At 41.8% G+C, this 72,089-nt stretch overlaps 1 protein-coding gene across 1 annotated transcript; it reads left to right on the forward strand.

Annotated features, from left to right (window-relative positions):
* Positions 1 to 7,328: 7,328 nt before the first annotated feature.
* On the forward strand, positions 7,329 to 52,310 carry CHUK (component of inhibitor of nuclear factor kappa B kinase complex). Its single transcript, XM_043986922.1, is given in 26 exon segments — positions 7,329 to 7,506; positions 11,931 to 12,025; positions 14,267 to 14,381; positions 15,316 to 15,385; positions 16,053 to 16,141; positions 20,102 to 20,191; positions 20,336 to 20,460; positions 20,807 to 20,914; positions 21,765 to 21,903; positions 29,191 to 29,385; positions 29,983 to 30,085; positions 35,432 to 35,460; positions 35,462 to 35,572; positions 36,203 to 36,260; positions 36,263 to 36,346; positions 37,581 to 37,642; positions 38,357 to 38,366; positions 38,369 to 38,468; positions 39,296 to 39,336; positions 46,231 to 46,297; positions 46,299 to 46,325; positions 46,497 to 46,644; positions 47,209 to 47,235; positions 47,237 to 47,347; positions 50,212 to 50,310; positions 51,120 to 52,310. Coding segments are annotated over 26 exon segments (2,235 nt in total). The 5' UTR covers positions 7,329 to 7,401; the 3' UTR covers positions 51,147 to 52,310.
* Positions 52,311 to 72,089: the final 19,779 nt, after the last annotated feature.

Below are 72,089 nucleotides of genomic sequence, written 5' to 3' on the forward strand. Positions count from 1 at the left end.
TACTTTGACCACACCCACCTCGTGGACACTTTGTTCCCTTGGCTTCAAACATGTTGCTTTTTCCTGGTACTGCACGAGGCAACAACATTTATTAAGTGCCTGCTATTTGCCATGTACTTTGATCATCGCCTGTATAGAAGAAAGGCCAAAACAGTCCCTGCTCTCAAGGAGCTCATTCTAAAGGGGGAGAACACATGCAAACAGCTATACACAGACTCATTATCGAAAGGTAAATTGGAGATCATGGGGGGGAAAGCTAACCCCGGTAACTAATAGAAGGAAGGATGTCACCTTGATATGGGAAAATACAGGGGATGAAACTGAGGCTCGAGCTGAGACCCCCCAAAATGAGAATAGAACATATGTTTGTTCCCCTGAAGTCTGTGTTTTAGTACCAACTTCCTGACATATGCCTCCCTGTCTGCCAAGTAACCTTACCACAATGTACCTGTGAAAACCTGCATGCATTTCGCACTTAAGAGATATTAAAACCTGCAGCTTGGACACCTGGGGGCTGCCCAGAGTATCAGAGGCGACTCTGCTTTGGGCTGGTGCATCAATAAACTGCTCTTCCTTATTCCTGAGTGCCTTTTGGGTTTCCCAGAACAACCTGAGGCTAGAAGCGAGATGCCCATCCTTCTTAGCCACATCATTATCTGTGTTCCTGACATAGGAGGCAAAAAGGGGTTAATAGAAAAACCTAAAACCCAAGCTCTAATTCAGATATGAGCTCTAAGAGGGATTCAGACCCCAGTTAATGGATAACTTACAAATCACGATGCTAAGTTCTCTTACCTACATAAATCAGTACCCATAACAAGAATTTAGGGAGGTAGGCCATGAAGACCTTAGATTATAACAATGATACATTGACAGGCTATAGAAATTCAGACTACAAATAAAAGGAAAATGAAGGTATTTTGAATCTAACCATGGGAATCAGAAAGAGGCATGCGCAGAAAAGGCCAAATTTGTCCCCAGATTCACCTTATGACCTGTAAACCCCCAAAACGCACTTCCACAGAAAAAGGTACCTACCTTGGGGTTGGCTTAGGACCCCAGGAACTCCAAATTAGGATAAGCCCTCCCCTGTACCTCTCTAAGGTGGAGATTATTATAATGAGAGTGATAATCAGTTTATCCATACTATAAATATAACTGTCTTTTCTTTCACTATTCGAGAGATACCTTTCCATTTCTCTGGTTCTCTCCCTGTGTTCACTTACAGTATTGCAATAAAACTTAGGAAACTGAGTCACTGAGTCTTGTAATTCTTTTGGGATGACTCAATCAATTTGACCCTAATTCCATCCCACATCATCCCTGGTTCCTGTTCATCTCCCTTGATACCCTCTGGCTCTCGGTGCTCTGATGTCCTCCTATGGATTGAATAATAGACAGGGTGGGCAGGACCAGACTGGGCTAGATTGGATCCCATTCCTGAAGGCAAAGAGAGGATGATGCTGATAACCCATATAAATCGAGCACTGTGTTGAGCACTTTACAGTTATGATCTCATTTGATCCTCATAAAGACCAGCCTAAGAAGGAAGTAGTAGATCATAGATTGGAGGCAAAGGCTAGACCAGAAGTCATAGAATTTAGAATCGAAAAGATACCTTAGAAAGCACCTGATCTAACTCCTTAATTTAATAGATGGGAAAACTGAAGTCCAGAAAGGTTGCATATGTTCCCAATGTCACACAAGTGTAACAGAACTGAGATTCCAATAAATATTTATTAACCACCTACTACATTCCAGGGAGACTGGTATTATTGTGGGACTCAAGACCCTAAGAAACATAAATACCTTAAGGTCTAACTTATTCCTAACCCCTAAGGAATCCTTACATTTTAGACACTAAAACCAAAGATTCCAGAAATGAAAAACAATCCCTGTTTCCCACTTCAGGAATGTGATGCTTTCAGGACACATGGACCAAGGGTTACTTAGACCCAGGGATGTTTTGAGACATATCTATGATGTAAGCACCTATAAGCATACCGAGGTCTGCAAGGACCATATGTAAATTCCATATGTTTGAGATATGGATTTCTTTTCTTATCTTTTTTTTTTGCGGGGCAATGAGGGTTAAGTTACTTGCCCAGGGTCACACAGCTAGTAAGTGTCAAGTGTCTGAGGCTGGATTTGAACTCAGGTCCTCCTGAATCCAGGGCCAGTGCTTTATCCACTGTACCACCTAGTTGCCCCCAGATATGGATTTCTTTCAGCAGGATGTGTGCTAATACCTCATCACTTGACCCCTGAACTCCCCTTCCTAGTTGTTTTGCCAATCTCCTCACTTGGCGTGAAGCCTTCTTTGTCTGTAAACTGTACATAAAGTCAACTCTTCTATTTGGCAGGCAGTCTCCATCTTACCACTGCTTCCCAGCCATGCATTTCTCTCTCCTAATAAATCTCTCTATTTTACAAGATTTGCAGTGAGCCTCAGTTCTTTCGGTGAGTTAGCCCCCTTCCCCCGCTAAGCCAGGTCACAAGCTCCACTCACAGCAGTATAGCAAAAAGGGCGTGGTTCAGAAAAAGCCTGAGTTAAGTCCAGTCCCTGCCAAAGCCTGACTCTGGGCTAGTCAGCTTTTCACTAGAAGTTGCCAGGGTGGAGAAATTACTAGTCCTGACCAAGAAAACCTGCTAGGCACTGGAGTTACAAAGACAAAAAAGAAAATAAAAGAAGCGTTTCTTACTCTTAAGAAGCTTACTGGAGAGCTTAATATTGTTGAATATTAAAATATAGTTTTTGTATCTGCCTGTCTCCTACAAACAGATCAGAGAAATAATCTTTAATCTCTCCTACAAAATTAATAAACAGATCAGAGAAATTATATGTTATATCTCCTACCAAAACCAGATCAGAGAACATGATATCCATACCTGTCCTCCTACAAATATAATAACCAGATCAGAGATAGAAAAAAACACATAATATCAATTTAATATTTTGTCCCAAGAAGAAATATAACACATGATCAGGGGGGGCCCCTCCTAAGAAGAGAGCTCAGAGACCCTCTCCTTCTAAGGGTTTTTAAGGTTTCTTTGCCCATGGGTTACAAGGTGTTGTCAGTTACAATACTATGATACAGAAGCAAAGGCAGTTTAACAATTTCAGTTATAACAAGTATGTAGGAAATACCAAAGCATCATGATAAGATTACAGGATTCCTCCCCCCCCCCCCAAAAAAGGGTTTGGCAAGGATGAGGATGCCCAGATGTTACCATAAGATAGGTACTGACTATCCTGAGGAAAAAAGGCACTAGGTAGGATCTTTTATCTGCTAGCTCTCTGGGTTCAGTTTGGAGTTCAGTTGAAGGACATTTTGCTCCTATTAACCCAGGGTTTCACAAAAATACTTTTGGATAATAAGGTACCTCCATCAAATCCAGGTGATCCATATATTCATATTAACAAAATGTATACAGGTAAGTAAATACAGGGGGATTTGAGGTGGGGTAAAATAATTACTGATGAAATCTAGGAAGCCATCACTGAGAATATGGCAATGGAGCTGAACTTTGAAGGAAAATTAGGATTGTGAATGATTGATGATAGAGCACATTCTAGGCCTGTGCAAGTTTATGGAAGTGGGAGATAGAATATTGAGTTTAGGAATCGAATTTCACTGAAATGTAGTTTGCATATGACAGTCATATGAAATAAGGTTAGAAATGTAGGTTAGAGGCAGATTGTGGAAGGTTTTGTGAAAATGGGTACCATGGTTTGCTTGAGCCCCCCTGATTATCCAGATAACCAGAATAACTGTCTTCACTAACAATCCTTTGCTCTTTCTATGACCCAGAGTAAACCCAGCTGGACATGCAGGGAATCAGTAACCCAGAAACCAATCAAAGACTTATCCCACTGCAGGGTATGTGACCATGAATATGGACCTTATCTTCAGCTATTCTCTAACTTTGTAAGAATCCTTTTCGGCATAATCAAGCCTTGAATCGTAACTGCCTATCACCAAGAACACCTTCTGATTGTGTATCAAAGGCCACACACATCCTGTACACCTAGAATCTCTCATACATGTCTCCTCCCTTTGGGAGTGGGCCTTTCTAAGCCCACCTTTCCTCCAGGTTTTTTGCCTGCCTTTGTTTAAACTGTATAAAAATGCTTTTGGGGGGCAGCTAGATGGCGCAGTGGATAGAGCACTAGCCCTGGATTCAGGAGGACCTGAGTTCAAATCCAGCCTCAGACACTTAACACTTTCTAGCTGTGTAACCCTGGGCAAGCCACTTAACCCCAATTGCCTCACTAAAAAACAACAACAACAACAAAAAAACCCACCAAAAAACCAAAAATGCTTTCAATCTATTGCATGGTGTCCTATTTGGCAATAGGTTGAATAGCACCCATGATTGTGCTAGATTTTCAGCCTTGTTTAATAAAACCTTTAAATTTTTACAGGCATTACCTTTCTCTGGTTTTCCTTCCCTTTTAGGAAGAAAGGGATTTAAATCTCAAGAACTGGTCTTTGTGTCCTCTGGAGAACTGGCCTTTTCGTTCTCTGGTCTTTCCCTTTGGGAAATGAGAGATCTAAATTCCATTTAAGAGAGGTTTGCCTTCATTTACAGGTTGTTAGTTTTTTTTTGTGGGGCAATGAGGGTTAAATGACTTGCCCAGAGTCACACAGCTAATAAGTGTCAAGTGTCTAAGGCTAGATTTGAACTCAGGTCCTCCTGAATCCAGTACTGACCCTGGCTGTCTAGCTGCCCCTGGTTTACAGGTTTAAAGATTTTGCTGAGGAATTGTTTTTTTTTTTTTTATCCTAGAAGAAAAAGTGAGCACTGAAGGTTTTTGAGCAGAGACAGTGGTCAGATTTGCCTACCTTAGCAAGATTTTAGCAGTGGAAGCAGGAGAGCAATATATAATTATTATGGATCACAGATTTAAGGTGAAAGGGACCTTAGAAGGCATGGAGTAGACCAGTTTACACTGCCTCATTTTACATGTGAGGAAACTGAAGCCCATAGAAACTTTTTTTTTTTAATTTTTGCAAGGCAGTGGGGGTTAAATGACTTGCCCAGGGTCACACAATTAGTAAGTGTCAAGTGTCTGAGGCCAGATTTGAACTCAGGTACTCCTGAATCCAGGGCCAGTGTTTTATCCACTGCACCACCTAGCTGCCCCCCCCCATAGAAATTTAGTGACTTGGTCACTAAATCTGCTTAGTGTCTGTGAGAAACTGGTAAACTGAGGCATGACTCTCGGTCTGGTGCAAAGAAGGAAGGCCATTTATTCTCGATCTTGTAAGAATGGGCAGACACTCTAAATGAGTGCTTCGACTTGTGCTAGAGAAGTTCCCCTTTTTACCCTAGATCTAACACAAGGTCCCTTCCCCATCTGGGTTCACATTCTTCACGACACTTCTAAACATGTAGACCCCCTCCCCATGTGGTGCCACTGTTGTCCCCACCCCATGGGATAACCAGACCCTGAGATTTTATGATTCTTTGTTACCTAACTTCAGGAAACCTCTGTTGACTCAGCAGGGAAAAAGGGAAATTTTGGAGAGTGGGAATAAGCCTTTAGGGCTTGAATTACATAGTTTGTTCTTATCTGAGAGGAACATGCTCTACTGCTTAACTGTCAACTCAGCAGGGAAAAGGAAGGAATGGTGGAGATGAGGGGAGAAGCCCCTAGGACTTGAATAACATATCCTGTCAACTGGTCGGACACACCATTCCTATCAGTGCCTGAGATGAGATTTGAAACCAGGTCTTCCTGGTTCTAGGTCCCATGCTGCATCTGCTATACTAGGGCTACTGTGAATGGAGAGCAGGAGACTAATGTGAGAAATATGGAGGTGGGATTGATAAGATGTGGCACCTGATGAGATGTTTGGGAGGATAAAGAAAAAACAGGGATGAGTTTGAGATTGTGAACTTCAGTGACTGGGAGAATGGTTATGCCCTCAACTTCCTTCTCTTTCTGTTGAGGGTGCCACCCTTCTCCCAGTCAGACCGATTTATAATTTAGGAGTCATGCTTGACTTGACTGACTCATTCTCCATATCCAATCAGTTGTCAAGTCTTGCTAATTCCAGCAGGATTCTTTAACACCTCTCACATCCATCCCCTTCTCCCAACCCATACAACCTAGATCCTAGTTCAAAACCTTATCCCTTTAACAGTCACCCTAACTAGTCTCTTTGCATCTATTTATTCCCCTTTTAAATTCACCCTCTCCATACCTGCCAAATTTCTGCCAGGTGATCTCTGTTCAAGAAACTTCGGTGGATCCTCACTTGCTTTAAGACTAAATACAAACTCCTCAGTTTTTCCAGATTCCACTCCCCCCTTCCCCCTCCCCCCCTTCCCCATTAGTCAAATTGGCCTCCTTTGCTCTTCTTTGTATGCGCTATCCATCCCCCACCTCTACATCTTTGCAAAAGTTGCTCCCCAAGCCTCAAAAGCTGTCTCCTCCCTTCATTCTAGGCTGAGGCTCTCTCTGATTCTCCCTGTTCAGACTTAGTGTCCCTCTTACTCCATTTTTTTTGGGGGGGGGTTTACATACTTAAAAAAATTTTTTGTTTGTTTGTTTGTCTGTGAAAACGTATCCTCTAGTACAGGGATTGTTTACCGGAGATCAGGGTCTGCGGACATAAACTCTGATTCTGGATATATTTGGGGGGCGGGGCGGGGCTAACCATAAACGTGGATTGGTTAAAAAAGCCTTGATTCTTACTAACTTACTAAATTCAGCATTTCCTTCGTTGTTTAAAAATACTCATCTGGGAAAAGGGTTCACAGTCTCCGCCAGACTGCCAGGGTGGCTCCTGACCCCGGAAAGATCAGGAGCCCTTGCCCTCGAAGGAGGTCTTCTCTTAGAGGGAGCATTTTCATCTTTGTCCCTCCACCTCCAAACGCCTGGAAGCGCTTCATAAATGCTTGCGCACTGCTTGCTTTGGCGGTCCCGAGATGCAGATTCATTAGGGCGGGCTCGGAGCGCTGGACACTCCCTTACAGCTTTTCAGAGCTTCTGGTTGGGTGGACACCGAGAGGCTGGCTCGATGACCTGCTCCGCGTGCCTCCCGATGTCCGGCTTACGGGCAAGTTATGGTACCGGCTCCCTGACTCTTACACCCGCCTTCTACTGGCGCCGGCAGGAGGCAAGGTCAAACGGCAGGGGGCGCAGGGATCGAAGCCGGTGGAGGCCGGCGTGAGACCACTGTGGGCGGGGCTTCAACCACGTGAGGAAGGGGGCGGAGCGAGTAGAATGGTGGGTCCCAGGCCGAAGGAAACGAGTTGTTTCCTGCCCTTTCTACGCCCGGATGTGACGTTAGACTCTCGCGAGAAGATCGTGTTGGTGGGAGCGGCGGCGGGGGCCGTGAGCCGGCCTGGAAGCGGCGGCCGAGTCTGCGGCCGACCCCGCTCCAGCCCATGGACCGGCCCCCGGGGCTGCGGCCCGGCGCGGGCGGGCCCTGGGAGATGCGGGAGCGGCTGGGCACGGGCGGCTTCGGGAACGTCTGTCTCTATCAGCACAAGGTGAAGCGATAGCGGGGGGTGGGGTGGGGTGGGGGGGGGAGAGCTCTGCGCGCCCGCGCGCGTGTGTGAGTGTGAGTGTGTGAGAGCGAGAGAGTCGTGATCGTGTTGGTGGGACGTTGTGGGTGCCGCGCCAGGTGTGCTCCTGTGGGTGTGGCCTTGTCCGGGGGGGTGCGCGGCTAGCCCCGGGACACCGGTGGTGACTGATGCCCCGGGGATCACGCGTGTGACACACTCAGCGTGCCACCGGTTGTGATTCTGTACGACTGCCATGGCCCCATCCGGAGCCACACCGGTGTTCTGACGGATAGTGAAGAGGTTGGGACTGATCCTTTCTCAGTGATGGTGATGGGGTGCTTGTCTGGGTGGGACTTTGGGAGGATGTGTGTGTGTATGAATGTGTGTGCGTGCGCGTGTTGCATGCAAGCATTTGTGTTCCTGTTGTACACTGTGGTTTGAATGTTACTGTGTGTGCAAGCATTTGTGTTCCTGCTGTACATGCTTGTTTGCATGTTATTGTTTGTACAAGCATTTGTATTCCTGTTGTACACACTTGTTTGCATGTTGTGTGTGTACAAACAGTTGTGTTCTGTTGTACATACTTGTTTGTATGTTATTGTATGCGTGTGCACAAGCATTTGTGTTTCTATTGCATATGCTTGTTTGCATATTATTGTGTATGTGTATGCAAGCATTTGTGTTCCTGTTGTACATGCTTGTTTGCATGTTATTGGATTCCTTAGAGAGGAATACATCGCTATACTGTTAGCGTGTTCTCTCCACCATCATTAGAACTACTTGAGAGCAAGGACTGTCCTTCCCCCTCTTTTTATCCTCTCTACTTAGCCCAGTGCTTGGCCGGTGGTAGCCATTTGATAAATACTTGTTCATTTGAGAGTGAAGTGTGAAAAAGGAAAAAATAGAACAGGCTGTGTTACAGGCTTTGTTGGTTTTTGTAGTGTGTATGGTCCTGTGCTGAGTATCAGAGGCGGGGAAAGAAAGAGGCAGTGTGATTTATAGTCTGGGGGTTCTGACTGAATAAAGTTAGAACTTGGTAAGACTCTACACTACAGAGACAGCTAGGTGGTGTAGTGGATGGAGTGTGGGACTTGGAGTTAGGAAGACCTGAATTTGAAAGCTGTCTTAGACTATGTGACCCTAAGCAAGTCACTTAACTTCTCATCAGTAAAATGATAATAATAGCACATAACAGCGTTGAGGATTAAATGAGTTAATCACATATAAAGCACTTTTACAAACCTTAAATCACTATATTAATGTTAGTTGCACGTCATCCCCTGCATTCAATATTTATGACTTTTCCATCCCTACTTCAACCACAAACCATGATGGTCCCACTTTAGATCTCCCTGTCACACAGAATAGTACCAGCTTCAAGATCCTGAGCTTTCAAAATAAACTCTTAACATTTTTTTCCTTCTTTATTTTTTCCCATTATTCCCTGAAACTATTGTCCAAACCTTTCTTCCCTTTCCAAAGTTTACTACCTGCTCCCAACCTCTCACACTTCTTGAAATATATGACTTAGTCTCCTATTTTAAGGAAAAGTTGAGTTATGAACTGGGAAGGAGAGAGATTAGATAGTTTATGAATTGGGAATGATAACAATATTGGAAAAGGTTGAAGAGATACTAGATATTGATAGAATGGAACCTCTCTGTACTGTAAACTTCTCTTTCAAGAAGTTCGGAAGTGAAATGGTGGAGGGAGATGATTCAAGTGGATGGAAGTTATTGGGAGCATGAGAAGTATTTCTAGGGTAAGGGAGACCTGAGTATGTTTATAGATTGAAAGGAATCAGTGAGAATGGGCCAGATACTATCTATCTATCTATCTATCTATCTATCTATCTATCTATCTATCTATCTATCTATCTATCTATCTATCTATATTTTTTTTTGGTAGGGCAGTGAGGGTTAAGTGACTTGCCCAGGGTCACACAGCTAGTAAGTGTCAAGTGTCTGAGGCCGGATTTGAACTCAGGACCTCCTGAATCCAGGGCCAGTGCTTTATCCACTACATCACCTAGCTGCCCTTGGGCCAGATACTATAGATGATGGGAAAAGGTCCTAAAGAGGTTAAGTGGAAGAAGATAGGATTAAGCAATTGCACTTTCATGCTTTGGCATCTGTGACACTAGATTCCTTGGTCTTCCTCCTACTTTTCTGCCTACCCAGTTTTCTTTTCTGGGTTCTCTTTTATAGGATCATTAATTTAGAGCTGAAAGGAAGCCCCACCTCACTTCAACCCCTCTTTTTTTTTTTTTTTTTCTTTTGGCAGGGCAATGGGGGTTAAGTGACTTGCCTAGGGTCACACAGCTAGTAAGTGTCAAGTGTCTGAGGTTGGATTTGAACTCTGGTACTCCTGAATCCGGGGCTGGTGCTTTATCCCTCTGAGTCACCTAGCTGCCCCTCTTCAACCCCTCTTTTACAGATAAGGGAACAGAGACTTAAGTGATTTGTCTAAAGTTAACATAGTTAAATAACAGAGCCAGGATTGGAACACAACCCCTCTTGCTCCGATTCCAGCCCTTTCTCTTGCAGAACCTTCATCATATTTCCTTTGGTTTTGTTTGTGGCACCATTTTCTTCTTATATCCTTTTGGTGATTTTTGTGCAATGCCATAGTTTCAGCTAACACTTGTGTGCTGATACTGCTCTAAGCATTGACCTTAAGTATTGCTCTAGTGTACCATTAGTTCTCCAGACAGAGGAGAGATGAAAATTAAACTATATACAATTTTGTCTCTTATATTGTCTAGTAATCCAGCATTTATCAAGTGTTTATTGTGTACCAGGCATTGTGCTAAGTCTTCAGGATGCCTTTTTTTTTGTTTTGACCTATCTATAAAACTTTTCTAAGAGGTTAAATAATATTGATTAGTAATAAATGATGTAATAATCGATCAGAAGTAGTAACCCTTTTTTGTGATTATAGGACTGAATTTAATATAACTTAAATCAAGGTTATCCTTGGAAGCTGCAGAATTTGACACTTACTAGCTGTGTGACCTTGGGCAAGCCACTTAACCCCCATTGCCCCGAAAAAAACAACAACAACAGACACAAAACATTTGCACCACAAAAGATAAAATCAAGTATTTTATTTAAGAAATCATTTTTTAATTCATCATAGTGTACATGATGATGTTTAACAGGTCTCAGTAATTAAATTCATTTAACATACTTTTTTATTGATTTGTTTTGTTTTGACACAAGGCACTCTGCCACCTCAGCAAAAGTTCCTCTACAAAGTTCATTCCTTGAAAAGTTAAAGCAAAACTAAGAGTTATTAACTGATAGTACATATCACTTTCCAGTTTTATAGTTTAACAGCTCTTAACAGAAAAAAAGTATGTATTTACATTATCTATTGTTTTTGACTTGAGGTTATCTTCTGTTATATTGTAATTGTTGTATGGATTGGGTTTTTTGTTTGTTTCCAATTTGTATCACTTCTCAGTCTTGTGTTTCTCTGAAATTTTTATTTTCATTACTTACAATGAAATAATAATGCATTACATTCATATTCTACAATTTTTTTCATCATTCTTAAATTGTTGGACATGTTTTGTTTCCAGCTTCTTATTATTACAGATGATGTTCCTTTGTATTTCAGTTCTACTCAACAAATATTAGCTACCTGCTTTGTGCAAAAGACATTGTGCTGAGTTCTGGAGAATGCAAAGACAAAAAAATGAAGTAGTTTCTACCCACAAGGAATTTAAATTATATAATAAAGAGATTTTTGATTTAATATTGGAGCCCCAGAATTGCTCTATTTACATTTGGAATTAGCTGATCCTATCATACCTGTTTTCTACAATTTTTTTGTTTGTTTCATGTTATATTCTCAGACTTCATGTCTGCCTCAGAGAACACATTTGCTAGCTGCTCTCTTGATTCTATGATTGAGGATAGTTGCTACTTGACCTTGTAGAATTTTCATAGCTAGGTGTGGCATGCCAGTTACTTGCATTAGAAATGAAGGATTAGAATGTTTGTTTTTACCGATATTAAGTTATGTTCTTAGTTCTAGTTGTGGGGGGGTCTCAGGCTCTTTGACAGTCTTGCACCTTATGTGTTAATAAATGAAAAGGAATGGAGAAAAGATGTATCTGTTTCTGGCATTATTTGTGAAAGCACAATTTGTGACTGGAAGCTAGGGAGAGGGTTAGTGTGATGACTTCAGTGAAAGGTGCCCGCATTCTTTTAGAGATTTCAAGACCAATTGTGAAGATCAGATAGATTTGATATACTCACCACAAATGTTTGTATCCAAGCAGGAAGAATCAGCATGAGGTTTGTGTTAAATGGGCTAAGTCGAAAGGGTTGGTTGCCTAAAACTAAGGAACTCTTCTTTGCAGGAATGTAACTTCTTTGTTTCAAACCTTTTCTGTTTTTCAGGAGCTTGGTAACAAAATAGCTATTAAATCTTGCCGCCTGGAGCTAAGCGCAAAGAATAAAGACCGGTGGTGTCATGAAATCCAGATCATGAAGAAGTGAGTATATTCAGGGACTTCTATTTCTACCAATCTACATATGTGGTAAGATCAGAGCTTGGTAGAAGAGGGCAGAGAACTGTCTTAGCCCTTTTTGAAAAAATGTAAATTATTCCATTTTGATATTATTAAATATATTTTCCATTAAAAAAGAGCCTCGACCCTGTATAGGAATAGAAATTGTATCTGAGGGGGTTTAGCTTAACAAGTCAGCTGTACGTGTATAGTATGTGTTTGTGTGTAATAATGGGCTGCTTTCTGAGGGCACAATCATCCTTTCTGATTTATGTACTTTGCCTCCATGTTGTGTCCACTTTCTTTTGAGATGGTCCCTGCTTTGAGCTTGTCTTGTCTTGGACTGTTTTCAGAGTGCTTTTATATCCCATCTGCTAGGATACTATAATAATCCTGATGTAGGAGGCAAAAAAAGGGTTAACAGAAAAACCTAAGACCCAAGCTCTAATTCAGATATGAGTTCTAAGAGGGATTCAGACCCCAGTTAATGGATAACTTACAAGTCAGGATGCTAAGTTCTCTTACCCATATAAATCAGTACCCATAACAGGAACTTAGGGAGGTAGGCCATGAAGACCTTAGATTATAACAATGATACATTGACAGACTATAGAAATTCAGACTACAGATAAAAGAAAAATGAAGGTATTTTGAAACTAATCATGGGAATCAGAAAGAGACATGCGCAGAAACAGCCAAATTTGTCTCCAGATTCACCTTATGACCTGTAAACCCCCAAAATGCACTTCCACAGAAAAAGGTACCCACCTTGGGGTTGGCTTAGGACCCCAGGAACTCCAAATTAGGATAAACCCTCCCCTGTACCTCCCTAAGGTGGATATTATTATAATGAGACTGATAATCAGTTTATCCATACTGTAAATATAACTTTCTATCTTTCCTTTTTTGAGAGATACCTTTCCATTTTTCTGGTTCTCTCCCTGTGTTCACTTACAGTATTGCAATAAAATTTGGGAAACTGAATAACAGAGTCTTGTTATTCTTTTGGGACGACTCACAGTCAATTTGACCTTAATTCCATCCCACATCAATCCTACTTAGAGAGATTGAGTGACTTTTCCCAAAATCATAGTTAATAAATAGCAGAGTGATTTGAACCCAGGTCTTTGATTCATAGTTCACTGTTTTGTACCATATCATATAGTCTGCCACTTGAGTGGAAATAATGTCAATATTAGAAGTTATGGCTTGGTTCTATAATATCTTTAATCATGAAGATTCCTTTATTTTCACTATGTTCTTATAATTGCAGGAAAATAATATATTTTAGGAAGATTTGCAATATTAGAAGAGTCTTCTAGTTAACTGTCTAATGAAAAATTGTTACCCAGGACCATTCTTCCAATCTCCCTTTTTTCCCTCCACTATTTCAGTTAATGGCACTTTATAATAGGCAGATATTATGGACCACCAGTTGTTACTCAATACCTTTAAGATCCCTCTTAGTTCTTTTTACTGTAGTTTGGTTTTTGTTTTTTTGGGTGGGACAATGAGGGTTAAGTGACTTGCTCAGGGTCACACAGCTAGTAGGTGTCAAGTGTCTGAGGTTGGATTTGAACTCAGGTCCTCCTGAATCTAGGGCTGGTGCTTTATCCACTGTGCCACCTAGCTGCCCCCGTACTGTGGCTTTTTAAGGAGGAGTCCTCTATGTTAAATATCCCTTCCCTTATAGATTGGGACAGACAGCATACTCTTGAGTGAAGTGACTGTCCAATGCACGTGCTGATGAAGCCAGGGTTATAGGTCCAGGGCCCCTGCTAGCCAAGTCATTTTGAACAGAGAGAAATTCCCTTTCACATCTGGACACTAACTTTGGCCAGCCATCTGGCAGAGGAAGGCTGCTGGTCACAAGGGCCATTTCAAACGGCATTCTGTAGCACTCCTATTATCGGCAGCAGTGCTGAGTGTGTTTTCTCTGAAAGTCCTGCTTCTTTGGGTAGCAGGTTTGCAGACTCAGACTGGCAGAGCTGGAAGGGACTGCTGGGCTAATCTGGTCTAACCCCCTTATGACAGATGTGGAATCTGAGGTCCTTTGAGGTCACATGGCTAGGGAGTGGGAGAGCCGGAGGGGAGGCCTGGTCTTCTGATGCTGAGGCTTGTGCTCTTTCCACTACAGGAAGCTTATAGGCCCTGTGGTGCAGCACAGTGAGGGGGGGGCCGCACGAGGGGAAATGTTTGATTAGCATTTTGCTCTTTTCTGTTTAGGTTGAATCATCCTAGTGTTGTTAAGGCCTGTGATGTTCCTGAGGAGATGAATTTCTTGATTAATGATGTCCCTCTTCTAGCCATGGAGTACTGTTCTGGAGGAGATCTTCGGAAGGTAGCTGGGGCTGCTTTGAGTTGGGAGGGGGATCACTGGTCACTAACTTGCGCAGTTGATTCAGATTTATTTGGGGGATTTGTCTTCTTGATAATGGCGGCAATCTTTGGAAGTTGGGGGGAGTGGTACTCTTTTTTTTTTTGGTGGTGTTACTCTTGTTACTGACTTGCAATGGTTGATTCAGATTTGATAGGAATATTCACATTTGTGTGTGTGTGTGTGTGGGGGGCAATGAGGGTTAAGTGACTTGCCCAGGGTCACACAGCTAGTAAAGGATTCACATTCTTTATAGCCATGAAACGATGGGCAGTAGAAAGTATTTTGGCAGTAGAAAAGTATGACCAGAATCCCAGGGTTATTTATGGTGCCTACCCAGAAAAACACTTGTCAGGAGTGTTAGACATATAGCAGTGGAATTGATGGGTGGCACCTCTACTTTCTCTTTCTGACATACTCCCACACTCTGCCTCCTTCCTCCTTTTCAAGATTGCCATTGTTACTTGCCCACAGGGCTGGAGGACTGGTATCTTTTAGTTCTTTAAACTTCTTTGAAATTCAAATACTCTTTTTCCTTTCTTCTTTCTCTTCTGTGTACTACCATGTATAGGGTTTTTTTTTTTTTTTAGTGAGGCAATTGGGGCTAAGTGACTTGCCCAGGGTCACACAGCTAGTAAGTGTTTAGTGTCTGAGGCTGGATTTAAACTCAGGTCCTCCTGACTCCAGGGCCGGTGCTCTATCCACTGTGCCACCTAGCTGCCCCCATGTATAGGTTTTTATTATTTTTTTCCTGACAGATTTTTTTGGTCATAATTTGCTTTCTGGTGTGGGTATGCATCACTTCAGGGTAAAGTTACCAGTGAGTATGACTATAGTTATTGAAATGACACATTTATTTAAGAGTACATATTTTTAACCCCCTGTTTTCTTCCTTTAGTTACTCAACAAACCAGAAAATTGCTGTGGACTTAAAGAGAGTCAAGTCCTTTCTTTGCTTAGTGATATTGGTATGTAATTGATCAAATTACCATTATTTGATTGCTACTGATGTTGGGTTTTTGAGAGGGGAAGATTGCTGTGTACAATGTTAATACTTCAGACACACTGAGGAAATGTTAGTCTATATCCATGAACCGTGAATTGGAATTCAAAAATCTCTGTGAATGTCAAAGCGAAATTGAATGTAGAACTTTTGATAAAGTATTGATTTCTTGCTAGAAGACATCTCCAGTTTAATAGAGGAAATGGTATTACTTATTTGACCAATAATGGCATGGAATAACTTTTTTTATAACTTTAATTTAGCACTTCTAAGTCACCTTTTCTAGTTAATGTAGCAGCATTATGCATTTGAATTAATGAACATGATTTTTAACTTTTCTGTGTTAGGCTTCTCAAATGAGTAGCCATGACTGTGAAACTTCATGGATGTGTCTGAACCAGGAGAGTTCCCTCCTGAGATTGTGTGCCTAAGAGTTTTAGTCAGGAGAACTTGGATTCAGGTCATGGCTTTGACACTTAGTACTTGACTTTGTCAGTTTCCTCATCTATAAAATGGTAATAATAATACTTGCACTACCTACCTCACAGGGATGTTGTGAGGAAAGCCTTAAATAGCTATATAAAAGTGAGTTGTTGTTAGTCCCTCAAAATATATTTTTTATATTCATTTAGGGTCGGGGATTCAATATTTGCATGAAAATAGAATTATTCACAGAGATCTAAAACCTGAAAATATAGTTCTTCAGGATGTTGGTGGGAAGGTAGGTAAAATGCTGAAGGACCTTTACATGCCTGCTAAGTGTAGCACACCTAGCTTATTGGGCTTAGAGAAGGATCAAGGTATTTTAAAGTTTTTGTATTTTGCTCTGGGGGAAAAATGAAGAATATTTGATAGATTTTTTTACACCAGCTTTAAGATGTGTTTTTATATTCTCTTAATTTTAAGTATGGTCCAAAGATCTTGGCCCTTTTATTGGCTCAGTGTTAAATTTGGAAATTTTGATTCTATGTTTCCCAAACAAGTGACTTTGAAAAGATATGTAGATTTGAAAATAAATACACTGCATTTTGAGATTTTCTTTTCTTTTCTTTTCCCTAATGCATAAAACTTTTACTGGACTGTCTTTAGCATCTATGATATCTCATGCTCTCTTCATAGAGGTTGCATTAGTATAGAGCATGTCAGAGATAGAAAGACGATATTCTTCCTTGTTTTAATGCTACAAGCCTGAACACCTTTTTGGAATTGCTACAGAGTAGCACCAAAGCGAATGTCAAGTACTAGGCCCATAATTTTCTTGGGTTCATTTGTTTTGCCAGTCACTAACATGTTCTCGTAATGCAAAAGGCTAGCTAAATCTTGGGCTTTGTCAGGAAGGGCATTAGAAATAACATTTTAGAATACGTATTTCTTCCTCCTCTATATAAATACACAGACTCCCAGTTGTAGTTTTACCCCACCTAAAAAAAAAATGAGAGAATTGGCAAAAGTCTAGAGCAGGACATCTGGGGTGAATGAGAGAAATCAGGGAGATGGCTAAGAGGCTGCGATGTGGAGAGAGACTGGAAAGATTATGCCTTTTCAGTTAGGAAAGACTAAGCCATAGAAGCGATGTGATGGGATTTCTTCAAATCATCAAGAACATGGATTTGGTGTAAGAAGAACAGGTTATTCCAGACTCACCTCACTTTCCTTTTTTTGAAAGGCTAATTAGAGCAGAAGATTTTGATAGGGATTATTCACCTAGATTTCAGCCAAGCATTTGAACAAGTCTTTAGGGCTGCCCTTGTGGACAAGGAGAGATAGGGGCTAGATGATAGTATAGTTAGGTGACTTTGAAACAGGCTGATTGACGGGACCCCTAAAATAGGCAGTAACAAGTTAATGGCAATTTGCTGTGGCCCCTGGGCTTTGACTTTGACCCTGAATGTCAGTGATTTGGATGAAGGCATCTCTAGTTAGTTTATCAGATTTACAGATGACCATAGCAGGGAGATACAGTTAACACCTAACGAAGATCTCATTGTGTCATTCCACTATTGACATTTTCAATGGATCTTTATCACCTATGGGCAAAATGTAAAATCCTCAGCTTGACCTATCAGGCCCCCTCTACTCTTTGGCTTCAGCCCTCCTTTCGAGTCCTGTACACTCCATCTTACAGTCACACTGGCCTGCCACTTCTTCCCCAAACCTGATATTCTATTTTCCACCTTCCATGTCTTTGTATAGGTGGTTCCTTTTGTATGGAATGCACCCCCTCCTCTCTTATTCCTTGTGAAACCTCTCGCTTCAGATCACAACTTGTTGCCACCCACTGCCTGAGATTTTTCTTGCTCTCTGCTCTTCCTTTTGAAGTTACTGTTTTTTGCTTATTTGTACATTGTATTTTCTTCTCTGTCTCCTTGTGTTCCCCCCAGTAGAGTGTAAGCTCCTCGAGGGCAGGGGTTTTCACCTTTGTCTTTGTCTTGCTGGTAGCCAGCCCAGTGCCTTGCATCTGAGGGAAGTGCTTCATAAATGTGGATTCTATGAAACTGAATTGAAATGCAGTGGAATGATAGCGTGGAGCTAGCTCGCTGGGTCAGATTGAGAAAGAGGAAACAATAGGTATAAATGTCAAGTCCTACTCTTGAATTTAAAAAACAAAGTTTTTTACAAGGTCAGGACTGGGAGATTTGTTCATCTGAAAAAATATTGGGATTTCAGTGGACCATGTTATAAAAGGAGAGAGGAGCATGACAGGGCATCTAGGAAAGCAGATGGCATCTTTGGTGTCCAGAGTATGGGGGGTGGTTGTCCTGCTCAACTCTGTTATACTCTGCCTTGGCCAGACCACACGAAGTCAGGCTTCTGTTTCGAGTATCCCTTGTGCCAGGCACTGTGCTAAGCTAAGAAAAAGGCAGAAGGCCCTTGGCCTTAAGGCTCAGGGTGTCATCTTTTAGATAAGACATGGAGAAGCTGGTGAACATCCAGAAGAGTGGGGAAGGGCCTCAGATCCATGCCATGTAAGAACATTTACCCTGGAGAGGAGAAGACTTTTATGGAAAAGAGATACTACTTGTCCTGTTTAGGCCCAGGACAAAACTGCAAGCAACAGAGGGAGGCTCGTTCTTCCTCGATGTAAGGAGAAACTTCCTCACAATTACTTGAGCCCCAAACTGGATAAGTTGCTTTGGGGAGTGGATGGTAGGGTCACCCTCACTGGAGGTACGGCTACATGACTGCTCACTCGTTGGGGTATTCTGTAAGACATTCTCAGCCTGTTAATGATCTCCGAGGTCCTTTCTGATTTGTGCCCCAAAGCAGGGTTCTAGAACTAGATGGGCACCTGTGTATCTTTTTTTTTTTTTTTTTGTGAGGCAATTGGGGGTTAAGTGACTTGCCCAGGGTCACACAGCTAGTAAGTGTTAAGTGTCCTGAGGCCGGATTTGAACTCAGGTACTCCTGACTCCACGGCCGGTGCTCTATCCACTGCGCCACCTAGCTGGCCCCACCTGTGTATCTTAAATAAAAGAAGGGCTACCTTTTATTCTCCACAGCAGATTAAATCACAGGAGCTCATGCACCTGTGAGGTCATGTGGTGCCGGCTGAAGATAGAGATAGGTGGAAGAAAGGTTTAGCTAGATTAGTGGACAGATCCAGAATGTTATGAGAGGGGTATGTTCAAAGGAAAATGGGAGGATATTTGGTAGCTTCCCTCGTGAAAACTGTACAATGGCAAGTAGTTGTAATGCCAAATGGCCACACGGTGTTCCTTTTCTGCCACGGTCAGATGCAGGGCACTGGGGGTGAATGGACCACGTTGGACTGCCTGATTCCCAGATGGCATCTTCAGGACTCTTACATTGATGTAGAGAATCAAACAGCCCAGTGCCCAGTGACTTCTCAGAAATAATAAGCTGTGTTTTACATGGTGATCATGGGCCACTTGTGGGATAGAATAGAATATTTTGGAGGAGGTGTGCAGGTGCAGAGATGCTAATTAGATAACTGAAAAGATCAGAGGTCTGTTCTGGAAAGAGAAGGCTTTCTTTTTAGATAACTAGTGTTTGAACTTCCTTAGCAGGTGGACCTGTCACCTCCTATTGATGATCCTGAGTTTTAGGCTTAGATAGACAACTGAATAGCATTATTGGTACAACCTGGATTCCTTTAATAAGACATTGTCTCTGCCTTCAGAGAATTTATAATATAGTGGTACTGGGTGACTGGATATGGGAGGAAGGGAGGAGGATTAGAAGACACCTCCAAAGTTAATAGACGGGGAAAACAGTGGTGACTTTGGATCAGGCAGTGTCAGTAAATTGGAGATGTTTTTTTACCAGTTTTGGAGGATTGAGAGAGGGGATGAATGACAAAGCAGCAGCAACTAATCCAGCACAGGCATTTTCCAGAAGGAAAAAAAGGTTGCCATTTCTCTGCAGTCCAGGACACAACATTATTTAAGATCTTTAGGTTAGGTTGCTGAATCAGTAGCTAGGGAAAAAGGATGGGATTGACTGGGGTGTTTAGAATTTTGGCTTCGCCTCCCTTAAAGGGAGCCCTTTAAGGTCTATTCCCTTCTTGTTTGCAGACTGTAGGTCACTCACACAGTTACGCTTCAGAAGGTGGTGGTTTTTTAAAAATTTAAAACGTAAGCTTGTCTTTGTTCTCCAGTTTTAGTGTATTCTTGAACATTTTTTCCAGCTATTAAGCATAATTTATCTGATTAATTTACAGATAATTCATAAAATAATTGATTTGGGATATGCCAAAGACCTTGATCAGGGAAGTCTGTGCACATCTTTCGTGGGAACTCTGCAATATCTGGTGAGGCCGGTTCATTTTCTTTCACTTAGAAAATAAGGGACTTTGATTCTTCTTTCTTATACATTCCTGAAGGCCATGAGTATATGCAAAATGTTCTTTCCTTTCCTCAGTTTTTTGATGTTTAAAATATTATGTCTTTCTAAGGCCCCAGAGCTCTTTGAGAATAAGCCATATACCTCCACTGTTGATTATTGGAGCTTCGGTACAATGGTGTTTGAATGTATTGTGGGATATAGACCTTTCCTACATCATCTACAGCCATTTACTTGGTAAGAAATGGAAGAAAAATTTTGGCTTTTTAAGAGTGGGAATTAGTAATTCACATTTTTGTAACCATAAAATTAAATTGAAATGTAAGGAATCAATTGTATCTTTTTTGTTTGTTTGTTTGTTTTTTGTTTTTTTGTTTTGGTGAGGCAATTGGGGTTAAGTGACTTGCCCAGGGTCACACAGCTAGTAAGTATCAAGTGTCTGAGGCTGGATTTGATCTCAGGTCCTCCTGACTCCAGGGCCACTGCTCTATCCACTGCACCACCTAGCTGCCCCAGAATCAATTATATCTTAAAGCGTTTGCATATAATGAGGTTATCTCCTATGTTAACTTTTATTTTCCAGGCATGAAAAGATTAAAAAGAAAGATCCCAAGCACATATTTGCATTTGAAGAGATGACTGGAGAGGTTAGATTTAGTAGCCACTTACCTCAACCGAATAGCCTCTCTAGGTAAGTGGGTTGTGACTGAGATCATTTGCCTCAATTTCAGCAGGGTTGGTTAAGTACAGCATAGAGAAATTCAGCTTGCCAAGCGGAGACTTCATGAGCTTATGGTGTGGGAGGGTCAATTCCCCAAACAGATCTTCCCCTGATTGCTCTCCAAGAATTATCTGGATGACAGGTTAAATGGTTTCATTGCAGAAAAGAGCCAGGATCCCCCATGTAAGTTGCCAGAGACTACAGAAAACACTTTGTGTATGATTCCAGAGTGTAAGAGGCTAAAATTCTAGCTAATCTGTCTAAAATATCTAATGAGTGGTCGCCAATAAATTAGAAGCTTTAGCTAGAGCTTAGACTTTTAAGCATTTATTAAGTAGAATAAGAATTTGGTGGAGAGAGAAAGAGGCCTAGATTCATCTGTCAAAGGGAGAGCACATTTTAACTCCACTCTCCAGGAGAGCAAGAGCCACACCTCCTTCATCCCACAAGCCTCCTGTGAAACTCGCAACATCCCATCCACATGCACACACATCTCCAAGCTAATTGGCTGGTAGCCTTGATAGACAGCACCCACGAGCAAACATCACTTCCTGATGCCAAGGACCTGACTGCGTGGCTTGCCTCAGACGCCTTCTCCTCATGGCGGAGCTTTCCCACAGTAGCTCTCCAGCAGGTGGTGTCATTCCAGTCATTACAAGTTTCTTGCTTCTCTGACTTAGTTGTAGTTGAATGTCTTTCCCCCTTCAGTATCTTCAGAAGTTACAGTATAAGATGCAAAGCCAAGCAGTGAGACAGGAAGTGTGCAGTCCTGGGAGGGACTCCCTTTGTCACAGAGCTGTGCTGTCTGTGTGTGCTTCAGTTTCATAGTGGAGCCCATGGAGCAGTGGCTACAGCTGATGCTGACTTGGGATCCTCAGCAGAGAGGAGGGAGCCTAGATCATCTCACACTGAAGCAGCCGAAATGCTTTCTGCTCATGGACCACATCCTAAACTTGAAGGTGAGTTTTGTTATATTCTCCTTAGAAAGTATTAAAGTCCAGTTAAAGCTTCTTGAGGAAATGACTTTCAGAAATCATCTTTTTATTTTTAAATGGAAATAAGAGCAATAAGACTAATTCCATTCACCTGTTTGGCTAGTATTCTTTTTTTTTTTTTTTGGTGGGGCAGTGAGGGTTAAGTGACTTGCCCAGGGTCACACAGCTAGTAAGTGTCAGTTGGTTAGTATTATTCTTGATCTTTCTTATTGTGACAGCTTGGTGGCACAGTGACTGTAGTGTTGAACTTGGAGCGAGGAAGACCTGAGTTCAAATCCTGCCTCAGACACTAATGTAATAGCTTTGTTACCTGTGGCATGTCACTTGGCCTCTTTCAGCCTTAGTTTCCCCATCTGTAAAATGGAGATAACAGTGGCATATTTCTCATAGGGTTGGTGTGAGGATCAGTTAACATTTAAAGTGCCAAATTTAAATGTGGTTATTATTATTAATAACAATATTTTCAGTACTTAAGCAGCTAGGTGGTGCTGTACATAGAGTGCTGGACCTGGAGTCAGGAAGATCTGAATTCAAATGTGGCCTCAGACACTTAGGAGCTGTGCGAGCCTGGCCAAGTCACTTAACCATGTTTGCTCATCTGTAAAATGAGCTGGAGAAGAAAATGGCAACCACTCCAGTATCTTGGCCAAGAAAAAACCCAAATGAGGTCATGAAGAGTTGGACATGATTGAAAAATAACAAATTTTCATGTTGTGTAATTAAAAGGTCACTATTGGTTTGACCTTTTCAATGTCTCATCCCATTGCTCCTCCTTTTCCATTCTGGGGACCATTCACCCAGACTGGGCTGTTATCATGTCACACCCAGTTTCCTACGATCTCACTGGCCTGCCAGGCTCCAGGCTCTCTTTACTACAGTTCACCTCCTCTTAGTTAGTTACAATGGCTTCTCACTGTTAACCAAGTGAAATCTGAGCTTTCAGGGCTATCCGTTGTCCATTCCTGCCCTACCACCAAATCTTATTTCCCACTACTTTAATAGTCGTAGTCTCCATTCTGGGAAAGGACCTTTTTTTTTTTTTTTTTTTTGGTCATTGCTCTCCCAATACATGGTGTTCATTCCTGCCTCTCTACCTTTCTTTGCTCATCATCCCCTCTCTACTCCCCATGACCTTCCCTTCTGCCTATCTAAATCTAACTCCTTCAGGTCTCATTTCTTCCATGTTATCCTCCCCATATTCTGTATATGTGGAAGTATTCTTTTATGAACAGTGTATACCCAACTTTTTTTTTCGCTCTGTTATAATTTGATGTAAAAACGCAGTCTGTAACAAGCACTTGTGCCTAGTCTATGACCTAGCCTCCTGGGTCTCTTTGGTCAGTGTATTACTTGATTTAGCACATAATTATTACAGAATTGCTGTTATTTCTTAATTGGTCCGAGGTCAGGGAAGTGTCCTTATGCTCTTACTGTATGTCCCACAGTGTCCCACACAAGGCAGATACTTTATTAACCCTTACTGAATGTTTACTGTCAGTTATTTCATGTAGAAGGTTGGTATGTAGAGCCTTTTCCTTTGTGCAACTGGCTAATTCTTTCCCTCCACAGTCATTCCCTGCTCGTGTCCACTGTTTGCGGGTCATAAGCCAGAACTAAAGAAAATATGCACTCACGCTAGATTGGATGCTACCTCTTTGTAGCCTTCTTAATTTAATGAACTAGACCTCCTGTGCATATCATACTTCTCTGTGCTCCCAGAAGGCCGCCTTCTACTTTGTTTGGCTTTGTTAGTTAGCAGGTGTTTGGGAGGTGTGCTGGCAAAGCAGGATGGGCTGATAGCAAACGGCTTTTGCCTGTTTGTCTGGGGCTTCCCTGTACTGGTTGTAGCCCAGAGCACTTCAGTCCTGTCCCTGCTCATACATTGTATGTTCTCAAGCATGACAGCACTTAGGTGTGTCCTGCTTTTATAAAACAGATACATTAGGGGGGCTATTAGTCACATTTTAGTGAAATTCTTCATCTTAAAAACTTTACCAAAGGTTCTTTTTAAGGCTCTTAGTATCTTAGTATATGCGAAATGATTAAATTATGAAAATATGAATAGGAAACTTGTAAGAAAACGTTTATTATATATACGAGGACAGGGAAACTAAGACCAGAGAGGTGACTTGGCCAAGGGTCACAGAGATATAAGTGGCAGAACCAAGATTTGAACCCAGGTTCTCAGCATTCCATCCACTGCACCACCTGCTTTCAGTCATGAAGCCAGGGGGAAGATACCGTTCTACATTACTCAAGAGAAAGAGACCTGGGTGTCTCTAAGGACCTGGAAGCCCAATTCTTTATTCATAATGGGTTAATGGTATGAGGAGGCAGGAAAATCTTGGGCTGCATAAGGAAGGTGTAGGGTCCAGAACAAGGCTAGGAGGGGCCAATAGTCGTCAGATGCTCCCCCATAGTGAGATCACATCGGGAGTATGGGATATGTTTCTGGGGGCAGCATTTTAAGCAGAAAATAGACAAGCTGGGACTTGTTCAGAAGAGGGACTGGGAGAGTGAGGGGAACAGAAACCAATCAGGAAGATTGAGTGAATCAACTGGGGACATGTCGATTGAAGGACAGATGGGATGGGAGGGGTGGTAGCTGTTTCAAGTACTTGAAAGGCTTGCTTAGGGGAAAGGGATTAAGATATAAACCTGTTTTGCTTGGCCCCAGAGGTCTCGGTTAGAAGCAGGGGCCAGCAGTCTCAGGGAAGCAGATTTTGGCTGGATTGAAGGGAAAAGTGCCTGATAATTTAAGGCTAAAAGTATAGAGTGAATGAGGAGGTCTTTAAGCAGACCAGGTGACCACTTGTTGGGGCAGGGGGTGGTGCTTTAACAGGGATTCCTGTTTGGGGAATGGTTGGAATCTGTGACAACCGGAGTGGCAAGTTAGAAGTTGAACCAGATGAGCTAAGGGAGCAGCCACAGCAAAAACACTATTTGCATTGAAAGCAAGTTAACTCCAACTACATCTAGTTTGTACTTTTAGTCTCTAATTGTTTTTACTTAGTGCTGCTTTGAGTCAGTCCTGTTCCCTGTATCAGAAGGAATGCATTTCTGTACACTCATCCCTGTTTTTCTTCTATTCAGAATTTAGCAGTGTGTGTAGACCACTGTAACTTTGCTGGAAAGCCTAGGTTGTTCAGTACCTTGATTTGGTAAAGATTTACTGGGATTTGAGGCCCATGAGTCCCTGAATGTTGACTTGGTTTTCTGACTTTTTTTTTTCTAATAATAATCTTAGGTTTTAAGAGTTTCTGGGGTTTTTGGTGTGTGTGTGTGTGTGTGTGTGTGTGTGTGTGTGTGTGTTTGATAGCTACTGTCTTAGTCCTTTGCTTGCCTTTTTGTCACCTCTTCCTCCAAGGTACGGTCTCCCTGAAGCCCTCTCCAGTCCTTCAGCCTCCTTGTCCCCAGAGAAGGGTGTTCAATTCTCCCTCCAGAAACTTTTCTTGGGTATTTGATCTGGACGTGACCTCTTCCCTGTCACTCCCTACTTGTGTTACATTTATGTCTGTTCATGGTAGGCCTTATGCTCCCCCCAAAAATCTTTATATTCTTAGCATAACGCACCGTACGTTGTATATGATTAATAATGTTTGATTTAATGACATTCTTTTCTTGTACAGGTTGTTGAATAACAGTACTAATAAATAATAATGATAATAGCAGCTAGCATTTCTATAGGATGTACCAGGCACTATACTGAACTCTTTATGAAAAGTTATTTCATCATCACAACTGCTATGGAATGTTATTATCCCCATTTTACAGATGAATATTATTGAGGCAGGAAGCGGTTAAGTAAACTTGTCCAAGATTACACAAGACTTGGAAGTGTCTGAAGCTTTTGAAGTCAGGTCTTCCTGACTTTAGGCCCAGTGCTCTATCTGTGCCATGTAGTTGCCTACAGTTTGCACATTTATGGGCTCATTGCCCCCTTTATTTTGCTCCTGTTCCTGCTTATTCGTTTATATTTTCTTTTGCTATTGCTATTTCCATTTATATTTGCTAGAGGTAGGCTCATTTTCAATCAGGTCTAGTGACTGAGCCCCAGGATATAGTGTGAACACGCTTTTTGTTTTGTAAGTGGTAAAAAGTGTTGGGTGATTGGACTTTGAGGTCAGCTGGATTTCACCGTATTATAAATATGTCATGTGAGACAAAATGATCTGAACCATGCCCAAGCTTGATGTACCTCTTAAAGGGCAAGAAATGTGTAAATCTGTGCACTTTCTATAGGCCCCTTCCATCATTTGCTGGACACTTGTAGTTTGTCAGGCTGTGACTTTGGTCGTTATGGAGTTATAGGGCCCCTCCTTTCTTAGAACAGTGACTTTTCCCTGCTGGGAAGATTAGCTTAGGTAGTCTTGGAAGCAGGAGGATGGATGAGTTGGCCCTTCAAAGACCATCTGATCCGAGGATTCTCTGTTTTTTTAAAGGTTCTATGGGTGTTATTAATACCTATAACTGAGCTTAGGATTCTGAATGTAGTGAAATTAGATTTATAACTCTGGTATTGATTTTTCCTCTTCAGCAAGAGCTATTGTTTCATTCTGGGTCTTAAGAAGGTGGAAACCAAACTGGGCCAAGTTTACTTAATCACCATTATACTCTAACTTGGTAATGGTCACAAGAGCTGCCTGGAAGTGGGTCACAGTTCACGTAGTTCCACTAGTATTTATTTGCAATCTGCTGTTTGCCTAACATATATTTACTGAGGGCACAAGAAAGGAGGACAAACTGGACCATTAGATTCAGATATTCCTGTGGACAGTAAAGTGAGATTTACCCTGGAGGCAGATCCTTAGCATGCTGGCATGGTTGCCATTCCCACCTTGTGTCCTTCCCAGAATGCTCTGTGCAAATCCACCCATCCAGGGAATGGAACCCTAAGAGTATTCTAGGAAAGGCTGACCTTGCCACCCTTGTGGTAGATTCTGGAGGCTTTGAAGATAATACTTTATTAGTAGTTATCTAGCCTAAGCACACATCCTAGCTTGAGACTTCTCTAAGCTAGCTTCTGGCAACCCGAGGCCCTTAAATAAATCTGATTTTCATTTATTTTTAATTTTTCCTGATCCTTTCATTCTGAAAACACTTTTTTAATAAGGCTGCCTAACCTGGCTGTAGATGCACAAGATAGAGACTGGAAGAAATGTTTGCCATACTTACTGTAGCCCAAGCTTCTCGTTTATTAAAAGGAAATCTGGGGGGCAGCTAGGTGGGACAGTAGATATAAAGCACCGGCCCTGGATTCACGAGGACCTGAGTTCAAATGTGACCTCAGACACTTTGATACTTACTAGCTGTGTGACCCTGAGCAAGTCACTTAACCCTCATTGCTCTGCAAAAATTAAAGAAAAATTTTATAAAAAAAAAGATAAATAAAAGGGAAGCTGACTGGCTTAAGGTCACACACAGGAAGTCAGTATAGGGCAGATCTGAATCAGGACACTTCCAGTGCCTCATGCTGCTTAGGATGCAACATAGCTTCATTCCTTCTGGTTTCCTTATTCCTAGAAATGGGTGCTAACAGCAGCCCATTTACTCACAGTTAAAACCTGAGAATCTTTGACTCTTCCCTTGCCCTGCATATCACATTTGATCAATGGCCACGTCCTGTTGGATCAACCTCCTCAGTGCTTCTTACATCTCCTTTACATTTTTCCACTGTGACCGTCTAAGTTTTAGACCCTTGTTATCGCTTACCAATACATGTTTTACTCATCTTTCTCCTTCCACCACCTCTTAAGTGAGGCAATTGGGGTTAAGTGACTTGCCCAGGGGTCACACAGCTAGTAAGTTGTTAGTGTCTGAGCCGGATTTGAACTCAGGTACTCCTGACTCCAGGGCCGGTGCTCTATCTACTACTGCGTCACCTAGCTGCCCCGTGTGGTTTGATTTTTAAAAGTGATTGTAATAACCCCTTGAAGAATTTACCCAGAAGGCTGAAACTCATCTTTGCAGAATATAGAACTTTTTTTTTGTATTTATGAATATCAGCATTTTTTTTCAATTATGAAAATTCTCCTTTCTCTCCCATCTACTCCCTTGAACCCCAGTTTGAAAGAGAAAAAGACAAAGAAAACCTAAAACCCTTGTAACAAATATACAGTCAAGCAAAACAAATTCCTAAATTGGCCATGTCCCAAAAAAACGTCTCGATATGCTCTCTGAGCTGTCACTTCTCTGATGGGAGGTGGGTAGGTAGCACGTCTTATCATGAGTCCTCTGGGATCACAGTTAGTGCTCAGATCAGAATTCTTAAGGCATTTAAAAGTTGTCGGATTATCTAATGCTGTTGTTATTTTAGAAACTTTCCCCTGATCTGCGCACCCTTCACCATTCATCCATAAAAGTCTTCCCAGGGTTCCCCTGAACTCTGACCTTCGTCACAGCAGAACAGTATTCCGTCACATTCAGAAAGCAATAATTTGTTGCAAACCTTTCCCCAATTAATTGACACTCCTTTCGTTTCCAATTCTTTGCTACCACCAAAAAAAAAAAGCCACTCAAATATTTTGTACTTTTCTTGGGTCTCTTTGACATACAGGCCTAGTGGTACCATGCCGGGTCACAGGCATGTGCACAGTTTGGTAACTTTTGGGACACAGTTCCATATTGCTTTCTGTAATGATTAGACTAGTTCACAGTTCTACCGAGATCAAGTTAATATGAGTACATGTTTTTTACATTTTTCCTTTTTTGGGTCGGCTTTCTCAATTTGATGGGTATCAGGTAAAGACTCAAAGTTGCTGTAATATGCATTTTTCTAGTGATTTTTTTCAGGTTACTATTGGTAACTTGGAATTAATCCTCTGAAAACTGCCAATTCACATCTTTTGACTATTAATTGTGGAATGACTGTTACTCTTATTTATTATTATTATTATTATTATTATTATTATTATTATTATTATTGGTGAGGCAATTAGGGTTAAGTGACTTGCCCAGGGTCACACAGCTAGTAAGTGTCAAGTGTCTGAGGTCGGATTTGAACTCAGGTCCTCCTGAATCCAGGGCTGGTGCTCTATCCACTGAGCCACTTAGCTGCCCCTACGATTATTAATTTGAATCAGTTACCTATATATCTTAGAAATAAGACCTTTTTCATAGAAACTGGCAGTTTTATTGGCATATAATTGGGCAAAGTAGTTTCAATATCTTATATTTGTATGCCTCATACCCCCTTGCACACAGCAGATAACTGATAAACAATAATTAATCATTATCTTCTCATTTGTACAGATTGCACATATATTAAATATGACTTCTGCAAAGATAATTTCCTTCCAATTGTTGCCTGAGGAGAGTCTTCATTCACTACAATCTCGGATTGAGCATGAGACTGGAATAAATACAGCTTCTCAAGAACTGCTCTTAGAGATGGGAATTTCCTTGGACCCCCGGAAGCCTGCCTCTCAGTGTGTTCTAGATGGAGTAGTAAGAGACTTCTGATATCCCTAGAAAGTGTGTGAGCCTGATTGTGCCCAGGGTTTGCATACTCACTCTCATTCCTCTTAGCTTTGTCTGTTCAGCTCTCTGAGATGCTCAATACGATAAAATAGAATGATGAATGTTTTATATTTTGTCTGAGTTACCTTCCTTATTTAGATCCACATTTCTTACCTTGCTACCCCCATTTTATTTTCTTCCTTTCTTCCATTTGTTTCTGAAGACCTCGAAGTTGTGTAGGCAGACACTTGAGTTCATAGCAAGCCATGCTTTAGGTAACATTGATGACAAAGTCTGAGTCTAATTAAGATTTTCTGATTACCTTTATCCCTGATTATTCATTCCTCCAGTGACATATTTTTACAATTATATTTTTCAAGTTATTGACTATTGATCCTCTACATATATTATGTGCCACACCTGTGTGGAAGATAAGACTGTGCTAAGCAATTTAAGCTAAAACTTCTCATTTATATATTAAAATAGTAAATATCTTCACATTAGTGCCTTCAGGGTATCTGGGAAGAGAGAATTTGGGATACCAGGGCTTTTGTAACAGGCATTCATGGTTTGTTTCTTTTCCAGCGAGGCTGTGATAGCTACATGGTATACTTGTTTGATAAAAGCAAGATCGTCTATGAGGGGCCCTTTGCTTCCAGAAGTTTATCTGAATGTGTAAATTATATTGGTAAGTAATATGTCATTTGTTATCGATCAGGTAGAGTGGTCCTTTGGTATTAACTGGTCTGAACTCCTGTAAAGAAAGGGTTTATCTGTTATGAACTGGAAGGGGGATGACTTGTATGTAGAGTTGATCATTTTTTTTTGAGGTGATGAGACACTGCATTTGATTGTATTCCCTTGGTTTTCTCAGGTAGCTAGGTGGTGCTGCATACAGAACATTAGATTTGGAGTCAGCAAGTTCTGAGTTCAAATCCAGCCTCAGATACTTTCTAGTTGTGTTTACCCTGGGCAAATCACTTAGCCTCATTGTCAGTCAATAAATATTAAGTGCCTGCTATGTGCCAGGCAATGTGCTAAGTGCTAGGGTTACAAATAGGAAAAAGAAATTCAGTCCCTGCCTCAAGGAGTTTACAGTCAAATAGAGGAAGACAGCATACAAAAATAAGCTGAAAGGGGGATTGGGAGGAGGATAAAGGAGAGAGGGAATTTACCTGGGGTTGGGGGGAGGTATTCTTGTGTGGGCATGATGGGTTCTAGTCCTAAAGAATGCAGCTGGTAGGAAATGAAGAGCTGGCTGGCCTGGGAGCCCTCTTTAAATGGAAGCTTTGGGAGGAGGGCTTTACCTTCTAGCCCCACAGTTGAAGGACTGAAGAGGGGACTGCTGAGGTGTGAGTGCCAAGACTGATGCAGCCTCACAGGATGATGAGTTTCCTGTTGATGAGGTTTCCTAGGGTCATGATGGAGTCCAGTCCAAAAGAGTGTAGCTGGTGGTATGCCTCAGTTTTCTCCTCTGTGACATGGGAATAATAAGAGCACCTACTTCCCAGGGTTGTAAGGATCAAATGATAGCACGTTTGTAAAGCAGTTTGCAAATTTTATTAAAGTGTTATATAAATGCAAGTTGTTGTTGCTTCTCTTGTAAGGTGTGAGAGGTGAAGGAAGTTAGCTAAGTGATAGTAAGCAATAAACTAAAGCACCACACAAATACCATGTCATTAAGAAGCTTCCTGATTTGACTGACACTGAGCCTGGGAATGAAAGAGTGGATCTGTGAGGCTCTGAGATGCAGAGAACCCAGGCTGGTGAAGCCAAATTGAGAATATTCTGAAGAGAAGATTTTGTTTTCTGTGGCACATGAGAAGGCTAGCTAGCCTGAGCTTCTGGGAATTGGGTTGGCCCAGGCGAGGCCTTGCAAAAGTTTTCTGTTTCGTTTAGTCTGGAACTGAATAGATTTCTTTTATACTTTGATGCTTCTGTGGAACGGTGCAGTATCATCAGTGTGGATATTCTTTCACTTGTGCAGGTAACCCATCCACGACTTCTTAACACATTTGAGTCTTGTCCATTGCCCCACGTCCTATGAATTTTCCTTTGGTACCGTGTTGCACTTGTGAGCTATCTGTCTGTTATTTCTTGTTCTTGACATCAGACTAATCTATCCCCTTTTTGGGTCATGTGTTTCTAATTGATATGTTTTATTGTACTGTTTGTGTGTCCATGATCATTGGTTTCATGCTGAGCTTTTGCTCATTATGTGTCTCTCCATTGCCCTTTTGGTCACCTTAAATTTTGATTCTTCTCAGATTGTGTTATTGTGGGATATCAGAGCTATCACTGGAACAAGATTGATATAAAAAGGAGCCTAGGAGCAGCTGTAATTGTTTAGTGCTCCACTATTGCACAAACACAATCTTGGCTTCTCCCTTCCCCATTCCCCTTCTGGGTTCGAGACTGATGAACTGGTGAATGGGTTGTCCATTCAGCTGATATCTTTTTCTACCCGTTATGTTCTCCTGTGCAGATTGTTAGGCTGACCTCATGGGGGGCTGTGGTGCAGAATATTCCATGGCTTTCATTTGCACAGAACATTGGTGGAGTGTCACCTCTCTTAGCTTGATTTGATATTTTTTTTTTTCGATTCGATATTGATAACCAAATGATGGGTGAATAGTCATCCGCAATGTCAGGGAGGTCGTGTTTGATTAATTTAGTGGTGCTGAATTAAAACTGGTTGATGCATGGGAGCAGTTCTTATGAAGAAAACTGGGATTTTAGTTGATGTAACTCAGTATGTAATGATACTGTCCCCAAAGCTTAATCTTTGTTACATCACTTCCATATTTCATTTGATCAGCAGGCATTGATTAAACTTGAGTTCTGTACTAGAGGTATTATGGTAGGCTTGGGAGGTAGCAAAGAATGAAACAGTCCCTTCCAACCTTCAAAAGGGGGAGTTTCCTAACATGTCCCTGCCCTCTCAGAGAGAGGACATCTTATAATGAACAATAGAAAATAGCAAGACTGACAGCACATCATCTGTTTCCGCCGTGATAAGCACCCACCAGCTCTGCAGAGGAGAGAGAAGGCTGCGTTCTTTTATCTCCTGACTAACTTTCATGGAAGTGTAGAGGCCCGACCGAAGGAGAGGGACAGCTTCTGTATTCTGTGCCCATGACATCATGTCTTAGTCATTGATCGTGCTGCACTTTGGAAGAGTGATGAACTGAGCTGTATTCAGAGGCGATGGTCTGGATCATAAACTTCCATGACATATGATATTTGAGGAGACTGTGGGTGTGTAGCCTAGACATTGCTTATTGACTTCCTATCTTTAAATATTTGTCAGATTGTCACGGAGTTTAAAAACAGGTATAGGGCAGGTAGGTGGTGCAGTGGATAAAACACTGGCCCTGGATTCAGGAAGACCTGAGTTCAAATCTAGCCTCAGACACTTGATATTTACTAGCTGTGTGATCCTGGGCAAGTCACTTAACCCCAATTGCCTCAACCAAAGAACAAAACAAAACAAAAAAATTAAAAAAAACCCCCAAAACCCCAACCCAGGTGTATTTATTCTGCTTGGACCTCAAATTGAGATTTGTGGGTAGAAGTTAAAGTGAGGCCAGTTTCAGCTCAGCATAGGGAGGAATTTTAGAGCTGTTCAGAAATTGAGTGGGTCATGTAGGGTGATAATAACAGTTGACATTTATATAGTATTTAGGATTTGAAAGCATTTAATATACATTATCTACAGTTGATCCTTGCAGCAAGTTAGTTGCCCGTTATTTCCATGTTTACAGCTAAGGAAATGGAGACTGAGACAGGTTCAGTGACTTGCTTATGGACATACAACTGATGTCTGAGGCAGAACTTGAACCCAGGTTTACCTGACTCAGAGTCTGTCATCCACTAGTCTAGACTGACCCTCTAAGCTGAATCACAGCCAGGTGACTATCACCTGTCAAGTAAGTTACAGGAGGGACTCCTTCATGGAGTGGAAGTTTGAACTGGATTTTTTAAGGTTCTTTCTGCTGCTAAGATTTTTTTGATTCCCTGGGGAGTATTGGGACTCCTGGAAATCACTTGGGGAAATTAGTAAAGATCATTGTCCATGACTCTGAGGTGTTTTTTTTTTTTTAAAGTGAGGCAATTGGGGTTAAGGTGACTTGCCAGGGTCACACAGCTAGTAAGTGTTAAGTGTCTGAGGCCGGATTTGAACTCAGGTACTCTGACTCCAGGGGCGTTGCTCTATCCACTGCGCACCTAGCTGCCCCTCTGAGGTGGTTTTAAATTAGGAAATAAGTCAAAGAAAATGTTAAAGGATGCATGTGGTGGTTGTAACCCAGACTGGAATTGTGTGAGTAGCAGGGATTAAACTAGGCTGTTGTGGATTCTTTACTTGCAAAGATGTAAACACACTGGAAAGAGAATTGGACTGAGTGACAATCAGAATTATTCTAGGTCTTCTGACCTGCTGTGTGACTTTAGGTAAGTCACTTGACTGAACCTCAGTTGCCTCTTTTATAAGAGGGAAAATATCTGTTTTATGGGATTGTTGTGAAGACTAAGTGAGAGAAAGGACTCTGAAGACACTCAAAAGTATACATACTATAAGATTGTGTTAGCTTATTAAAAGAGTCTATAGGGAGAATTAATCTAAATAGTTATAAGGCCAAAAGCTTTCAGGAAAACTAATCCTTTATAGCTGAAGGTGACTCAGGGATCTAAGCCATACATTCTGGGCCCCTGGAGCCATAAAGTGGTCGTCAGCTAGGGTACTGCACTTATCCTTCAGAGTGATCAGTTTAGAAAGCTTTGGAATTCTTTTAAGAGCTCAGAGGCAAAGATTCTTTACGAAGTACTACACCTGAAACATGCTGTTCACTTCCAGATAGAGAGATGATGTACTTAGAGGCAGATGGTAGCATATTTTGAGAGGTGGGAGGGACATGGCTAATGCAGGAATGTGTTTTGCTTGACTATAAATATTTGCAAGGGATTTAATTTTCTTGTTTTCTCAAGTGGGTGGGAGAGGTGAAGGGAGAGAATTTGGAACTGAAGATAAAATTCAGGTTTTACTTGTGTAGCAAAAATAAATGATCAGTTTTGGTTTTTCTTAACATTCAGTTAGCTCTTAAGCTGTTGGATCTGTTAATTACATTGCCAAATTAAAAGGATAATTTCCTAATTTTGGACATTTCTCTGGGGCAGACATAAGCCCTGTAAGACTCATTCTGTTAGAATGAGTAGTACAGCATTGTCATGGGTAGGGTCCCCAACCTCCTCAGGAGGCACTTTTATTTGCCTGTCTTGCACATAGTAGGTAATGTTTGTGTAATTCCTAGAATAGGCCAAGCCATGAGGGATTCTTGGCAGTCCAAACTGGAACATCAAATCATTCTTCTTCTTCTTCTTCTTCTTTTTTTTTTTTTGCAGGGCAGTGAGGTTAAGTGACTTGCCCAGGGTCTAGTGTCTGAGGCCTGATTTGACTCAGGTTCTCTTGAATCCAGGGCTGGTACTTTATCCACCACCACTAGCTGTCCCTCAATTCATTCTTTCTAAACAAAGTTTTACTTGATAGCTCTTGTTTTTTTTGGTTTTATTTTGTTTTTTTGTTTTTAATTTTTGCAGGGCAATGAGGGTTAAGTGACTTGCCCAGGGTCAACCAGCTAGTAAGTGTCAAGTGTCTGAGGCTGGGATTTGAACTCGGGTACTCCTGAATCCAAGGCCAGTGCTTTATCCACTGCGCCACCTAGCTGCCCCCTATAGCTCTTGTTTTTTGCATCACAGTCATATTAGGACTGAGTATCCTTCTCTTTCTTATCCCTGCCACATTTCGGTAACCCTCATAGCAGTGACTTGGCTTGACAGTTTTGCAGGACGCTGTCCTTTGGGTACCTGGCCTAGGTGCTGAGTGAGGGAGATGGTTTCATAATGTCTTTTCTGGAGCCAAGGTTGGTTCCTGCAGCTTCCTTTCAGTGGCCTTTTCATTGACCTTATTTATAGTCACCAGTTCTGCTTCTTTTCCTCTGCATCAGTTTATTCCAAGTCTTTTCTTTTTTCCCCATAGTAAAGGACAGCAAAATCCAGTTGCCCGTTCATGCAGCTGCGTAGAGTATGGGCTGAAGCTGTGCATTATGGTGTCTGGACTCAAGGGAAGACTACAGCAGGCTCCTTCCAGGGCCAGAGAGCAGCAATGTAAGCAGGCCTAGTGGGTCTGAACGGAGGCTATCACAGCACATGGGACCCAGGCCTTGGGGGATACTTTGGCCCTAAGTAAGCAGTGTACCATCTGGTAGTGTGGAACACCAGATGCTGGGCATGAAAGCTCTAGGCAGTGTCAGGGACTTGATCAGAGGTTCCAAGCTATAAGGCCCACATGGAAGCAACGGGGTGCTAGAGTGAAAGAACAGTTTGGTGTCCAAGACCCGAATTCAAGTTCTAATTGCACAGTAGTTGTAGGACCCTGAACAAGTCCTGTAATTTTGCTGAGATGGTAACATAAACATGCAGCTTTTCCGGCTTTAATTTGGGATGCTAATATTTATGTCATGCTGTGAGGAAAGTACTTTGTAAACCCTAAAACACTATGTAAATGGGAGTTGTTCTTGTCCTCTGAACCCTACTGAGTAAAACATCTTGAGTAGCTGCTTGGTCGGCAGTGCTCCAAGATCTTAATTTTGACAGAGAAAACTGAGTGGGAGAAACTTTCTGCATCCTGACCAAGTTTGCCTGTCACTCTGAATAGGAGAGCACAGGGGTGAGGTTGATGGTTTTTATGGAAGCCCTTGGGTTCCTTCTGCAAAATGCGGTTATATCTCTTTGCCCTGATTTAGGTGAGTCTTCTTCGCTATATGCTAACTTAACAAAAATGAAGAATACCATGATCTCAGCATCTCAGCACTGAAAGCAAAATTGCAGTTTTTTCATCAGAGCATCCAAGCTGACTTGGATAGATACAGTGACCAGATGACTTATGGGATATGTAAGTATTCCATGTAGTCTAATGAGAGCCAGGGTGGAACACCTGAAATTGGAAAGGCTTGTCCAAGTGGAGCTGTTATGCTGTTATTATTTATTATTAGGAGAATGTCACAAAAAGGGAAGATAGGTGGTACAGTGATAGAGCAATGACTCTGAAGTTTGGGAGGACATGAGTTCAAATCTCACCTCAGACACTTACTAGTTGTGTGACTCTGGGCAAGTCATTTAAATTGCCTTTAAAAAAAAAATAATCTTGGGGCCATTTCCAGTAGTCCTGATATGTATCTTACCACAGGACCAAGATGGCTCTGGAGGAGAGAGTGAGGTTGGTGACTTTGCACAGCCCCTCCTCACTTTAAAGTCCAATTCAGTGCAAGTCATGACATCACCCAGATGTCATGGTTCTCATCGAGAATGAAAGACAAACAACAACAGTAATAAAAAGGGGGGGATGGGTCTCGGCCCTCTATGCATATACTAGTAGTTGCTTCCCTAGTAAGTTCTGTTTCTGTCTACTGTTACATGTTTCTTTCTTTGTTTTGAACTTCAGGGTTTTTTTTTAATCGTTTGTGATCTTTAATTCTTGCCTACTAATCGCTGTTTAGTGCTTTCCATGTGGAGCTCAAATTCTTTTGTTTTGTGGTATAGGGGTAAGTGTGCCAATGATCTAAAAATCTGTGAACTTCACACTCTGCTCTTAATAGCCACACTGGCTGCACTGCTCTTCCCCTGCCACACAAACACATTTTGGGTTCTATTTTTGACCTCACCACTGGCAGTGGATTCCGTGGCCTTCCATAGCCAACATCTTTTACAGCGTGTTGCCCTGGACTTACTGTCCTTCAGATCCAATATGTGAAGGCATGACCTCTGAATGAGCTCACAAGCACTCTTACTCTTCTCCTTCTCTGGGTGTAAGTCATGTATGGCACTGGCTTTGTGCCAGTGAGTGTCTGCTTTGTGTGAGAGGGCCTGCTCTTCACACTGAGGCCGTCCGGTTAGGAGATAGATCAAAAAAAAAAGCTTGGCCTAAACTGATGCAGAAGAAAGTAAGCAGAACCAGTGACTATTTCCTAAGTGGATAAGTATGAAGCATAATTACCTGATGTATGACAGTGTTTGTAGTCATGATAAAAACCCTGGCCAGGAATAGGGACAGGTTGGCTGGGAAAGCCTCTCTCCTTTGTTTTTGTAATGACTCTTTTTTTTTAAGATAACCCAGACTTTTGTTTCAGCCTCAGAAAAAATGCTAAAAGCCTGGAAGGAGATGGAAGAAAAGGCCATCCAGTGTGCACAGGTAAGCCCTTCTTTGAGATTGATTTCTGCCGTCTTCCCTAGCAATCACCTTTATTTGATGACTAAAAGAACATTGGGACGTATTGACATGACACAGCCATATCTTCTGGGATGTTCCAGACTAGCTTAAGAGGGGTGCTCTGTTCATGTTAGGCACCAGGCCACTTCAGAGGATACAAACTGCATCAAGCCTTTTATCATAACTCTCTTCCCTCCAGAACCCTAGACGTTGTTCTTCTTGCTATTGCCATGTCTTCCCATGATCCTCCACTGATTAAATGAGGGCAGGCGAACATCCTATAGTAGGTTCCTCGGGTTCAGTCATGTGACCTATTCAGGCAGATGAGAGCAGGAGGCAAAAATAACCAGAAAAGCTGCATTGGTAGTTTCTTCAGATTCTCCTATTTTCAGGTTTGAGATTGCTATCTCTTTGTGCCTTGCAGAGAAGAGAGTGGGTGCTGGTTAGATTATTTAGTGAGTCAGATTGGCAAGAGGAGGGCAAAGAAACTAATGGGAAAGTCAGCGTCTTCTTGTGTGGATAATCGATGCATGTCAGAAATGAGGCCTTTTTATATTATACAGAACATTTCTCATTTCCAACATTAAAGCAGCAAGCCCTCTGTCTCTCTTAGACCTTTTCTCCCTCTGAACCCTACTGTGCTTTGTGGGCACAATTGAGGTGTCTGTAAGTGATCCCCCCTTTTGTCTGAATTAGGCCGGTGACATTGGTATTTGGATGAGCAAATCATGGCCCTGCATCGAAGGAAATCGTAGTGCTGCCAGAGGAGCCCTTCTGCAGGCGGCATGGAAGATGTCATGGAGTCTCTGTAAGGGAATCTTGCTCCTTTGGGTCATTAGGGGCTGGAGCCTTGAGCTGGGGGTGACTGATCGATCTTGTCAAGTGCTTGGGTTGTTTCCTGTCTACCTGGCTCTTGAATGTTGTTGAGCAAGTCGTTTTCTGTAGACATGGATTTTTAACATATTTCCAAAAAATGACCCCCTGTAGCCTGAGGTAGGTTTTTTCCTTTAAGTGGAAAGAATGGTCGTCTCTTCCAGTCAGAACATTATCTTAACACTTCTCAAATGTTGCGATTTACTTCTTTGTGTCCTCACTTTTCTCATCTGTAAATGGAATGTTCTACCTCTAAGGGTTGTTGTATATTCATAAGCACTGAAAGGGCTATAGTGAATATGAGTTTCTTCTTTTATCAAAATGGTTGTTCTTTTTTCTGATCTAAGTGAAGTTCTCTGATTATGTGAGTTTTCAGTTTTCCTATTGTTCCCACCCCCCCAGGGAATGTAGCCTTTTAGCCTGAAGTGCTTCTGAGAAACTACAGATTTGCTCATGCTCTATTTTCTAGGAAAGTACTCTAGCTTTTGCCTTCTGAAGAAATACAGTGGATTTGTAATTCAGCATTTTTCATTAATAGATAGCAGTATGTTAAGCACACTATACCTTGGCTCTTTTAACTCTGTGTTTTCTGAAGTGGACACCAAGAACTGCCCTCTGATTTGCTATTAGAATTCTTTGCCTTCTTAAAAATATGGAATATGACTAAACCAGTTAACATTGCTTCCAGTTTGTGGATTATTTACAGATTTAATGACATATGTCATAGCTTGGCTGTAAACAACTTGATTTTTCTTTTGTAAGGGAACAGAAAGCCATTGATCTCTATAAGCAGCTGAAGCCAGGTCTCCAGGTAAGAACTTCCAAAGCCAGTGGTCAGTGTCAACCCACTGTTCTGAGAGGGTTGAATTGAAATCTGGGGCTGCCATACATATGTTTTCATGTGATGCTTGGGGTTTACATAATCTTTACAATACAGGGAAATTGTCACAAGCTTTACAGTTTGGGGAACCCAAGGCAAACAGGAAATGTGAAGTGATGAGGTCTTAGAAGGATGATGGTAGCAGTTGAGAAAAAGCATTAACTCTGTTGGAACTGTTTAGGAAAGTTGGCAGAAACTTAATGTCTTTACACAGTGAAGACCCATATTCAGAGTGGGACAGGGCAGCCCATTTTGAAAAACTACTTGTGTGACTGCATTTGCCATTGGTTACTCTTGTTTGGCCGTCAACAAAATTGACTATAGACAAGTTAGCGTGTGGCTTATTATGGTGGGAAAGAGCAAATTACTGTACATATAACTCTTTCAATTGTTTTTGGTTGTGGGAAGGTTTTATAAGGATTAATGTGGTGGCACCAAAATCACATTCTCATCAAGTGAAACAACTAAAGTAAGTAAAGTGAAAAGCAGTAAATGGAAACCAGAAATACAAGAAAAAGAGGTGTCACGTGTACTTAGTCCCTTGCTTAGACCTCTAAGTGCCTGTATGTGTGCTTAATTGTATGCTTTGTTTTGTGGCATGAGGATTTATTGGGGCTTTGGGGGTGATGACATACCAGCTTCTCACACTGTCTGGTTTTGATGGTTCTTTAGTTGCCCCTGTCCCCAGAGATTGGGACCACGGCCCTTCTCTTGTCCTTCCTCCTCTCCATACTACTTCTCGGTGACAAGTCAGCAGCAGCTTGACCTACTCAGACCAGTTGTTTTAAGTGCAACAAGCTGTTTGCTGTGTGAGAAAGATCATGGAGTACAAATGATCTGTGCAGGTTGGTAGGTTTTGGGTGGCCAGCTTTGACCAGTTTTGACCCGCTTACTTACTTAGAGAATTCTTAGTCATGAAATCGCATCCCTGGGCTGTCCTAGCCTCTCCATCCAGGAAACTCTTCCTCCTGCCTCTCTGCTTCTACCCTGACAGACCAACCCCTCGCTGTGAGGTACCCACCCAGACCAGACTAGTCAGTCTGGTGAAGCTCCTCTTTTGGTTTGATTAGTTTGCTAGGTCAGATTTTGGAGCTGAGTCGATATGACACATTACTTGGTATGATTCTCCTTTCACATTTTCTTACTGCCACTTCAGTCAACAAGCATCATTCATCTGCTGCTTTTCTGATTTCTTCATTGTTCATTTACTTTCTTTCTAGGTCCCACAGATAGTCCTGATTTTAACCTGTTCTTATAAATCACTTGTGAGCATATTTATTTATGTGAAACAATATAGTCAGGAAGCTCTTGTCTATGGAATTTCTAGAAATGACACCTATAATAGGAAGGGTTTGGGGCATGAAATGATTGGGGATGTTTGAGGTGAAATAGCATAAGAGTTGAAAAGTACTTGCTGTTTAATGGAGACTAGTGGAGCTGCGGAAAAACTTAAGGATATCTGGTGCCCTTGGATTAGTTTACTAAAATTGGGTGAGAATCATGCAACTTAGAAAATCTTGGGATATACAGACATGACCTTCTGGTAGCCAGTTGGAGCCATGGCCACCACCTTAGGAGCAGTGTCCATCCTGCTGAATCACCTTGCTTCACTACTTTCCCGAGGTCTCAAGCAGCAGAGTTTCCTCCTTCCTCAAGTGCTTTCAGTGCAGTCTGCCTTAGCAAACATGTTTATATCTATGTATTTTTTTATATTTAAGAATTTTATTTTCCAGGTTACATGTAAAATACAAATTTTGACATCAGTTTTTTTAAACTTTGTGTTCCAAAATTCTCTTCTCCCCTGTCCCCCCAAACTCAAGCAATTCAGTATAAGCAAATACATGAGCAGTCATGCAAATCATTTCCACATTAGCCAGGTTGTGAAAGAAAATAGACAAAAACAAAACTTCAGATAAAGAACTAACAAAAAAAATGATGTTTCAATCTGTATTCAAATACTCTCAGTTCTCTCTAGATGGATTGTATTTGTCAAAAGACCTTCAGAAGGGTCAGCTAGATGGCACAGTGGATAAAGCACCGGCCCTGGAGTCAGGAGTACCTGAGTTCAAATCCGGCCTCAGACACTTGACACTTACTAGCTGTGTGACCCTGGACAAGTCACTTAACCCCAATTGCCCCGCAAAAAAAAAAAAAAAGACTTCAGAGTTGTCTTTTATCATTGCATTGCTGAAAATACCAAGTCATTCATAGCAGATCATTCACAATATTACTGTTATTTTTGTATACAGTACATTTCACTTTACATCAGCTCATGCAAGGTCCTTCCAGGTCTTTCTCGATAGCATCCTGCTCATCATTTTTTTTTTTTAGTAGTAAACTACCGTATATAGTAACTTTAAAGAGAGATTTCCTTACAATAAACCCATGAGGTTGATTATGCAACAACCGTAATAGATACAATTTTATAGTACCTTATACTTGACAAATAATATTTCTTTACAATAACCAGAAAGTAAGTACCATTATGTTTTGCCCTACATCATCATCAATCATCATCCATCATTATTTTATTTTTTAATTTTTTATTAATTTTTTTTTAGTGTGAGCAATTGGGGTTAGTGACTTGCCCAGGGTCACACAGCTAGTAAGTGTTAAGTGTCTGAGGCCTGATTTGAACCTTCAGATTACTCCTGACTCCAGGGCGGTGCTCTATCCACTGTGCATCTAGCTGCCCCCATCATCCATCATTATAATCATCTTACATTACTCTTGCCTCTGCTTCAAAATTTTTTCACATTTACTATTAACTCTTTCCCTCCATCTTATTCTTCCCATGAATTTAACTCTATTTTCTATCTTCTTTTACCACTATCCCTCTCAAAAGTGCTTGCTTCTGACTGCCCCCCTCCCCTGCTTTGCCATCCCTTCTTTCACCCCTTCCTTCTCATCTCTTTCCCCTCCTACTTTCATGCAGAGTTAGATAGATTTACTCCACCAATTGAATGTGTATGTTATTCCTCCTTGAGCCAACTCTGATGAGATTAAGATCTCTGAGCCAATTCTGGGTGAGTGTAGGCTTATTCACTGCCTCACTCCTCCTCCATTTCTCCCCCTACTCCATAAGTCCTTTCCTGCTTCTTTCATGTGAGATTTCACCCCATTCTACCTTTCCCTTCCCCTCCTCCAGTGCAATCCTATCCCCTCTCACTTTTACCCAGATGTCATCATGGGGCAGCTAGGTGACACAGTGGACAAGCACCCACCCTGGACCTAGGAGGACCTGAGCCCAAATACAGCCTCAGACACAAAACCCTCATTAACCCTGTGACCCAGGCATGCACTCAACCCTGACTGTACCAACAAAAAAAATGATAAAAAATAAATGCTTTACAGATATCCCTTCATAAATCATTCCCCACCTGTGCCCTCTGTCTAATAATTATTCCTATCATCTGCCCTAATACTGAGGAAAAGCTTTATGAGTTAAATGTATCATCTTCCCATGAAGTATGTAACAGTTAAGCTTTTTAACATCCCTCATGATTTCTTTTCCCTGTTTACGTTTTTATGCTTCTCTAGGGTCTTGTATTGAAGTCACATTTTCTATTCAGGTCCTTTCATCACGAATACCTGAAATCCTCTTTTTCACTGAAGTCCCATTTTCCCCCTTGAAAGATTATACTCACTTTTGCTGGGTAGGTGATTTTTGGTTGTAATCCCAATTCCTTTGCCCTCTGGAATATCATATTCCATGCCCTCTGATCCTTTAATGTAGAAGTTGCTAGATCTTGTGCTATCCTGACCATGGTTCCATAGTATTTGAATTGTTTCTTTCTGACTGCTTGCAGTATTTTCTTCTGACCTGGGAGAGCTCTGGAATTTGGGTATAATATTCCTGGAAGTTTTCATTTTGGGATCTCTTTCCGGAGGTGATTTGTAGATTCTTTCAATTTCTATTATAACTTTTCCTTCTAGAATATCAGGACAATTTTCTCTGACAATCTCTGTCTAAGCTCTTATTTCAATCATGGTTTTCAGGTAGTCCAATAATTTTCAATTATCTCTCCTGGATTTTATTTTCCAGGTCAGCAGTTTTTCCAAGAAGATATTTCACATTGCCCTCTATTTTTTATTCATTTTATTTGCTTTATTGTGCCTTGGTTCTCTCTTAAAGTCTCTAGTTCCATTTGTTCATCCTAATTCTTGCAATTCTTTCTTTTCTTTTTTTTTTGGTGAGGCAGTTGAGTTTAAGTGACTGGCCCAGGGTCACACAACCAGGAAGTGTTAAGTGTCTGAGGCTGGATTTGAACTCAGGTCTTCCTGAATCCAGGGCTTTTTCCACTGTGCCACCTAGCTGCCATCATGGCAATATTTTCTTCAGAGAGCTTTCAATTTGAATTTTCAACTGTTGACTTCTTTCTCATGACTTTCCTGCATCACTCTCATTTCTCTTTCTTTTTTTCCTCTACCTACTCTTACTTTATCTTCAAGTCCTTTTTGATCGCCTCTATGGCTGAGACCAATTCAACTTTTTCTTGGAAGCTTTGGATGTAGGAGCCCTGACATGCTATCCTCTTCTGAGGGTGCACCTCAATCTTCTCTGTCACTAAAAAATCTTTCTATTGTCCACACCTTTTCTGCCTGCTCATCTTGCCACTCTGTTCTTGACTTTTAACTCCTTCTTAAAGGGGGCCCTGTTTCCAGGCTGCACTGTTTGTCCAAGCTTCAGGGGGTCCCAGGTGGTATGATTTAGGGAGGGGCAGGTTCTTCACTTTGCCTGGCCTATGCTCTGGTCTGTAAATAACCCCAGGCCAATTTGCTAATTAACTAGGTAACAAAATTTTGTTTGCTGTGGTTGTTAGCTCCAATGAGCCTGCACACCTCCCCCCCTATGGGCCACTCAGGATTTCTTCCTGGTTCCCCACCTGGGTAGGACGACCTAATTCCTCCTCAGCTCCTGAAGAAAACCCTATAGTCTTCCCCCCTCCCCGCCCCTCCCCCCCCCCAGCCGGCCAGTGGTTCAGCCCTCTCACAAGACCATGAGCTTAGTTCCAGAAGATGCTGGTGCCGCAGCCTGATTGGGAGGCTCAGGGGTAAATTTCTCTGGTGCAGCCTTTCTGGGGCTGGTCTGTATTGGCGTGACCACAGGGTTGGGTTCCACTCTTGCCCCTGACATAGCAGCCCCCTCCTGCCGAACTTCTAAGCTGTGTTTGGCTGGAAAATTATCTCATCCCGTCTTTTTGTGGGTTCTGCTGCTCCAGGAATTGTCTTATGGCCATTATTTGGAGTTTTTTTGGAGTAATTGTGTCAGGAGCTCTGAGAGCTTACAGCATTTCCTCCCCCATACTTGGCTCTAGCAAAACAAATTTTTTAAAGTGCTTACTATGTTGTAGGCACTGGTACACATCAAGAGAGTGATAAAGCAGTCCTTTATGTTCAAGAAACTTGTGTTCTGTCATTCACCATTGCTGTTTCCTATGCACTTACGTACATATGTTTTGTATGTTCCTCTATACCAATCTAATCCAAGTTGAATGTAAGCTCCTTGAAGGCAAGAACCATTAGCATTTTTGTCTTTGTATCTCCAGCAACCTGCAAGGCAGTAAACCTTGCACATAATAAGCATTTAAGTAATGTTTATTGTATTTAGTTGAATGTCTCTGTCATATATAAATGATTGCAACCCTCACAGGTCTAGAGCCAAGAAAAATTCAAGTGTACTGAACAATGGACCTACATATCTGGGCCATCCTGGACTGGCCATACTTCCGAATTTAGTCAGTCTCTATTGAAGGAACATCTAGGTGGTGCAGTGACTAGATAGAGTGACAGAGTGCTGACCTCGGGAAGAATTATCTGACCAGCTGTGTGACCTGGGCAGAATGACTTCACTCTGTTTGCCTTAGTTTCTTCATCTATAGAAATGAGCACAGAAGGAAATGGCAGCCACTCCAGTATCTTTGCCAGAAAACCCCAAATAGGGTCATGAAGAGTTGGACACGACTGAAAAATGACTTGAACAAGAACAAAATCTCTACTGAAGCAGCATGATGTAGTGAAAAGGGCATTTGACTTGGGAGTTAAGGAACTTGGGTTTAGTCCCAAGTCTGACACTAACTTAGCACAAGTAGGTCACCTAACCTCTCTAATCTTCAGTTTCCTCTTCTGTTAAATGTACTATCCAACCCCCAGGGTTGATGTGAGAAAACATTTTGTGAACCTTAAAATACTAGATCAATTTGAATTACTGTTACAATTATTACATTTTATTTGACCTATTCTGGTATTCTTTCATTTACCAAATGAGACTTTGAATTTAATGCTAATGTTTTCAAAGTTTGGGCTAGAGCTCTTTGTTGTCAAGGCGGGTTGGTAAAGAGAGACTGTCCTTGCTATTTATGACTTTTTTTTAAGTATTAGGTGTCTAAGCTTTATTTTCAATTTTTAAAAAGTAATAAAACATTCTTAATTTAAAGTTTTGATTTACGATTTTTATCCTCCTTCTCTTGCTCCTCCGACCCCTCCCTGAGGCGGCAAGCAATCAGATAGGGTTATGTATATACTTTATGTAAACCATTACCATATTAGTCATTTTGTATAAGGAAACCTGAATAAAGAAAGAAAATTGAAAGAAAGTGAAAAAATGCATACTTCAGTCTGTGTTCCATCGATATCAGTTCTTTTCTTTGGAGGTTAATAGTATTGTTCATCAATAGTCCTTTGGGCTTGTCTGGATCGTTGTGCTATTGCTGAGAATAGCTGTCATTCACAGTTCATCACACAGTATTGCTGTCTCTGCGCCAATGTTGTCTTGGTTCTGCTCACTTCACTATACCTCAGTGATGATTTCTTACAGATCATTCCTACAGTGATAGCTCTGAGATGGTGAAGATCATTGTACTGACTGGTCAGAACTGGACCGAGTCTCAAGGAGTTGTTTGGCCATCTGAGGTAGAAATTCTCTTTTTCTCCCTGTATTAAAGCCCAGAATCCCAAGCCAGTTCCTTCCAAAGTGTGGTACATATGCTCAGCGGAGAGCAGCGTAGTGCTGTGCTCGTATTTGTTCTAATTCTTTAGGGGCTCGGTCCTTCCTCTGACACTGACCATGGCTCTTCTCTCCAGCAAGTTGTTGGGCTGTAAGCAGAAGATTATTGACCTGCTCCCCAAGATGAAGTGGCCCTCAACAGCATCAAAGAAGCTGACAAACACAGTCATGTTGAAGCAGGGGAAGAGGCAGAGGGAAATTTGGCATCTGTTAAAAATTGCTTGTGTAAGTCATATTCCCTTGAAGGTTGTTATTCCCTGCCAAGGTGATGTAGGAGTATGAGGAGCTAAGCTTTCTTTCAGGTATGTGTTTCCTAGCAGGCTAGAATGCTGCTCCTAGAGGTCCTTGGCTGGCAGGCATTGAGAGCCGTCCCCTCTTATCATCTTCCCTCTGCTGGCCTGTTTCTTATCCCTAGGACCACTCTAGTGTATGAACATGGAGTGGCTATATCTAGAGGAGCTTTTGGAGGAAGTCCCAGTGAGAGGTGTTTGCTCTGCTCCTTCTGGTGCTAAGACTGTCCCATTAGATACTCTCTTGGGGGGAGGGGGGGTTCTATGCTCCTGCAGGGAGAATACTCCAAAGAACCCATTGGAATACTAGGAGGGATGGGTTTTAAGGCTTTAGATTTGTTGAGTTGGTGGGCCAAAGATTGCTGAAGGAATGGTGGTGCATAAAGGCCTGTGAAACAACACATTGGCTGCATACGTGATAGATTTTAGAAGTTAAAATGACAAAGGGTATGAGATAAGTAGATAATGCTATTTGACTTTTTTTCCCCCATCTTTTTAGACTCAGAGTTCTGCTCGATCCCTTGTTGGGAACCAGTCTAGAAGGTGCAGTCACTACTCCAACTCCTGCAGGTCTACCTTCAACTTTGACAGCCCCCATGCCCCGTTCTCTGTCGTGTGGCACTAAGTGCTCCGGATGGGTGGGTGCTCTTTTTAACAGTCCTTAGTTGTTAGAAGAAAATAGGAATATATTTGTTGTTGTTTTCCACCCGAAAATCAAGAATTTTGCTCTCTCTTTTGGTTTATTGTGCCTTCCGTTCTTCCTGAATCCCCTCCAGTCACTCTCAGATTGCAACTCTGGAAAAATCAATGGTACCAACTAGGGGCCCAGCCCACGGTTATCTGGTGGTGATGGTGGTGGTGGTGGGGAGCCACGTATAACACACCAGAGAGCTAAATGTTCTGCATCTTACTCTTATGAGAGTCACATGACAGGAAAGAAAACTGATGTATTTTTTTTTTTAAAGAAAGCATTTCCACAGTCCATTCTGAAGTCAGTAAAGCTTCAGCCTCAGATCCGGCTCGCTGCTAATTCTGTAGTACAGTAGAACAATTGATCATAGCGGTTCCAGGATAATGTCTGCCAGAAAGAATGAGAAACCTTTCGATGCTTAGTAGGTCTCTTCTGCCTTCAGGTTCATGAAGCAAGAAGAATTGAACTAGCTGGCCTGTTGGGGTCTATCCAGCTCAGATCTGTGGTTCTGAGGAATAAGCTCTTAGAATAAATGCTACTAGTTATGAAGTTCCAAGTCTGTTGGCATTTCCTAGATATTTATTATCAGAGGGCGTCTTTGCTCACTCAGTCCATAATATGCTATGTCCTGGTGATGAATTGTGCACCTGTCCCTTGACCACAAGCCTAGTTGAGGTGGAAAAAGTCTATCTCCAGATGGCTGCTGATTTTTCATTCTTTTGACTACAGTACCTACTAGAGCATGAAGGGTGAGGTCCGCATGAGTGAGGTGACTTATTTCCACTGATGGGGCTTCTGAAATACTGGAAAATAGTCCTAATTTCACTTGTTCTTCCAATTGGAATTGTAAGCAGACCACTGAGTAGTGTTGCTCTTCCCATACATCTTTCTCTCTCTACACGCCCAAGCTGGTGCTTTCCTTTAGTGATGTTGGGGTCTGTTTCAGAGGATCGTTCACTTTATGGGGGAGACCACCAAATGACCCCTCCCTCCATCCCCCAACTTCACTCCCAACCCTGCCTCAGGTGCTTGGATCATGATGATGATCAAGGCTCAAGACTTCCTTAAATGCCTTCTTAAGCCACTGGACAGAGAGATTTGAAGCAATTTAAGGTCATTTTAATGTGCATTGTACTTTTTTGGAGTTTGGTTATCTCTGCTTGTTCATTTATTAGCCACAAGTAATAGGGTAGGCCACAGTTCCCTAGGATGGGCTGGAAATTAGGTTGATTTGGTCAGTTTGAATTTTTGAATAGCCACAGTTCAAGCAGGCATAGTTAGAATTGACAGTGTGGACAGAATCCAAATTGATTAACTTGCATTTGATTAATGACACAGCTGGGTGGCATCTATCAGGGAGGGCTTTAGGGAGTAGAGAATGTGAAGGTGCTATGGGAGTTCTTTTGGTGTTCTCTGTGAGGCCTGATTTACCAGCGTTATGCCAAGTGGTCAGTGGAGAATGGGCAGCGTGATGGGCTAGAGTCAGGAGCTCTGGGTTAAATTCTGCCTCAGGACACTTAATGACTATGTGACCCTGCACAAGGACACTGATCTCTCTCAGCCTCATTTTCTTCCTCTGTAAATTGAGAGGATGGGACAGATGGCCTTCATGATCCCTCCAGCCCTACGGCTTTGATCTATGATCTTTGATAGAAAAGAATAATTCATGTAAGTAGTAGAGGGAGATAGAAGTACCAGAGTCTACCTGTGGTCTTTGTCTGTCTGGAGAGAATGTAATCAGGTAATTTCATTCTTAGATTTTGGGAGAGGAACTGGTGTCTTTGCACACTAAGAATTGTTTCCCCATTGCATTTGTTTGGCTGGGATGTTTCTCATGTTTTTTATTTTCAGATACTAGTTTAATCTTTTAACTTCAAATCCAGTACTGTAGGAAGGGATTACCTTCTTCTTCAACATCTCAAGCAAGAGAAGGTCCTAATTTGTTAACATCTACGAACAACCACAAACGTAATCATGTTAACTCAGTGTACAAGCAACAACTCTTTGCAGGATCCTTTCTGAATCTTTTGATAGTGGGTCTGGCCAGGGGTTTTGTTTTATACAGTCATCCCTTGACATTGATGGGTTTCACATTCACAGTTTTGGTTGTTCATGGGTTGGGCCATCAGTAATTAAATGGCAATTTTTGGAGATTTGCTGCTACAGAGTATCGCAGACAATGCACATATATAAAGAAAACTAAAAAAAAAAATAGCAGGTCATAAATGCTGCTTATTATTAATCTATTTTTATATTTATTATCATAAGTATACACATTTAAATTTATAACACAGTTAAATTTTGTTAGAAGTTTTAGTTCGCTAAAGAATTACAGGCTAGCACGCTCTTTGGGACATCTGCCATTTAGACTCAGTCACGTGATTTTCTCTCCTAGTATCTTCTGCTTTTGTAGAAGGAAATCTTTGAAACAATTGCTGCAGCTCCATCTGTAGCTGCAAAGACCGCATAGTGTGTGAGATACTAACTCTCTTGTGTAGAAACTGCAATTTTTTTATGGGTGGCATTGTGTTGTTTTACTTGTTTATTTGTTAAATAAAGAAGATCAGAATTATTAAAAATAAAGTGTTGGGCTGGGGCCTAGAGTCATTTGCAGTTTTTCACATTTACAGTGGGGAACCCTGCGAAATGTTGAGACACATCTGTAAATCTTTTACTGATTTGTCAGCCTCTTTCTAAAGTTATGGAAAAACAAAAGGCACTTGGTTGGTATGCATCTGGTCTGTAATTTGATATCAAAGAGAAGAAAACATCATCTCCCTTTGCCTAAGTTTAAATTATTTTGTTCTACAGAGAACTTTTACACAAATAGTAGAAGAAAATCTGAATTATCTTGGCTGCTTGAGTACTGTTATTCGTGAGGCAACAGAGAGAACAGGTAAGAGTCTGATGGTAAGTCTTTATACTTTCCTCTCCTTGCCCTAGCTGGGCTATAGCAGGCAGACTATTTGACATTAAAAATGCTCCTCCCAGGGAAGGAGCTGTATGTAGATAACCATTCAGTTCTCCAGAGTCTGGCACCTGGGAACCTTGAACATTTTTTACATGAGTACTTTTGGTGGAACTACTTAGGTGATCATTTGTTTGCATCTGTCTGGTTTTTCTTTGTTCATTTTGCTCTTTCAAGTGGGTAGACTGTGTCTCCTAACACAGCAGTTAACATTTATGTTTGGGGAAGGACACTTCTGACTTGAAAAACTATTTGCTGTTGCATGTATGCTGAGTTAACCTGATTACATTTGCTGTTCATAGATATTAACAAATTTTTTTTTTTAATTTTAAGTGAAGCACTTGGGATTAAGTGACTTGCCCAGGGTCACACAGCTAGTAAGTGTTAAGTATCTGAGGCTGGATTTGAACTCAGGTCCTCCTGACTCCAGGGCCGGTGCTCTATCCACTGTGCCACCTAGCTGCCCCGATATAACAAATGAATAAGAGTATTCAAATATTCTGTTGGTGTGGAAAATACTGTGATGATAAAATTTTGGAAAGCCTGACTGCCTAAGCTTTGCTACACCTGAGCCTCCAGTTAATTTCCCCACTAAATACTTCTGTTTCAGTGTTTGCCTTTCCTCTTTTCATTTGCAAGTTGCCAGAGATGATTATAAAGTTCTTTTGAAAGCTGTTGTCGTGCAAAGAAAAAGGCATTTCTGATCTCATTCATCTTTTCTATTTTTTTTTATTTTTTGTGTTGGCTTTAGAGTCTTGACTGGAGTTGGCTGAAATAGTGATGGCCTGTGACTATCCCAAGCTCATGAAGATAATTGATCGTTCCCATGTATCTGCCGACACCAGGATATGCTCTAGGCTTCCGTGTACAAGGATTGGTTTTCATTCATTTTAACCTGTGTTAAATGGTCTGACTGGCAACGGCTTCTTATCAAATGTTTACCAAGTACAGCTACCTGGGAAAACTGCGAGCCATCCTTTTGAATGCTTCACAGTTCTGCCATCCGATTTTTTTTCTTCTCCTTTAGGCATTTTTTTTTTTTTAATGAGGCAATGGGGGTTTAAGTGACTTGCCCAGGGTCACACAGCTAGTAATGTTAGGTGTCTGAGGAGGATTTTGACACTCAGGTCCTCCTGACTCCAGGGCCGGTGCTCTGTCCACTGCGCCACCTAGCTGCCCCTTCCTTTAGGCATTTTTAACTCCACACAAATACTGGTCAAGAGGGGCCTTATGAAAGTGGAGGAGAACACACGAGCGCTGGGGTCGGGGCGGGGGACGAGGAGAACCTTCACCAACAGCATTCATATGCTGGCTTTCTTTCTGAGAATGAATTCTTTGGGTTGTGAGTTTACTTCTAGCTGTTGAGGTATTTGATCAGAGTAAATGCACATTATGGTCGGGAACTCACAACTTTTGTTCACATTGGCCTTTTTTATTTCTGACTTCAGAATATTTTCCAGGAAATTGAGGTAATTAGTGTTGATTAAAAAATACAGATATTGTTCCTACACCCACTGGCACCAGAGACACTACCACAGGAGTGAGAATAAACACGTACTTAATCACACCAGACTTTTCAGAGTGAACTGGGCACGGCTTTGTTTCCTATTCCTCTCACAATACCTTTGGTATCTGTCAGAGTGGGGTCAATTTTCCAAAGAGTTTGACTGGTGGTGTAAATGTCTTGTGTACACTGACATGTAAATGTGTTTAAAATGTACATTAATAATGACTTCTTCTGTAATTTATATGGAATTAAGAGAGCAGCTTTTATAGATCCTACAAGTGTCAGGTAAACATGAATGTTTCAGGAGTTTTAATAGCTTTTATTGTGTAAATTTTCATACAGTGTTTCAGAGAAAACGATTGTACAAAGAAGACAGATGTTTTTGTATTACGCACTAAATAATGTTTTATGTATTAAATGATTTTAGTCTCAGTAGTCAATTAAGTTCTTGTGTTGGAGTAAGAAATTGCTTTTTGAATAATCTTGCTTGCTAAGGTCAGCAAACTAAATTATACTAGAGAATGTGAGGTCTCTTGGGCAACTTCGTCCCACAGAGTGGAAGGGTGACTGTGTCAACTGTTAGTGATTCTTCCTGGTGACCAGTTTAGACTCTCGAAATGTCTTTGATAGCACTTTGGAGGTTATTAGCATATGCTCTGAGCACTGTGAGGGACAGAAGCAGGACACAAGTCGGGTCCAGATGAGGGCCACAGAAAGGGATCATTAAGGAGCCTAATGGAAGTATGGTGGGTGCAAGGCAGCTCTACATCCATTCCAGGGACATAGTAATGGCTTAAGGAGGCATCCTGTGGGCTCTTTGAGGAGAGATGGGAAGGTAGGGTCAGTGGGTACAAGGAAGCCAAAGGGGGATGATTAACAATGAAGAGCTCTTCCAAAAAGACTAAGTCTGGAGAAATGACCCTGCAAACAGACATTGAAGGTCTAGGAAAGAAAATGAGGGCACAGTGAGCGATGAAGTGAGAAGCAGCTAGGCAGACGAGGACAAGCCTGGGGGCACACTGAAGATGCGGTGAAGACAGGCATCTAGGGAAGACATATGGGGGTTCATTTGAGCACAAAGATATGCTAGATGCCAGAGGGTCACCATGACGGGGGTGGAGCAGCTTCCAGAGCAGTAGTGAGGGTAAGGAGGGAATCCTGAGAACAGCATGAATTGAGTACTTTGAGAACAAAGCCGATTACACCAAGAGGGTCAGTCCAATGGAGGGTGGTGGGAGTTGGTAGAAGACACAGCGAACTCCTGTGGGACCACTTGAGGACACCTACCCCATCCCCTCAGACCATTGCCATACTGAGCTTACATAGTCCATAGTCACTGGCAGATAGTCGGAGGACAGGTGGGTCCAGGAAGAAACTGGACATGTCATAGGCACAGAAGGGATGATGTGAGGAGAACACGGGTACACTGAGGGCATCTGGACAACATGTGGGTACTGTGAGCATGCCCAGAAAACGAAGGTGGGCTTGTTGAGGTGAGAGTGAAGATCAAGACGTCTGCGCTGAAGGCACGAGGAAGACGATCATACTAGTCGGGATGCTGGCATCTTAAGACAAGTGGAGTCATTGAAAGCACAGTAGGAATGCCATTAGGCAAGTTTATGGGCATATCATAGACACAATTGAGTCAAGGGAGGACACATCAAGAGAGATGAGTAGCACGCTGAGGACACTGATGTCTGCTGAGGAAACATGGACGCTCAGAAAAGGTGAATACCTAGGAGATGGGGAGAGCACAACTGTTGGGCACACAGGTGGGCAGACCCAAGGACGGCTAAGACAAATGCTGATGAAGATACAGGCACTTAAGGGGGGCACGGTGAGGGTACCCCACAGACAGAAGCACAGATGTTTACCAAGGACACACATGCACAAGACAGACTGAAGATGCAGGACAATATGGTGAGAACACAGGCACAGGAGAGAACCCATTGAGATCATCTGCCATTGACTAGGGTGTTTTCACAGAGGGGCAAGTGGGGACAATGATGGCATTGTGTGGGTCTAGGCTAGGATGCTAGGACATAACCTTGAGTGGAGAGAGATGATAAGACGGGACCACAACCCAATAGGGTAAAAGTTAATAGAAGAAGCCAGTAAACTGAGGTCGGTGCACTCATGGGACTGGGCTCAGGGACCCCAAAGGATCTTAGACTCCTTGTGTCATGTGCCCCCTTTGGCATCTGGTGGAGGTCAAGGACTCCTTATCAGAACCATGATTTTAAATGTATAAAATAAAATACACAGAACTGCAAAGGAAATCAACTGTAGTGAAGTAGTTATTCGAATATTAAAAGAAAAAGTTCACAGACCCCAGAGTTAGAGCTCTTCCCTAAACCCATCCATATGTCTCTGTCAAGGGCACCACCATCCTGCTCACCTGAGTTTGCAGTCTTGGAGTCTTTTTTTTTTTTTTTTTTGGTAAGGCAATTGGGGTCAAGTGACTTGCCCAGGGTCACGCAGCTAGTAAGTGTCAAGTGTCTGAGGCCAGATTTGAACTCAGGTACTACTGAAACCAAAGCCGGTGCTTTATCCACCGCACCACCTAGCTGCCCCTTGGAGTCCTTCTTAACACCTTCATTCTTCTCCCCAATAGAAGCAGTATAGACAAGTTTTGTCCTTTCCTTGCCACCCCCTGGTTCACTCATTACCTCTTGACTGGACCATTCCAGTTGCCTGCTAGTTTGTGTCCTTGTGTCTTAGCCTCTGCTCCTTCCAATCCACCCTCCATCCAGCTGCATAATTGACCTTCCTCAATCCCAGATATGCCTGCCTGGCTTCCCAGGGCCCTGAGGTATGGCAGTTCCCATGAGCACTAGGACAGTTAAAGCTCAATCTGACTCCAGTCCTCAACTTGCCAGACTTGTTTCACATCATTCACTCTCTGCTTGGTGTACCCACCTATATCTTCATTCTGTCGGGTGTACTCATGTGTCTCTATTGGACCTTCCTAGATGGACTGAGGGAGACTGTGTCCCTGAAGTGACTGGTGAGCCCAACTGCAGAAAATGATGACTCTAAAATTCAAAGGGACCTAGAAATCTGTCTTCACCCCCTCCTCACCCTTCAAGAATGCTAGTTGTACAAAAAATGTACCCCGCCTGTTCTGTGCCTAATTTCAGAAAGGTATGATGTTGGAGCTTCCTTTGGGTGCTAATGTAGAATGTTGTGGTCCCAGGGAAAACCTCGTGAGTACCACTTAAGAAGTCATACTATGTGAGGATCAAGGGAGAAAAGAAGATTTCTTAGCCTAGAGAAGATAAGACTCAGGAAGAGCACATATCTTCAAGTATTTGAAAGACTCACATGGAAGAGAGGTTCTGTTTGTTCTGTTTAACCCTAGAGACAGAACCAGGAATGATAGAAATGCCGAGAAACTTCTTTGGCTCAAATAAGGAACAACCTTTCATGTTGGTTCTTTTTTTTTTTTTTGGTGGGGGCAATGAGGGTAAAGTGACTTGCCCAGGGTCACACAGCTAGTAAGTGTCAAGTATCTGAGGCTGGCTTTGAACTTAGGTCCTCCTGAATCTAGGACTGGTGTTCTATCTACTGAACCACCTAGCTGCCCCTCCCATGTTGGTTCTTAATAGAGGCTTGTTTGATTAATAGTTGGGGTTTCATAAAAATAAATAGGCTGCCTGGGGAGCTAGGTGACAACTCGATGGGGCTGTTGGAGACAACATTCTTGTTCAGGGGTGAATGGAGATTGATGGCCTCTTACGCCACCAACTGGGATTGTGATTCTGTGACTCAGCCTCACTGGGGAAGTAAAGTGTGGGCCCCACCAGGGAAGGTCAGGCTCTGAGCTCTACTGGGGAAAGGAGTTTGGCAAACCATAATGCGTGAGGCCTATGTAGCACGTGGAGCTTTGCAAAAGGGCTTTATGACATGATTTCCTAGGCTCCTCACAACAATCCAGTGAGGGAAATACTACTACAGGCATAATTATTGCTCATGTTTTACAGATGAGGCTCAGAGAGTGACTGACCCCAAGGTTCTATCCTTGTCACCCAGACTTCCTGGGATCAGACTGTGCCCCTAGCATTCCCTCTGATTCAGACTAAAGAAGTTGGGGGGGGGTTCTATAAAATCAGTTGTACCCTTCTAAGGAAGGCCAGACTCCTAAAAGATCTCCTGAGAACAACTAGGGAAACTTAGGTCCCTGAAATAATCTCTGAGCCCTAGAGGAGAAAACCATCGTCTTTAATGCCTTTTTAAGGCTATTTAGAAATAATGAGATTTTGCAATACCTTCTAAGTTCTAGTGGGCAAAACTATGGTCCTCTTATACTTTGAGAGGCAATGAGGGTTAAGTGACTTGCCTAGTGTCACACAGCTAGTAAGTGTTAAGTGTCTGAGGTCAGATTTGAAGTCAGGTCCTCCTGAATCCAGGGCCAGTGCTTTATCCACTGCACCACCTAGCTGCCCCTGGCCCTCATACTTAATAAAGGCAGTAGTCTCCAAATGGTGAAACCATTGGATCCCTTTTAAGAAAAATATTTTTAAATTCATGAATATATAAGAATATAAAGAAAACAGTTAAAAAATAACAAGTTCACGGGCCCCAGGTTAAACATCTCCGTATGTCATTTGAGCAAAACTGGGAAAGTGCACTTGGAACATCATTAGTCCTAATGGGGAATTCTGTGTTCTTTCAAAAGTCTGTGTATCATTCTAAGGAAGGCTGTGTACATAAAAATTCTTTTTAGTGTGTTTTTCAGCCTTCCTCAAGAGCACTGAACTCTACTGGGTAATGTAGCAAGAACATAACTTTGAGCTCCACTGGGAATTGTAATATCCATAGAACACATTCTGACATTGGCTGAGTAAAGTTTTGATGCCCACGTCATACTCTATTCTCTCCACTGACACAGTAAACCTGTGTTTTGGCAAGGCATTATTTGCCAGAGGCCTAACTGGAAAGAACACAGTCAGTATAATTCAATTTAGCAAATTTAGTAAGCACACTGATTGGGATTTTGAATCGATTGAACAATTGGGCCCAGAGAACGGCGATTATGTTGTAAGCCTAGAAGGTGGTATCTGGTAGCATGCCCTGTGGCTCTGTCCTTGATTCTGTTCTACTGAACATTTAAATGAGGGCATAGATGACAATCTTACCAAGTTTCTGGTCTGTACACAACTGATTTAGGAGAGCTATTACACTGGATTGTAGAATTAGGATCCAAAAAAGATCTTGACCAGCTGAAACCAGAGACTTTATCTAAGAAAATGAAATTGAATAGATGGGAAGTTCTGAATTTAGATTACAAAAAATCATTTCAACTGCCCGAGTGCAAGATGGGGAAGGAAGGGCCAGATGACCCCTTTTTGGGATATTGTAAAGGAATTCCCAATACAGGGACAGTCCCTGCCAAATTGGAGATTCTGCAATTCCAGGGGATAGTGTATGCTGCTATTTGCCACAGATAACTGGTTAATATTGAAAGCATTGCTGCTACAAAGAAGGTTGAAAAAATGTCATTGGGTGATATTGTGGAAAGAACGTGGGAATGAAGTTAGAATGCTAAGGCTTCACTTACTAGCTGTGTGACCCTGGGCAAGTCACTTAACCCCAATTGCCTCACACACACAAAAGAAAGAAAAAAAGAATGCTAAGGCTTGTGTCCTACCTTGACCATTTACTAGCTTTGTGACTTTGGGCCTCAATTTTGTCATCTGTTATAATAATAATATTTAGCATTTTTATAGCACTTTAAGATTTATAAAACACTTTACAAATATTACCTCATTATATCCCTACAACAACCCTGGGAAGGAGGTGCTATCATTACTCCCATTTTACAGATGAGGAAACAGGCATAAAGAGGTTAGGCAACTTGTCCAGGGTCACACAGCTAGGAAGTGTCTGAGGCCGGATTTGAACTCATGTCCTCCTGACTCCAGGGCTGGTGCTCTATCCACTGTGCCACCCAGCTGCCCCAGCATTAACATTTTGTGATCCTCTATCCCTATGATATATGAATGAGCACACCTCTTATGATTGTACCAGCTACACAAGAATGGCAGACTTTATCTTCATAATGACTGCTGATCCTTCAAGAAGGACAGAACATCATGACCCAGTTCTAGAGTAGGATAAGAAGGTTACAGGTCAGCACATGTAGCTCTTTCTATTACATTCATTTCTGTGGCTAACGTTTACTAATATGACTCATTTTCTAGCAATTTTGTAGCCTTACGTTGCCTGGGGCCTTCTTGAAAACACCTGGGCTAAGATGCTTTGAGTCCCCCAAGGACCATGATGGTGAGTCAAGAAACAGTTCCATATCAGTGTTATTTATTACATTTGTTTTCCTTTCATGCAAGATAAGATTCACGACTAACCTTGGCCCAGCTCTCTTCTTAAAACCCTGAGATTAGGCAGCAGGAGAGTATTAGATTGCAAATGTAAATCAAAAGGCTGTTTCTAATAGTAATTGGAAGCATTTAGATTCAGAGCACCAGACACCAAGAAGAAAAATAGAGCAAATCTAAACCCACAGAGAAATGCTGACCATGTCATCATGCCTCCTGCACGAATGAGCCGCAAAATCTCTTGCATCTGACTCATTTCCATTTCCATTGCTGCTTCCTTAATTCAGGGACCCATCTCTTCTGCCAGGGTGCTGCCTTGCTGGACTGGTTTTATTCAGCAAATATTTATTATAATAATTGTAAGTATCTCTGGGCATCGAGGTAGCACAGTGGATAGAGCGCTGGGCTTAGAGGCAGGAAGAGCTGAATTCAAATTTTGACCTTAAGTCACTCAACCCTGTTTGCCTCAGTTTCCTCATCAGTAAAATGAGCTGAAGGAGGAAGTGGCAAACCACTCCAGTATCTCTGCCAAGAAAACCCCAAAGAGGGTCTTGAAGAGTTGAATGCGACTGAAATGGATGAACAACAATAACAAATAGTATTTCTATGGCACTTTTTTGCGGGGGTGGGGGGCAATGAAGTTCACACAGCTAGTAAGTGTCAAGTGTCTGAGGCCGGATTTGAACTCAGGTACTCCTGACTCCAGGGCCGGTGCTCTATCCACTGAGCCACCTAGCTGCCCTTCTAAGGCACTTTAAACAAATTTATTTTTATTTTTTCTCTATGGCACTTTTTTTTGGGGGGGCGGGGCAATGAAGGTTAAGTGACTTGCCCAAGGTCACACAGCTAGTAAGTGCCAAGTGTCTGAGGCTGGATTTGAACTCAGGTCCTCCTGAATCCAAGGCCAGTGCTTTATCCACTGCGCCACCTAGCTGCCCCCTGTCCCTATGGCACTTTTAAGGTTTATAGAACACTTTGCTCATGGTAAAGGTAAGTAGTACATTATTCCCATTTAATAGATAGGTAACTGAGGCTCAGAGAAGCTGTCATTTGTCCATAACAACCAAGCTGGGATTCAGATGCAATCATTAAATATTTAATCAAGTATTAATTAATCCATCATTAAACATTTATTCAGTGCCTGCTATATCCCAAGAATTGTGCAAAATACCTCGGGGTAGAAAAGGGGCAAAACATTGTTCCTGCCCTCAAGGTGCTCACATGCTAATTGAGGAGACAACATACAAACATATACCCAAACAAACTTTTTCCACTGGAGACCCCTTTATGTGTGAGAACTTTTTACATGACTCCAGGTATATAAAACAGGCACACATAACCTGTTACTGTTGCCCAATTTTTCATGACCCTCCCTCACATTCAGTTATGCCACAGTTTAAGAAGCTAGGTCATAGAGAATTTTAAATGTCAGACTGGGGTTTCTGTCATTTGTCTTGGGGCAATAAGGAGTCACTGAAGGGCCTTAAGTAGGGGAGGGGCGTGATCTGCTTCCTGTTTTGGGAATAACCGTTTGGCAGCTTCTTGGAGGACAACTGGAGAGGGTAGTGACTAGAAGCAGGGAGACCAGCTGGGAGTCTAATGCAATAGCCCTGGGGAGAGAGGATGAAGACATGGAGCAGTGACTGTGAGTGGGGGATTGATGTGGCAAATGTAGAGGTGGTTGTTGTTGGGTCATTTTCAGTTGTGTCTAATTTTTTGGAACCCCATTTGGGGTTTTCTTGGCCAAGATACTAGATTCATTTGCCATTTCCTTCATTTTACAGATGAGGAAACTGGGTTAAGTGACTTGTCCAGGGTCACACAGCTAGTGTCTTGAGGTCGTATTTGAATTCAGAAAGATGACTCTTCCTAACACCATGCCCCGAGTTCTATTCACTTTGGCGCCCCCTAGCCGCCCTGTTGTAGAGGTACAATGGATAAAACTCATGGCTGATTGGATGTGTGGGTGAGGGAGAGTTAAAAAGTTAAGGACTAGGGCAGCTAGGTGGCCCAGTGGATAGAGCACTGGCCCTGGAGTCAGGAGGACCTGAGTTCAAATCCAGCCTCAGACACTTAACACTTACTAGCTGTGTGACCCTGGGCAAGTCACTTAACCCCAATTGCTTCACTTAAAAAAAACAAAAAAACAAAGTTAAGGATGACTCAGAGGTTGCCAATGTGCGTGACTTTACAGAATTGTGGTGCCTTGGAAAGAAATAAGAAGTATGGAGGAGGACCGACTGAATTATGTTTCTCTTCAAAGTATTTGAGAAAAAAAACACCCACTTAACCAAATCTTATGTTAAAAAAGAGATTCGGAAAATTAGCTGCAAAAATACTATGGGTGGATTTAAACATGTCAGTTTAAGCAGAAAGGCTCAAAACAATTCAAGTCAAGGACAAGTTTTGATATGGTTTCTATCAGTCAGTTCCACCATCACAATAATGACAATTGTTATTATTCAGGGCTCTCCAAGTCTCCCCAAACCATTCTTTAAGAAAGCATTCTAGGGCAGCTAGGTGGTGCAGTGGCTAGAACACTGGCCCTGGATTCAGGAGGACCTGAGTTCAAATCTAGCCCCAGACACTTGACACTTACTAGCTGTGTGACCCTGGGCAAGTCACTTAACCCCCATTGCCTGCCAAAAATAAAAAAAAATAAAAATAAAAAGAATGCATTCTAGGGGCAGCTAGGTGGCACAGTGGATAAAGCACCGGCCCTGGATTCAGGAGGACCTGAGTTCAAATCCAGCCTCAGACACTTGACACACTAGCTGTGTGACCCTGGGCAAGTCACTTAACCCTCATTGCCCTGCCCCCCCCCCCAAGAAAAGAATGCATTCTGGAATTTTTTCCAGCAGAAAAACAAACTCACCCTTCTATGTTTTGAAGATTCTTACATTGCACAAGGACTTTCAATTTAAAAAAGCACTTTTACATCCATGATCTCAGTTGATCTTTGCAGGGCAATGAGGGTTAAGTGACTTACCCAAGGTCACACAGCTAGTAAGTATCAAGTGTCTGAGGCTGGATTTGAACTCAGGTCCTCCTGAATCCAGGGTCGGTGCTTTTATCCACTGTGCCACCTAGTTGCCCCTATCTCAGTTGATCTTTTGCTGTTTCTGTGTATCTTACTACCTGATCTCTGAGGGGAAAATCTTCTTCCTTCTTCCTCCCATAATTTGCAATTGAAACTTTGCAATATTTGTTCACTCAGAGCCCAAATGTGTAATTGTTGATGTATCTAGACTTTGTGATGTTTTTTCTTTTGAATTCTGAAAGCCTAAACAAAAGTTTGGGGGAAGGTGGAGCGAGTAACAAGGCTACTTCCTCCGTGAGAACTTTAAAAACATTTTTTCCCCATAAAAATGCAGTCCATGGGCTTCCTTCTGATAAGCTTTAGTAGAGCAGAAGATCCAGGTTGTGTAAACAGGCCCATGTATGATACCCTATCAGATGCATTCAAATCTATTTTCTTCCTTACAAGGCCAGCAAGAATCTCAGCTTCCTAAAGAAAAGGCATTTACAATGACATTGCCCGGGGAACTATCTCCCCCTTAGGCTCTTCCATCAGTCACATGTAGTCTAGGATGCTTCCTAGGTACATCTTGTCCTCTGTTATTTGATAAACTCACCTAAATGTTTTCTCCAGAACCATAAGGGTTTTTTTAACCTTCACTTAAAAATGAAAAATGAAAATCTCTTTTAAAGAAATACCCCACAACCCAAATACTTTTTATGGGGGGGGGGAGCAATCAAGGTTAAGTGACTTGCCCAGGGTCACACAGCTAGTAAGTGTCAAGTGTCTGGGGCTAGATTTGAACTCAGGTCCTCCTGAATCCAGGGCCGATGTTTTATCTACTGTGCCACCTTGCTGCCCCCAACCCAAATACTTTGGGCTACATTCTTGTTTTTGTTTTGCTTGATTTTGTGAGGCAATTGAGGGTTAAGTGACTTGCCCAGGGTCACACAGCTAGTAAGTGTCAAGTGTCTGAGGCTGTATTTGAACTCAGGTCCTCCTGAATCCAGGGCCAGTGCTCTATCCACAGTGCCACCTAACTGCTCCTTGGGCTACATTTTTTACACATGATTAGTTGTGTTTCTCATAATAACACCGACAAGGAGTCCCAGAAGTCTTAGTGAAGCTTTAAGCTATTAAAGCTCATGTATAAAAATGGAAAATAAGAACAACTGTTCTCAGGCCCTAGACTTACATAACACTTTCCTATAAAGAACTGTGCTTTGCTTTAATTTTTGTCCTTCATTGTTCTTGCTCAGGAAGCAGAGCCAGTGCCTCTGACATACATGAAGGTCAAAGAAAGAAGGGTTTCTGGTGCCTAGTTAAGTTCTCCAGATATTCTAGTTTGCAGATGATAGCCTATGGATTGTGTTGAATCTAGGGAACTCTAAAACACCTCGTTAGTATGCAAGAAAAGTGGCTAAACTGTTCATAACCCTTCATCCATTGACATTACTACTGCCCAGGAGGCCAAAGACAGAAAAAGAGGTCTGATATATACCAAAAGGGACAGCTAAGTGGCGCCATAGTGCATAGAGCACCAGGCCTAAAGTTAGGAAGACTCATTTTGCTGAGTTCAAATCTGACCTCAGACACTCCCTGGCTGTGTGACCCTGGGCAAGTCACTTAACTGTGTTACCTCAGTTTCTTCATCTGTAAAATGATCTGGAGAAGGAAATGGCAAATCGTTCTCATATCTCATGAAGAGCTGGACAAGACTGAAAAATGACTGAACGACATATACCAAAAGAGTCTGTGTGTGTATACATATATACACACATATATGCAGTAAAGAACTGAAAACAAAGTGCATGCCTTCAATTTGCAATTATTGAAAAAAAAAATGGGGCAGCTAGGTGATGCAGTGGATAGAGCACTGGCCCTGGAGTCAGCAGGACCTGAGTTCAAATCTGGCCTCAGACATTTTTTGTGTGTGGGGCAATGAGGGTTAAGTGACTTGCCGAAGGTCACACAGCTAGTAAGTGTCAAGTGTCTGAGGCCGGATCTGAATCTAGGGCTGGTACTCTATCCACTGTGCCACCTAGCTGCCACCTGGCCTCAGACATTTGACACTAGCTGTGTGACCCTGGGCAAGTCACTTAACCCCAACTGCCTCACCCCACCCCAATAAATAAACAAACAAACAAACAAACAAATAAATAAATAAAGGCACATGAATGGAATTGAATATATTATTGTGTACTAAGAAGGAAGTTACTGAATGATGTGGAAAGAATGCTAGACCTGGAGTCAGGAAGACCCGAGTTTAAACATGAGAGACTCTTATTAGCTTCATGACCCAGGGCAAGTCATGTCACTTATTTGTCTCAGCTTCCTTAAGTGTAAAACGAAGAATAATAATGGTACCTACTTTGCAGAGTTGTTGTGAGGATCAAATAGTATTTGAAAAAGTGCTTGGCACATAGTAGGTGCTATAGCCATGTTAGCTAATGTTATTAAGAAGTGACAAATATGAGAAATTCAGAGAAACACGAGATTTCAAATGAACTGAAATAAGCAGAACCAAAAAGAATCATATACATAACTTTTACAGCATTATAAATGAAAAAAAAATCGCTGAAAAGGAAGTCAGTAATTGTCCCAGAGAACAGATAATGAAATATCCCTCCTGAGGGTGGGAAGGTGGGGTACTTTCTGTAAATTCCAGTGGCTCCCTATTAACCCCAGAATCAAATCTTAACTGTTTTGTTTGGCATATAAAACCCTTTCCAACTTTTCCTGTTTCCACCTTTATAGTTACTTTCTTCTCCTTCATGTATTCAGTGTCCAGAGACACTGGTCTTCTTGCTATCGCTCAGACATGACTCTCTGTCTCCTGACTCTGATTTTTCATTGACTGTCTTCCAGTCCTGGAATGTTCTCCCTCCTCACCTCTGATCCCTGGTTTATATCAAGATTTAATTTCAATCTCATCTTTGGCAGGAGGCTTTTCCTGGTCTCCACTGCTGGTGCCTGTCATCTGAGCTGACCTTCCATTTACCCCGTGCATTTCTTGTGATACATGGTTGGGTGTTGCCTCTTCCATTAGAATGTGATCTCCTTGAGGGCAGGGGACTGTTTTTTTTTTAACTTTCTTTGTAGCCTCAGTGCTTAGCACAAATGCCTGGCACATAGTAAGTTATATATATATATATATATATATATGTGTGTGTGTGTGTGTGTGTGTGTGTGTGTGTGTGTACACACATATAAATTTATATGGTGCTTTAAAGTTTGCAAAGCTCTTTACAAATATCTCATTTGAAGGGAAGGGAATAAGCATTTATATCATGCCTCCTATGTACTAAGTATTTTTGCAAATATTATCTCATTTCATCCTCACAACAACCCTGCAGGTAGGCACTCTAATTATTCCCATTTTGCAAATGAGGAAACTGAGGCAGGTGGAAGTTAGTGACTTATCCAGGATCACAGCTAGGAAGTATCTAAGATTGGATTTGAACTTAGGTCTTCCTGACTCTGGGAGCTGAACTCTACCCACTGTTCCACCAAGGTACCTCTGTTGAGTACTTAATAAATTCTTGTTGACTGATTGCTTAAATTTTGTCAGATGAGGTCATTGTGTTAGTGCTTTTTTTTGGTAATGTTAATGCTTTTGCTAATTTTTTTTTTAACATGAAAAGGCAATAAATAGTCGGACACCATCAATGGCACCCTGTTTATTTCCAAGAAATAAAGAGAACATGAGGAAGTCACCCCAGCTTACTGGGTAGCTTCTCCAGACAACAGCTGTGACAAGAATGTACTCCACATTCCATTTGTGGCTGACCCTTTCAGCTCTGTTAGGCTGCGGTTTCTAGAAGGAAGCTTTTCACAATCTCAGGGCAGCAGCCATTTCTGTTGCTCTCTGCCCCCCAGCGGGGCACACTAGATTGGTGAAGGTAGGGGCTTGCTGGTAGTAAGCTGACATTCAGCCCTGAAAGCCGAAAGATCTCCAAAGTTGGGGTGTGGTTGTCATTGTCATTGTCATTTTCAACCTTACAATTAGCTTCCCTTGGATACATGACTCACAGTTCAATTCAATAGCACATTTATTAAGCAAGCTAGGCATGGCAGCTGGATGGTGCAGTAGATAGAGTGCTTGAGCTAGAGTCAGGAAGACTCATCTGTGTGACCCAGGGTAAGTCACTTAATCCTGTTTTTGCCTCAGTTTCCTCATCTGTAAAATTAGCTGGAGAAAGAAGGAAATGGCAAAGTTGCTTTTCTAAGAAAACCCCAAATGGGATCATGAAGATTTGGACAAGACTAAAAACAATTGAACAACAGTATGTGCCAGATACTGGTAGGCACAGGGCAAAGATGCAAGATGGCCCTGCTTTCTGGGATCTTACCTTGCATTGGGGAATGACTTATGTAGATAGATGAATTAATTACAGTGTAAGCTAGGGAGAAACTAAGGATGGAGGTAGGCCCCCAACTCTGTCCTACAAGACTCAGAAAAATTACCTTTCACATTGCTAGAGTAAGAATTGGGATCTTGCAAGAGTTCATGTTTCTAGTGCTATGAAAGGTGACAAAATGAGGCCAATTTGGGATAGCTGGGTGGCACAGTGGATAGAATGCTGACCCTAGAATCAGGAGGACCTTATTTCAAATCCAGTCTCAGACACTTACAAGCTGTGTGACCCTGGGCAAGTCACTTAACCCTGGTTGCCTCAAAAAAAATGCAACAAATTCTGACCCTTTGCTAATTCCCCTTTCTCTAATGAGCTCAAAATACCCTTTGCAGATAACCTGATGATTTCAATGCAATGGATTGGGGCTAGGTATCAAAAATTAAAAAAAAATAATATTTCATTTTTCCAATTACACATAAAAACAATTTCAAACATTCATATAAGAACTTTGAGTTCCAAATTCTCTCCCTTCTTTCCCTTCCCCCTCCCTGAGATGGTAAGCAATTCGGTATGGGTTATAATGTGCAATCATGCAAACCATATTTCCATATCAGTCAGGTTGTGGAAGAAGTAGGTATTAACATTGACAAACTATCATAAAGACATCATTGCATTGAGTTGTAAGGGGCTAAAATTCTAGCTATGATGTCTAAAATCTAATGAGTGGTCGCCTTAAATTAGAAAAAGTATAGCGCCAATCTTTGGGCATTAAGTATTTTTATTTATTTATTTATTTTTATTTTGTTTTGTTTTGTTTTTGGTGAGGCAATTGGGGTTAAGTGACTTGCCCAGGGTCACACAGCTAGTAAGTGTTAAGTGTCTGAGGCCGGATTTGAATTCAGGTACTCCTGACTCCAGGGCCGGTGCTCTCTCCACTGTACCACCTAGCTGCCCCGGCATTAAGTATTTATTAAAGTATATTAGGGGTAAGTAAAGAGAAACATGTGGATCAAGTATGAAATTTGCTTGCTCTCCCTATCCTGCCTGTCTCTTGCTCCCCTGCTGAAGTCTTCCACCAAAAGGCCCGTTCGCTCCTCGGTTTCTCCCAAGAAGCCTCCTGAGAAACTGGAAACAGGGCTGTCCACATACACAGAGCTCCAAGCTAATTGACTGGTAGCTCTGATTGACAGGTCCCACAGGTGGTTCTATAGATGTAACTTCTGGATGCTAAAGTCACATGGTTTCTAAATCACATGCTTTCTCCTCATGGCAGAGCTTCCCTGCAATATCTTCCCCAGCAGAGGGTGGCATTCCAATTCTCACAGAGTCCTATGTTATTTATAATCTGACCACATTTTTCCCATGGAACCTTGTTTCCCATACCTCTTAATAAATTCTGCCCTAACAAGACTGGTCTCTGCACAGCTTCTGATAATTGGCTTTTCTTATTTCCATTTGCTTCACTTTCCTTTGTGAAATCTCATCCCTTAGAACCCACTCAGATTCCATCTTTTCCAAGTATTCTAGCCCACGCACATCCTCTTCTTTCCTGGATTCTTTTCATGACCCACGTCTTTAACTCTTACATGGAATTAGAGAACAATTGCCAGTTTAGTCTTCCAGGCTAGATTATCAATCTTTGCCTTCTGGACAGGGTTATATCTTATGCTTCTCTGTGTCCAAGGCACATAAAAAAGTGAAGCAGTATGGTTTAGTAAACAGAATATTTACTAGAATTTAGGAGTCCTATCACACTCTTGCTGTGTGAACTTGGTTAAGTCATTAAGCTTCCCTTTCCTCTTCCACAAAATGAGTTTATTTCTGATTATCCTACTGTAGTCATTGTGCATATTTTTCTCTTGGTTCTATGCTCTTCACTCAGCTTTGGTTCATGGGAAACTTCCCATGATCTTCCAGGGTCTTTTATGCTCCTCCAAATTCTTCATAGTCATTGCTTCTTATGTTGTACTAATACTCCATTACAGTTGTGCACTTCAATTTATTCAGTTACTATCTAAAAAAAATGGGCATACATCTCATTTCTAGGTTTTGGCTAACACGGAAAGGGTGAATGTGACCTTTTTGTTACATATGAGACCTTTCCTTTTGTCAAAGATCTTCCTGGGGTATATGCCTAGGACTATGTATGTGGAATGTCAAAGAGTCATCGCCTAGGTTATCTGAAGGGTCTACCATGTGCAAGGCACAGGTATATATACTGATGGTTGTGGAATGATGGATATAGAGGATGGTTCAAAAGTCACAAAGGGGTCTGATGTTTTAATAACCTTTTTTTTTTTTTAAGTGACTTGCCCAGGGTCACACAGCTAGTAAGTGTTAAGTGTCTGAGGCCGGATTTGAACTCAGGTCCTCCTGAATCCAGGGCCAGTGCTCTATCCACTGCACCACCTAGCTGCCCCTTAATAACTTTTTGAAAATTATTTTTTCTTTATGTCCTATATATCCTGTATATGATGCTATGGTATTGTAAATTAAACAAAATAAAGGTGTTATTAAATATCAAAACCTCTTGGTGATTTTGTGACTTTTGGCCCACCCTGTACTTTCAGAGGTAGTCACTTTTTCTCTGGTTTTGCTAAAACCTTTCTCTTTCTTTCTTTCTTTCTTTCTTTCTTTCTTTCTTTCTTTCTTTCTTTCTTTCTTTCTTTCTTTCTTTTCTTTCTTTCTTTCTTTCTTTCTTTCTTTCTTTCTTTCTTTCTTTCTCTCTTTCTTCTTCTTCTTCTTCTTCTTCTTCTTCTTCTTCTTCTTCTTCTTCTTCTTCTTTTTTGGTGAGACAATTAGGGTTGTGACTTGCCCAGGGTCACACAGCTAGTAATTGTTAAGTGTCTGAGGCCGGATTTGAACTCAGGTCCTCCTGAATCCAGGGCCGGTGCTCTATACACTGCACCACCTAGCTACCCTTAAAACCTTCTTTTTTCAATGAAGGATTCAATGAATGTATATTGGGAACATCTTCCAATATATTAAAAGGCTTAAATAAAATGTGATTTAGGAAAACATGAAATGAAGGAGCTGGAATAAATACTGGCTCTGGAGAAACAAGGCCTGGGTTCAAATCCCATCTCTAATTCTTCATTACTTGGGTGATCTTGACCAAGTCACTTAATGCCCAAGTGGCCTCAGAGAGTTTAAGTTGACCTTCTGAGCGCTCTATGGTTGATTCTCTAATTAGATGATCTCTGAGGCCCCTTCCAGATCAAATTTTCTGCTGCTCAGTAAATCCTTGATTGATAAAAACAAGTCAGCATCAGAACTAGGGATAGTTATCAGTCTTTTGACAAAACTGTCCTGTTTTATGATGCACTACATGTGATTTACTCCTTAAAAGAAAATCTTCAGGATGAAGAGTTTCTCTTGTGAGTCCTCATGTCAAGAGAAAACATAAAAAAAATTAATTCTCAATCCTTACAACTTTGGCTCAATGTGGGCAACTCAGGTGATTTGATTAGGATAAATAAGCACTAGGGGCTAATTTTCCCATGCTCCTCTTTCCTTCAACAAAAGTCTTTTCTACCTTGGTGAAGCCCAAGTTCCAAGCTTCATTAAACAAATGGAGGGCCTATGCGCTGAGCACCTCAACAGGGGGAGGGAAAACCTATCGTAAAAGTACCCTCTACTCTAGGTAACCTTGGACCTCAAATTCCAGTTCTGAAAAATAAAGGCTGATTCATTTAGACTCATTTAGTATGATGGAATACAAAGATTGCCCCAGTGTTCCTTTGGGAATTAAACAAGCATTACAGTCTTTAAGTAGTTAAAATAAAAAATGAAGAAGAGGGAGAAAAAAATGTAAGCCTTTTGGGGGGGGGGGCAATGAAGGTTAAGTGACTTGCCCAGGGTCACATAGCTAGTAAGTGTCAAGGGTCTGAGGCCGGATTTGAACTCAGGTCCTCCTGAATCCAGGGTCGGCGCTTTATCCACTGAGCCACCTAGCTGCCCTCAAGGCTAAATGTTGAACAGTGATTGTAGAGAGGTATTATTGAGCCTGATAGAATTTAAATGTAAAATTCACAACTCATTGTAAGTATCTCATACCTCTTTTGTCCAAGGAACAATACCAGGAGCATTTTATCACAGGAATTAGGATAACACCCTGTCATTGTCAAATACTGTAATATTATTAGGTTTTTTTTGTTTGTTTGTTTGGTTTGTTTGTTTGTTTTTTTTAGTGAGGCAATTGGGGTTAAGCGACTTGCTCAGGGTCACACAGCTAGTAGTGTTAAGTGTCTGAAGTCAGATTTGAACTCAGGTACTCCTGAATCCAGGGCTGGTGCTCTATCCACTGCACCATCTAGCTGCCCCCAATATTATTAGTTTTAAATGGGGGGAAACTGGGCAAGCCTGTGCAACATTCAGGAATGGAACACGGGGATGTTGGTTGTGGGAAGGGAGGGTGCTCTGATTTCTGCTTGACATATTTTCTCCTCAGCAGCATTTAGCTTTGAAAAGCACCAATTTTTTTTTTCAGGTGAGGCAATTGGGGTTAAGTGACTTGCCCAGGGTCACACAGCTAGTAAGTATCAAGTATTTGAGCACTTTGGATTTGAACTCAGGTCCTCCTGACTCCAGGGCCAGTGCTCTATCCACTGCACCACCTAGCTGCCCCATTGAAAAGCAACATAAATAAATACAAGTGCATGTTAGGGAGAACCAGAATTATTTTTCTGGCTCTTTCAACCTAATAGCCCAGACTTTTAGAAAGAATGCTAATTATTCCAAAATTCTATGCCAACTGACAGTACCCATGGAAGTAATGACTATGTACATGTTTTCTCCCAGTAGGAGAAAAACTGCTTGAGTTCAGGAACTGTTTCTCTGTCTCTCTGTCTCGGTGTTCCTGTTTCTCTCTCTGTCTCTGTCTGTCCCCCCCACCTGTTTCTCTCTGTTCCTGTCTGTCCGTCCTCTGCCCCCCCCCCCATCTCTGTCTTCCTCTCTCCTATGGCCTAGCACAATGCCTAGTATATAAAAAACCATTAACAAATGTCTGGTAAAAAAGAATGAAGCTGAATTCCATGGATCTATAATGACCAAGTTTGGCTATGGAAAAGAGAAAATTACCTACATCCTAAACCCTTTTGCAAAAGCCCCTGGGGATTCTGGGTGTGAGACATTGTATACACTGTTAGACTTGGTTGATATATTGCTTAGTTTTGCTGAACTGCTTTCTGTTTTTCTCCTTCCTTCCTTCTTTGTCACAAGAATCATTTTGTTGAGGAAAGGGGGAGGATATGTTCAGAAAGGAAGGGAATATAAAAATAAACTATAAAAACTGAGATTCAGTCAGTCGAGAAGCAGTCTCAAGGTCAGGAAGATCTGGGTTCAAGTCTATCTTTCTTTTCTTCTTCTTCTTCTTTTTTTTTTTTTGCTGGGCAATTGGGGTTAAGTGACTTGCCCAGGGTCACACAGCTAGTAAGTGTTGTGTCTGAGGCCAGATTTGAACTCAGGTCCTCCTGAATCCAGGGCCAGTGCTCTATCCACTGTGCCACCTAGCTGCCCCTCAAGTCTATCTTTGACCCATACTGGCTCCTGATGACAAGTCACAATCTCTCAGTGCCCCAGGCTACACTCTAAGATTAGAAAGTTGCAGAAAACAGGTGCAGATCTGCACTAGTTGAAATAATTTCTTCATTGGGAGATCCTATATCAATGATATCAAAGGCCGAATCATGGGAAAATAAAACCCTTAAAAAAAGAATGCATGTTGAATTGGACTGAATTAAAAGTAGCCAAGTAAGTAAACTTTTAAAACAATGTTTTCTGTATTCTTTATATTGTGTAATTATATTCAGATGTTAACATATTTTGGATAAACTTCAGCTGGCTTTTAAAATAAAAAAGCGGGGGGGGGGGGGGGTGGGTGGGTGGGGGATACCAATTCTAAACCATTTATTTACCTATGTCCATCAGAATATTGTTTTGGAGTTCCAGAGCACATGATTTTCTGAAGCAAAAAGCATTTCATATTCTAGTGCCAAAATTTACAATTCAGAAAAGATATGAAACTTGTAGCAGTCACCTATTCTATATCCTAAGTAGCTTTTTCTTCAAGCACATGTTCCCTTCCTCTTCTGAAACCAGAAGCTGTGTTTTGGGTTTTAGGGTTTTTTTTTCTTTTTTCTTTTCTTTTCTTTTTGGCCAGGGAAGATTTTTCTTGTTCCACTGAAAATCTGTATGCATTGGTGTGGCAGTGACCATGGACTCTGAAAGGCTATGTCAGTAGAGTACAAGATCTGGCAGGTTCTACCCGGCTGGAAAGAATTCAAGTTCGAGGCCTTGGCAGCCTGGCTTACATTCAGAGAGGTAAATAACCAGAAGGGTGGCCAACAGGTAATGAATTATTTTGTTTTGTTGTTTGTTTTGCTTTCCTGCCCAGGACAAGTCATGAGGACTGTCCATTAGGGTGAAGAAGTCTCCCATCCTGTATGGGTAGTCTCTGGAGACCACTCAAAGATAAAAATCGTGGATCCTTAAAGTGTCAAAG

The sequence above is a fragment of the Dromiciops gliroides genome, chromosome 2 (assembly GCF_019393635.1).
Source record: "Dromiciops gliroides isolate mDroGli1 chromosome 2, mDroGli1.pri, whole genome shotgun sequence".
NCBI classification, from domain to species: domain Eukaryota; kingdom Metazoa; phylum Chordata; class Mammalia; order Microbiotheria; family Microbiotheriidae; genus Dromiciops; species Dromiciops gliroides.